The sequence below is a fragment of the Eublepharis macularius genome, chromosome 10 (assembly GCF_028583425.1).
Source record: "Eublepharis macularius isolate TG4126 chromosome 10, MPM_Emac_v1.0, whole genome shotgun sequence".
NCBI classification, from domain to species: domain Eukaryota; kingdom Metazoa; phylum Chordata; class Lepidosauria; order Squamata; family Eublepharidae; genus Eublepharis; species Eublepharis macularius.
In genome coordinates, this window is record NC_072799.1 from 76,492,723 (window position 1) to 76,552,457 (window position 59,735).

General features: G+C 42.3%; 2 protein-coding genes across 7 annotated transcripts; one reads left to right on the forward strand and one right to left on the reverse strand.

Annotated features, from left to right (window-relative positions):
• Positions 1–6,977: 6,977 nt before the first annotated feature.
• Positions 6,978–13,935, reverse strand: RWDD4 (RWD domain containing 4). 4 transcript variants are annotated; one of them, XM_054990019.1, is made up of 7 exons: positions 13,811–13,935; positions 12,091–12,124; positions 10,944–11,049; positions 10,711–10,855; positions 10,107–10,224; positions 9,788–9,973; positions 6,978–7,424 (listed from the first exon to the last, which is right to left on the reverse strand). In XM_054990019.1, the coding sequence occupies exons 1-6, from the start codon at positions 13,832–13,834 to the stop codon at positions 9,915–9,917; spliced, it is 486 nt and encodes a 161-aa protein (XP_054845994.1). In that variant the 5' UTR covers positions 13,835–13,935; the 3' UTR covers positions 6,978–7,424; positions 9,788–9,914. The 4 variants fall into 4 exon arrangements, with proteins under 4 accessions (XP_054845994.1, XP_054845995.1, XP_054845992.1 ...); XM_054990020.1 differs by having other exon boundaries at positions 10,944–11,053; XM_054990017.1 differs by having other exon boundaries at positions 10,944–11,053; positions 12,044–12,124.
• A 299-nt stretch (positions 13,936–14,234) lies between these two features.
• Positions 14,235–56,289, forward strand: TRAPPC11 (trafficking protein particle complex subunit 11). Of its 3 annotated transcripts, XM_054990147.1 has the most exons (30): positions 14,235–14,375; positions 16,790–17,014; positions 19,040–19,209; positions 19,504–19,574; positions 20,886–21,000; positions 21,933–22,032; positions 22,507–22,580; positions 24,092–24,188; positions 25,282–25,415; positions 26,641–26,788; positions 29,184–29,277; positions 30,385–30,464; positions 30,568–30,646; positions 30,758–30,812; positions 32,634–32,779; positions 34,767–34,828; positions 34,927–35,059; positions 37,814–37,944; positions 38,570–38,716; positions 39,480–39,667; positions 42,539–42,687; positions 43,586–43,707; positions 44,144–44,263; positions 46,210–46,275; positions 46,369–46,525; positions 47,545–47,656; positions 49,260–49,351; positions 50,439–50,572; positions 51,547–51,714; positions 56,145–56,289. In XM_054990147.1, the coding sequence occupies exons 2-30, from the start codon at positions 16,811–16,813 to the stop codon at positions 56,187–56,189; spliced, it is 3,393 nt and encodes a 1,130-aa protein (XP_054846122.1). In that variant the 5' UTR covers positions 14,235–14,375; positions 16,790–16,810; the 3' UTR covers positions 56,190–56,289. The 3 variants fall into 3 exon arrangements, with proteins under 3 accessions (XP_054846122.1, XP_054846123.1, XP_054846125.1); XM_054990148.1 differs by lacking the exons at positions 14,235–14,375; positions 19,040–19,209 and having other exon boundaries at positions 16,816–17,014; XM_054990150.1 differs by lacking the exons at positions 14,235–14,375; positions 16,790–17,014 and having other exon boundaries at positions 19,123–19,209; positions 19,451–19,574.
• The last annotated feature ends 3,446 nt before the right edge of the window (positions 56,290–59,735 follow it).

Genomic DNA, 59,735 nt, shown 5'->3' on the forward strand with positions numbered 1-59,735 from the left:
TCTCTGCTTATGTGGATCAGTGTAGGAACAAAATGTCTTCTAGTGCGTCTCACAGCTTCTCAAGTTGCATCTCCAGCACTCCCAAAGTATGTCAAAGATCCTAATAGCACTCTCAGAGAAACCTAAAGAAGATCAGGCCTTCAGCACACCAGTGAGCCCCAAACCCCGCGTATGACAGGGGCCACCATGACCCTGACACTTAGTATCTGAGAATTTCTTTGTGACATACGCACAAGGATCAGAGCCCTCTTGCAGAATTCCTCCCCCCATTGCCACGTCACTTGAATCCACCTGCACAATGATTTTTTTATTTTCATCAGGGTGACACAGTACTGGCTCAGAGGTAAACAGTTCTTTCAATTTCTCAAAAGCTCGTTGGCACTCCATGTCCCATGTAGTTTAGCTCCTGGTTTTGCAGCTCCTACCCTTCTCCCCTTTTTTTTTAACAAATTAGTTAGAGGAAGGGCAGTTTGGGCAAAATTCTTAATGTAAGTTCTATAGAAATTGGCAAACCCCAGAAAAGATTGCAATTGGCGTCTGGTCTTTGTTGCTTGTCACTCTTTGACAGCTTGTACTTTAGTGGGATCCATTCCTAGCTTATTACCTGACACCTTGTACCCTAAAACGTTTAACTCCGTCTTGTGAAATTCACATTTAGACAGCTTGGCATACAACTGGTTCTGGTGAAGGGTGGTGGTCAGCACTTCTCTGACTAGTTTAACATGTGATTCATAATCTTCATTATAAATCAACACAGGGAAGAAATTTTGCAAAGAACAATAAGGACGGAAGGGCGGCACGACCTGCTGAGATGGCAGACGGGAGTGAGGATCTTCCAAGCCCCTACTCCCTCCAACGCTAAAAACAACATCTTAAAATGATTGAAAACCTTACCTGACATGGGCAAGAGTTCAACTAACAAAGGCAAGTCACTTTTGGAAAATCCGGGGTCTCTAAAGCCATTCCTGGTGGTGGGAGAGCAAACAAACTATCAGCAGCTCAGGCCTCAAGTGAAGCCAAAATGCTGCTTGTAAATAAAATGCCTGACATGGAGGACGCTCCTCTAACTAAGAGAGATCTAAATGATCTGAAGAAATACCTCCAGACTTTTTTTTTACTTCCAAAACAACAGAACTCCTACAACCTATACATTTGCAGATCAAAGAAGTGACTGAGAACCTTAAGGAGGCAGCTAAGTCTGCAGAGATGGCAATGGGGCTGAGCGTGACTTTGCAAGAAGATGCATCATCTCTGGGATTTTAGAATTCCAGACACATGCTCCACAGAAGCTGCGGTAGGAGTGTGGAACACAAACCTCTTTGAAGCTATTGACACCATTGCTCCTTGTCAACTCCTCCGGCCCTTGGGATGGAAGCCGGCACCATGGTTTACCATGGACCTGGCTGACCTGAAGAGGGCTGGAAAGACGCTGGCGAAAAACCCACATGGAAGCTGATAGAGCAACCATTGCATCAGCTAGTTCACGACCCTCCCAACTGATCAGGCTATCCAAACACCTTCTAATCCCTAAATCTGAACCTTTACAGTCCCAAGAACAGACAATTAGCTGTGAGGTCTTTGCTAAGATTTTTGCTGATAAAATAGCACGAATACACTCTGATCTAGATGCTAGATGCAATGCCAACGAGATAGGAGAAATGCTTAATAAACCATCTGGCCTACATTTAGATGGCTTTGAACCAATTACAATGACAGTCCTTAACAGGATCCTGGCATCTATGAAAGCCACTACTTGTGTGCTTGATCCTTGCCCATCTTGGTTGTTAAAATTAAGTAAAGGTCACATAAGTGAACCACTGAGATCTATTGTAAATCAATTGCTAACTCAGGGCACCTTCCCCCGTGGGCGGGGGCGGGGAACAGGCAGTTATCCATCCACTAGACAAAACAGATGTGGCCAATTATCACCCAGTCTCTAATATGCCTTTTCTGGGCAAAGTGATTGAGAGAGCAGTAGCTGACCAACTCCAGATCTTCTTGAAAAACTTAGCACTCTAAACCCTTTCCAGTCTGGATTCAGACCAGAGACAGCACTAGTAGCGTTAGTGGTTGGTCTCCATCTGAATATAGACAAAGGCCGTGCCTCCTTATTGATCCTCCTGGATCTGTCTGCAGCCTTTGACACAGTAGACCATGCCACCCTGTTGAGACGTTTAGAAACAGAAGTGGGCATCTAAGGATGTTCCCTGGACTGGTTTAAATCATTTCTCATGGAACAGACTCAAAAGGGTTGCCTTTGGAGATCAGCCATCTCCAGAATGGGAATGAACTTGTGGGGTTCCACAGGGCGCAATCTTATCTCCCATGTTATTCAACCTCTAAGTAAAACTTTTAGGAGAACTCATTCACAGCTATGGAGTTGGATGTCATCAATATGCAGATGACACCCAACTCTATATCTTACAATCCAGATCCCCACAAGATGCAGTAGAAATCTCAGATCGCTGTCTGACAGCCATGGTGAAACAGCTGAAAAATAACAAATTGAAATTGAACCCAGACAAGACTGAAGTGATGCTTGTTGGGAAGTCAGATCTTGAAAGACATTGTACTCCCCACTTTCAATGGTGTTTGTCTGACCCTTGCAGACTCGGTTAAGAGCCTAGGGGTTATACTGGGTCCAGCACTACTACTAGAAAAACAAGTTAAGGCAGCCGCAAAAAAATGCTTACTACTGTCTCACTCTAGCCTGGAAGATGGCTTCTTACCTCGACACAGTCAACCTGGCCACCTGGATCCATGTTACGGTAACATCAAAACTCGACTATTGTAATGCACTATACATTGGTCTCCCATCATCTAAGTTAACTAGGAGGCTTCAATTGATGCAAAATGCTGCTGCTCAACTGTTAGCTGGAGCTAACAGGAGCATGAACATCACTCCCATCCTAGTCACTCCACTGGCTACCTATCAGTTACCATGCTCAATTCAAGGGATTGGTTATTACAAAGCTCTTCACTGCCTTGGTCCAGCATACCTACAAGATCGCCTCACTCCTTATGTCCCTCCACGGCAGCTTCACTCATCTGAACAGGGTCTTTCGCAGGTGCCAGCCTGCACATGGGCAAAATCAACAGAAGCCCGCACACGGGCTTTCTCTGTGGTGGCCCCTACCCTATGGAATGGTCTGCCTGAAGAGATCAGGAGAGCCCCCCCTTTCCCAACTTTCTACAAACGATGCAAAATTGAGTAATTCAAAAAGACTTTTTACTCAGATAGGAGGGAAGTATTGTAGGGAGGGGGGTCTCAAATACTTCATTAAGGGACCATAGACTTCACCACTATGTTGCCTTGCATATTATCTGTTGCTCGAATACGTACTCCTCTATACTACCTGTGCTTCATGTTATCTAATGTCAGTTCTAGAATTGTGTTCGGTTTCAGCAATTCTTCAACTCTGTATTAGATCCTTGCTAATGCTGCATCTTTGTAAAATCCTGTGGCATTGTTGTGAAAATGTCCTTGACACTGTGTGGAAAAGTCCTCGATACTGATTGTACTAATCTCACACTATGTAATCCGCCTTGAGTCTCAGTGAGACAGGCGTACTATAAATGAAATAAATAAAAACTATGTATATAGTACCAGAATTACTAGTTTACAGTGGGCGGTCTGCAGGAGAACAGCAAGATTCAAATCCCTTCTTCGCAACACCCCTCCCACCTTCTGAATGGGATATAAAAGCTCAAGGATCTCCATTCCTACTTGTTTCTGATGAAGGAAGCTTTGATTTTTGAAAGCTTATACCCTGCAAGTCTTGTCGGTCTTCAAGGTGCTGCTGGATTCAAATCTTGCTGATTTACAGTGCAATTCTAAGCAGGTCTGGTCAGAATCCTACTGGCCTACTCAATGGGCTGTTCTTAGGACCATATTGTTAGCTGCAGGAGCAATGATATGGTGACAGCACCTACATTTTCACAAACAGGTGTTCAGTTCCAAGCATCTCCCTGCCTTGTCACTTGACTCACTGTTGTGCTTCATATTAGATCTGACTTCTCCTCTATGGTCTTTGTTAATTTCTCTTATTTTCCACTCTTACCATCCAATCTGCTGTTGTTGACCCTCCTCTTCCCTTAGTGACTTCTGCTGTATTGGAACAGAAATGCCTGCACTGACAAACTTTCTCCTCCTCCTCCTCTTTACATCTTCATCAAATCTTTTTGTTTTAATTGTTTTGTTTAACTGCTAATCTTTAACCGTTTCAGCTTTCTTCTAATGATCGCTTCTGAAAGCTTAGACCCCATCCTTCCCTCTCTACCGCAACCATCCAGCTTTTCATCTTTTATATGCTTTACTTAAATTTTCGCTACACAGACTTGCATCACAACTGTCTAAGCTGTTTAACCTCTAGTGTTAAAAGAATTAAAAACACGTGACAGGCACATAACATGTTAATAAGTATATGCATATATATTTACATATATATTTAACACTTCTCCACTCACACAATTAAAATAGATGTCATTAAGGCATCTTGTGCTCTGTTACCATTTGCACAGTAGAGAATTTTCAGATACAAGACAGCACATCTGTATACACCTATCCACCCCGTGGTAGAGTGACAACTAGAAGGAAACCAATGACCACTCCAATTTTTCCAAGGGGGGAGGGGAACCAAGCGGGATGTACAAGAAACTGAAATGAACAAAGGAGCACTTAAGATTTGGTATGGTGCCCCTGACAGTAACGAACAATAAACATGAGTAGCATATTTTCTCAGCTGAAAACTTATTTCTACTCATTGTATTGCTCCAGAAAGTTTTATAATTAAGAGCTATATGACAGTTTAGTCAAGTGTACATTTAAGGCGAGATTTTGTGGATGAGCCAATAACATCCTGTAGTATACAGTTCCTAGTGCGCGCGTGCACACACACACACACACACACTCGGCATCATATGAGGATTTGCTTTTCTGAGACACAGGCTGGAATATGCATCGTTGGCAACATCACACAGGGGATGTAGATCCTCCAATGCAATCCAAAAAGGCAATTCAGACCTGGGGGATACTACCCACCCCCATCTACCTGGCTTAGACTTGTAACTAATCTGTGTCCTGCAAAAGGCAAGATCTCTGCCCCTTTCAACCCTATATAGAGCAAGATGCAAAATCTGCACATAAGTTGCCTGAAGGTAACAGTAAGCTACATACTCACAAATCTGTGGAGGGATGCAGAAAGACTTAGAAATAGAAGGATGGATTTTAAAAAAGGGTCACTGACAGATAAACCCTATAACCAATTTATGCTTGCTTGGTGGCAAGATAGATCCATTTCTCCTGGCAAAGCCCAAAGATAACTCATGCAGTGAAATTGTGGTGGTGCCATCTACATCAGCAGGCCACCATGAACACAAGAAGTAAAGATGGAAAGAGACGAGGGAGCAGTAGCTTAACAGGCCTTAGTAGGAGTTTTCAGAACCCTGAGAAACTGGTAGTGCCACAGAATCCAGTATAATTTTACACTAGCAAAAGAGATGACATAGATAAAACTCACTTCGGAATCAATGGAAAATCCCTGAAAACCATTACCTCCCTCCTGCAGCAGCTACATTAGAGAACAGGATTTCCACGAATTCGGTCACCCAACTCAGTATACTGTGTATGTAGTATAAAATCCCCTGCCAGGAAACACAGATCTTTTCTATCAAGACATATGATATCCGTCTGCCCCTGCAGAACTATGGACATAAAAATGAGAACTGGGTGATTGTGCAAAGTACCCCAAGGGAGCACCACTAGGAATTTCAAATCCTTTCTAGCAATGGAGGATTTATTGGGGGTGGGGGGAGAGACACCTCATGAGTTCGGCTTATGAATCCCAACATCTCGCTGCCCTCAATAGAGCACCAAGGGAGGTGTGCACAGCATTTGACCAACACTGGCCTTGGGATGCCTCCTCCACTCTATAATATGTGGAAACTATACATTTAACAATCCACCTTCATTCAACAGGTTATAGCAGTCTTTCACAAGAGTAAGTATACCTGTGCCAATAAGAGGGGGTGTTGATCCACAAGTCCAACCTCTGACCATATACTAGTGGTGTGGGGAGACCCACCACGCTCCACCCATTCACACTGCTGGCCAAACACTCATGAGATATTCGTTCTTGCAGGATAAAAACGAGGGCAGGGACAGGCTGTAGCTGGAGACAGAATTCTATCCAAACTCCCCAAGAGAGATGGGTGAATATCATCTTCATGATTGTATTTATCTGCCACCAACGGGCTGGCCACTAAAGGTAGCCATCAGGGGGATCACCGGTGGGGGGGGAGTGTGGCTGGACCATGAGAAGTAGAATATCACCTAGAGATAATGGCATTCATTCTCAATCTCTTGCTCACCAACCCCTAATAAGCACCTAAAGACAGTAACTGCTAAACTTTCTCTTTGTGGGCTTGTCATCATGTCTCTGATGCCCCAGAAGAAAGTAGGACAGACGGTAATGCAATAGGTGCTGCTGTTGTCTCTCTGTCATTGACGTTTCAAAGGTTCAAGAACCCTGTGTAAACCAAAAGGTTGGCAATCCTATTCTTATATGATGCTACTGGATAAAAACTGAGACGGGTAGAGCTGTGTCTGTTCTTAGGACAGCATGCCACAGTACTCAGTTATTCATTTCAGCGATTTGCATGATGGCCCCCCAACCCCAGCAACAGCCAACATTCCTTTGCCCAAGTTTTGCCAGAGAAGCACCAACAACGATAATAACATGGCCTCTGTCAACGGTACCATATAATAATGCTATAAAACACATTTAAAAAAATTAATTTCCTTCAATTGCAATTTTTCCTAACTATAGTACTCCCATGTTTGTTATTTTAACCCCAGACCTAGTTGAGAATATCTGGCTACTGTAATTGTGTTAAAATAATTGTGCAGGAATTAAATATGAAGACAAAACTGCCAGTTCTTCTTCAGACAAACTCCAGGAGTTTTAATTAAAATGATCTTATGTTAAAAGGTCTGATTTATTTTTTTTAAACAGGGAGATGTTCTAAGTGAAACATCTTCTCTTATAACAGTGAATCATCTAATGCTCTCGCTTGCACATAACTATCAGTTTCTTCATGATTCTTTCAATGCATCATGTAACAATATGAATTAAATAGTTATGTTCAGAGTCATGATGGTTGTAATCCAAATAGAATGACATCAGCTTCAGTGTATCTTCTTTAAAGGCAAACTGTAACGTAGAGAAAGTGATGGATACCAGAAAAACGTTCCTCTGTCTGAGCACAACTTCGCACATTTAAGTTCTGGGATAAATTGTCATTTTATAAAATACCAGCGAGGAAAAAAGTCATGGAAATTGTCTCCAGGCTGCACTGTAATGAAATAGTTGTTTTCCTATATCAAAGTCTTCTTATTCATCATCCTTAGAGCCTGTTTTGCTTAGCTGTTAAAGACAAAAATACTCAGTTGGTTCCAATCCAGACATTTAACAGCACTTAAGACTGGGACGATTTCATTCCAGCCAGCTTGCCCTTTTGCTTTCAAAGGGACTTAAGCATAATTTTCTTTTTACATTGGGCCCTTATTCAGTTGAATAAGAACAAAGACTGGTTAATAATTTCAATATATTTAGCTTCTATTTTAATAGATGCAGAAGAAAGAGCGATGCCTGCACCCTGACTTTATAGAACTATATAAGTTTAACATCAGAAGTGGCTTATATCATGTTCATTCTATACGTTGCTAACCCATTTTTTATTTTCCACTCAAGTAATTATATATTAGGCATATAGGTCACATCAGTATATGAAGCTCTGCAGTGACTAAACAATCTTAAATGATTCACAATTTAGTTGAACCAGCTTGTTCGTGGTGGTGGCAAGTGCCGTCAAGTCATAGCTCACTTATGGAAACCCCTGCTGGGGTTTTCGAGGCAAGAGACTAACAGAAGTGGTTTGCCACGGCCTGCCTCTTCAACCCTGGTCTTCTTTGCAAGTCTCCCCTTCAATTACTAACCAAGGCCAACCCTGCTTAGCTTCCAAGATCTGACAAGATCAGGCTCACTCATGCTATCTAGGTCAGGGCCAGCCCTGCTTACATTACACCATTACTTGGCCCAATTCTGTGCTGCTCAATAGGTTTGCGAGGCAGCAGCTAGCAACGATTGTGATAGCCAACATATAGTAGTACCTAGTTATGTCCTGAATTGGTTCACAATATTAAAACCACAGCATGGCCCATCCAAAACATGCATTTCCCATGCAACAGTTAACACGGTTGTCTTCTTTAGTTGAACAATGGTCTTTGCTGTTGCCATATCAGATATGTATAGATAAAAATGAAAGATGCAGCCATCTATTTTCAGATACCTCTCTGGGTCTTGCTTGTTTTTTTTTTTAAAAAAAAAACAAAGGTTATCGGTGATATAGCGGCTTTACAAATCCTTGCAATGTAGATATTTGGCTTGTCAAAAAAAATCACTGATGAGAAATTAAAACCGATCTCCTGCCCCCAAACTGACAACAGTTCATTATTATATATGCCAGCTTTGTTCATTGCACCAACTTCTCTTTACTGTCTTTGTCCACAGCAAAGTGAATACCATATTGGCCTGTCCTAGGGTACATTGTAATGTAGGCCACTTCCTTTGATTTCAAGACTATGGAGATTTATAAAGTGAGGGTGCAAGACTGGCAGATTTAGTTCGAAAAAGTCCTAATAGTCAATCTTGAAATTTGGTCCAGTGGGTCATAAGCTGGTTGGGTGATCAGCACTTGTGAATCTATTAAGCACATTTGGACAGAAATTTGATTTAAGTCAGTAGGATATGTTTAAAATAAGTACATTTTAGAAAAGGATGTAAGAAAGTTTAAGCTATCAAAGAAAAAAAAATAACCAGCATCCAAATATTATTGCTTGCAATTAAAAATCCTACTATATAAAAGTCTAATCATGTTCCTGACAACTCACTTCCTACCCTGGTGAGCTTCCAGAGGGCACTGCCATGGAGGGAAGCCCAGACGAGGCACCCCGTCCCTCTAGAGACTGTGCTGCAGCAGGAAGCCCAGGCCGGGATCAGGCATGGAGCAGGAGGCAATGCCTGCTACCTCCTTCACCTGGCTGGGATCAGGAGCGGAGCAAGTGGCAGTGCCTGCCCACGTCATCACTCAGCTGGGATCAGGTGCGAAGCAGGTGGCAATGCTTGCCCCCTTTCATTCAGCCAAGATCAGGCACAGAGCAGGCGGCAAGGCCCCTCTCCCTTCATCCAGCCTGGATCAGGAGTGGAGCAGGTGGCAATGCCCACTCTTTTCAACCACTCAGGATCAGACGCAGAGCAGGCAGCAATGCCCCCCCCCAGACAGAATCAGGCACACAGCAGAAGGCAATGCCTGCCTTTACCCAGCTGGGATCAGTCACGGAAAAGGCGGCAATACCTGCTTGCCCCCCATTCACCCGGCCAGGATTAGGAGTGGAGCTGGTGTCAGTTCCCACCCCCTTCCTGCTTTCATCTGGCCGGGATGAGATACAGAGCAGGAGGCAATGCCTACCCCCCCTTCACGCGACTGGGATGAGTAACAGAGCAGATGGCAATACCTGCCCCCCTTCACCTGGCTGGGACCAGGAGCAGAGCAGGTGGCAATGTTCGCCCCCTGCCTTCACCCAGCTGGGATCAGTCACGGAGGAGGAGGCAATACCCGCTTGCCCACCCTCCCCTTTCTAGAACCTGTTGTATTTTTTTCACAATAGGTGTTGTTACTAGTATTTCAATATTGGCATAAAACATTTCAGAAAGACTTAAATACTTACATGCTAGTTAAATATAATACGTGAATCCAAATGTCCACAATGGTTACAAAGGAAGAAAGAGAAAAAAGGATTAGATACTGCCTGAAACATATATCATCTTGATGTTTCAAACATATTCAACAGTCATTCATGTTACCTTGATTACATCAACCCAATTCCATCCTCGAGGCAGTTCTCCTTTGTGATCTATCCAAGACAAAATAGCACCCCAAAGTTGCTCATTTTCAATTTAAAGTCTTACTTCTAAGTTATACAAGCCTTGATCAAAATACATTTTAAAAAAAAAACTGGAAAAAAACATGGTGCATTCTATTCAAACCTGTTTTGTCTGCTAGCTTCCGTTTTTGTGTTTTAGACAACTGTTCCTTTTTCTCTTTTTTCTTACTTGGTTGGGCTGTATCAGGATGTCCAGCTGAGATGCAGTTGTTTAATACTGTCTAAAAAGAAAGTAATTACTATCAGGTTCATACTGTCATTTACTGGCACTTAAATGAATTTGCTTCTTTTATTCTTAGTTCCCCCTTTTCTTCAGTTAGTCAAAGATCTAATTGAATCAGATTTTCAATCAAACCACTTTCAGTGACATTAGCTTTGGAAAACTTCCATTTATTGTGAGTGCTGGATAAATTCATTTGTGCTACTGTGACATACTTGTTAACAACTGACATATGTGGTTAAGTAGTATTTTAATTACTGCTCATCACTGATTTAAGTGTCATTCTGAATGAAATGGCCAAACCACTGTAAAATTAAATATGTTATTTAATTTCAGGTATGATTATTTAGCAGTTTTTGCCGACAATATTCTCTAGCACCCTAAGTAATTGTATCTAGTTTAGCAAAGGAAGTATTTGTTTTTGCAGTGGAGTCAAGCATCAGTTTACTAACATTTTGAGACAGATTAAACAAAGTTATAAGCTTACCACAGTATTAACAGGTTGGTTTTCCATGAACAGCTCTCTGTTATCTTTGGCATATTCAAAAATGGTATATGTCATTGAGGTTCCAAGGTTAATTTCAACTTCTTCCATTAATTTATTCAATATAGTCTGCTTTATGGCAGAGGATCTAGGAAAGATCACAGAACTCCCTTATAAGGTTAAGTGGAAAACCTTGTAAGTCAGAAAGACCATCTGTGAAATCCTAGAATACTTACATAGCATTATTAAAGAATGCGTCCATAGATATGGCTGGAGCTGTCTGTGGGTATGTTTCTGGCCAAGATATTTCTATTAAGAAGGCTTTAGGATCTCCATTATCACCTATCTGAAGAATATTTAAAAATCATGATCTCAATAAATTTGTTACCAATAGCACCAATACTTAAATGTTTTGTAACTGTAATAGTATCTGTCAGTAAAAATCTAAACATATTTCTTTACAGTAATACATAAAATTAGACAAGGACATTTGTACCATAGGCAACTTTCCATTTCACTTTAAAGAAACAGTGAAAATTTTGAGAAACAAGGTGTAAATTTAAACACATTTCTCATGTATTCAATATTTACGCATTTATATTTGAACATGTACTTAAGTCCTAGTATGACTAATTGCTGAACCAGTTATGAGATCTGATATTCTCAACTACATATACACTCTTGGTCCCCCATCTATGTTAACAAGCAAAACAAAACACCATAGCACAATACCCAGTATCACTCCAAGCTTGCTCCATTTCCATACACATCTGCCCTGCCCTTATAAGCCATGTTTGCCAGGTACATGGCAATCAAAGCAAGTAATTGGACATAACTACTGTAACGGCAGGTCCAATTTGATGTCTGCAGCCATTAAGATTGATAGAGACGGGTAGCCCTATTAGTCTGTCTGTAGCAGAAGAAAAGAGCAAGAGTCCAGTAGCACCTATAAGACTAACAAAATTTGTGGTAGGGGGTGAGGTTTTGTGAGCCACAGTTCACTTCTTCCAATACTGAAGAAGCGGGCTGTGGCTCACAAAAGCTCATACTCTACCACAAGTTTTGTTAGTCTTACAGGTGCTACTGGACTCTTGCTCTTTTCTACTGTATCCATTAGTTTACAGTTGTTATATTTCTCTCAAAATTATGATGACTTTTCCCCTAATATTTGATCATTATGGATCTTGTTATTTTCTTTATAGAAATACACTAAAATACTCTGAATTAAACCAAAATGTCCCAAATATACAGATGCTTCTTAGTAAAACTCAGGAGCTAAATTTTTCAAGTCAATATACATTACTCTTCTTGTGAACTGGGCTTCATGCAATCTCACCCTATATTGAAAGGAAACAGGGCTAAGCTCCTTAAAACACTCATCACCTTCATAAATAGAACGTAATGCTTCTAGCTCCATCTGAAAGAAACAATAATAAAATGGTTAATATTTTTAATGGGAACTGAAAATTCATAAACTCTTTTAAAGTCAGAAATCTGCCATAAGGAATAAAATTGGTTACTGATTTATACTTCTCCCCATAACTGATCACAGCTACTTTTTAATTTTTTTTAAAATAGAAACCTCCAATGCAATTTACAACGTTTTTCAGAGTCCTACCTACTTACTTACCATTTCAGAAATAATTTCCTATACTGGATAGGAATTGCTGTTCTAAGAAACAGAAGCCCAAAGTCCCCTTCACTGCATAGTGTTGTTCTTTAGGGCACATCCAAAGTAAAAAGAACAAACCACAAAAGTGCCTTGTTCCTGGTATCAGATTAAATATTCTCTTCTTGCGATCGCTGAGCATGTACCAAATATGTAATTTTAGACTGCTACATAACAACAGTAATAATAACCAGATTATTATCCTTATAGTACATTGATATTCCTACAGAAGCTAAAAATCAGTAAGATTATCCTAAACTGTCTTCCTCAACTCAATAAGTTATTGAGTCTCATTGACATCTGTGGTGCTGTTCTAGATTTACACTGCAATCCTAAAAAGAGTTACTCCAGTCTAAGCCCACTGTAATCAATGGGCTTAGACTGGAGTAACTCTGCTCAGGATTGCACTGTTAGCCTTGACTCATACATACCTTAGAAAGTATCTTAATCTATGTAAGTACTACATAGTAAGTTTAATACTTACTATGTAGTATTAAAAAAATCTTGCTTAACTCTTAATTAATTAAATAGACATATTTAATTGATCAGTTTAGTATAATCAGTACTAATAAATTAAATATGACATAATTTACATTTAATAAGTTATAGATGTAAAACAACACCATATGAAAATATTTTAAATGTCTTGTCTGCTTTTTTTAAAGCAGTGATCATAAATTATAATAATTTATTTTATTTATATCATATTTGTATTCTGCCCTCCCTGCAAGCAGGCTCTATAATGTCTACTATAATGTCACTATAGTAGCCAATGATAATTTAATTTTTTTTAAATCTAACCTGATTATATAGCTCAACAACATTGGCTGATTTAAGAATGAGTCAATGAGAATAGAGAGAGGTAATATTTTTGGATTTGTTTGTTGTATACCTAAAAAATGTAACATAAATTGTAGAATTTTAATAATCCTTGTAATGTGTACCTGTAATCTTTCTACAAACCTAACCTTATTGTTCTTTTCCTTTTTTGGATCCTATTGTTAAAAAATAAAAAATGTCTTTAAAAAAAAGAGAGAAAAAATAAAAATCTCCCAGCACCTTAAAGATTCAGTAAGTTCTTATCCTACCATAAGCTTCCACACAGTCAACCCCAATTGCAACGTGCACTGACTTTCCTCCCCTGGCAGGCTGTGCTCTTAACGACCGCAGAACAGACTGAAACTTAACCAGTGAAGCGCATGCGCATTATTCACAGAGCAAACTTCACCTGTTGAATTTCTACCCAGCATGCAGCAACTACCCCCCGCCCCCCCAAGTGACAGCCTTATCGACCGCCCCAGCACTATAACTAGACAACATCGGAAGGCCGCCCTAATTCTCCTTTCTAAGCAGCCCCCTTCCCTCCCCTCCTCCGCCTGCCGGCATCCCGCTCCTCTCTCTCCAGCCCGTCCTGCGCGCCTCGGAGCGTCTCACCTCCTGGTCCTCGTTGGCCGTCATGGCGCGGCGGCAGCAGCACGGGAGGCCTCCACCTCCTCCCTGCCGGCCTCCCTCTCGCCGTTCTCTGAGGAGAAACCTCAGTCCTACCGCCGACGCGGAGCGCAGGCGCTAAAAGTGACAGGGCCGCCTGCTCCTGCCTCCTATTGGACAAGGCGCCCCTCGCGCTGGCCGCTTCTTCCCGCTTCCTATTGGCTCTCGTCGTCCCGTGACGACAATGCCCCGCCCCTAACGCGGCTCGGCTTTCCCAAAGCGCCGCCTCGCCCCTTCACTTCTCTCTGCTCCCATTGGCCTTTCTGTTGAACTTTACTCGGCCCGCCTCTCCAACCCTCGGCTGACTCGGAAGAGCAGGCGCGGCTCTGATTGGTCCGCCGGTGTCGACACTCTCCGTAGACGCCTTCAATCAGTCAGCCGGGCCGGGCCGGGCCTTGGCGGAATTCTTCGGCTTGTCCCGCTTCGGGCCGGGCCTTTGCATGGGCTGCGCTTCTGGAAGCCGAGCGGGCTTCTCTCCGCCGCGGGGCTGCTGAGGGTCTTTGCAACGCAGGTGACGAGGGAGGAGCGTCTGGGCTGGGCGGGGGCTCCTGAGGGAGAGGGCTGGCAGACGTCGGGTTGAAACACCGGGTTGCGGCTCGTGTGAAGGGTCGGTGCTTCGGGTGAAAATGCGCCCTGGGCTCCGCAAGAGCAGGGCTCTGCGCCCAGAGAGTCCAACGTGGCTCAGGCACCATTCTCATGATCTCGTTTGCAGCTGCTGTAGAAAAGAGCAAGAGTCCAGTAGCACCTATAAGACTAACAACATTTGTGGTAGGGTATGAACTTTTGTGTGTCACAGGTCACTTCTTCACACTGATAGCCAGGGACATATCCTACTATAAAAGAGAGCTGTGACACACGAAAGCTCATACCCTACTACAAATGTTGTTAGTCTTATAGGTGCTGCTGGACTCTTGCTCTTTTCTACTGCTACAGGCAGACTAACACAGCTACCCATCTTGATTTAATTCCAGTTGGGGAGCTGTGTTAATGTTAGCAGTAACATAAACTAGGAGTCCAAATTTGCTGTGTATCATGGGGGATAGCTCTTTAAAGAAACACATTTTGTTAGTCTTTAGAGTGCAGTTGGACTTCTGTATAGAGCTGCACCTGGCTATCTGGACTACACTGTATTGACAAGAAGCAGATCCATAATAATAATAATAGTAATAATTAATAATAACTGTGCGTATATACTGCTCTTCAAGACTAATTAGTGCCCCACTCAAAGCAGTGAACAAAGTCAGTGTTGGATCAAGATTGGAAGCTGTTTTAGTCTGTCTGTAGTGGTATAAGAGCGTGAGAGTCCCGTAGCACCTATAAGTAGAGGTGGGCACAGTCTGCAAAAAGGACCTAAATTTGACACGGTCCAGCCCAGTTTGTGGTTTTTCACGAAGTTTGGGCTGGTCCATTGGTCCATGAGTCCAGACATCCTGACACTGATCTATCAATTCCCTATGCAATGGAATGGACGTTCACCAACCTTCTGCAGCCCTTGGAACACACCAATTCTAGCCCTCAAAACCTTGATAGGCAGCTCTGGCTACCAACCAGAGAGCTCCCATTCTTCTCTATGTAAGCAAGGAGGAAGAATTAATTCTCTAGGCAATGGAGGCAGCCCTGGAAACATACCAGTCCTAAAAAACCTGACTGGCAGCTCTGGCTGCCAACCAGAGAGCTCCCATTCTCCTCTATACAAGCAAGGAGCAAGAATTAATTGGGACTTCTGAAGCTCTGGGAACACACCAATCCTAGCCCTTAAAAACTAGGTAGCTGTGGCTGCCAACCAAAGAGTTCCTATTCTTCTCTATGAGAGCCAGGATCAAGAATTAATTCCCCAGGCAATGGCTGGGAAGGTGTCTGCGTGGTGAGTGAGAGGGCTCTTCCCCTACCCTTTTCTGTTTGATTTTGCTTCATAGCAACTTTTTGGTGCTGCAAGACAATTGGCATTTGTGACTCCTAGTATCTACTGGAAGTTTCCTGGGGTTGGCCACTTTGGGGGTCTGTAACTCGGACTTCCAAAATGCAATCTTGGCCAAACTTGGAGGGTGGCTGGAGGAGAGCCTGCTGAAGCCTTGCTGTGAGTTTGACATCTCTGAGTGCAAAGGGGGCAGTCCTCGGACCCCCGGAAGTGATGGACCACAGACTGAAGAACCAGTCCATGACCGGGGTGGGTCTGTGAAAAGTTTGTGGTCTGTGGTCCATGAAATAATAATAATAATAATAAATAATAACAGCAACAACATTCAATTTATATTCCGCCCTTCAGGACAACTTAATGCCCACTCAGAGCGGTTTACAAAGTATGTTGTTATTATCCCCACAACAAAACACCCTGTGAGGTGCATGGGGCTGAGAGAGCTCCAGAGAGCCGTGACTAGCCCAAGGTCACCCAGCTGGCTTTAAGTGGAGGGGAATCAAACCCGGCTCTCCAGATTAGAGTCCCTCCCTCTTAACCACTACACCAAACTGGTGAATGCAACAGACCACAGGCCGATGGTCCATGGGGTATGAGCTTTTGTGAGTCACGTGAAAGAAGTGAGCTGAAGCTGTGATTCACAAAAGCTCATACCTTGCTATAAATTGTGTTAGTCTTGTAGGTGCTACTGAACTCTTGCTCTTTTTTAGAGTTAGTGTTATTATAACCCCCACAATACAGCTGGGAAGCTGGGGCTGAGAGGAGTGGCTTACCTAAAACCACCTACTGAGCTCCTGGCAGTAGTGGGATTTGAACTGGCAGAATGCTGGTTGGGAGCCCAACCACTTAACCACCATGTTACAGGATGTGGAGATGTGTTGCAGCATGTACTAGAATGAAGTGGTCCTGTTCCATGGTAATGCTCCTTCCTCCCTCATTCCAAATGCAGTTTCATCATATTGCATTTGGGGAAAAAATTAGAAGGTTAATTTAAACATTTAATGTTTCAGAGTTTGTTGCAGTCTCTGAAGATGAGCCCTTCCCAGTGGGACTTTCCAGTGGAACTGTGTTGCCGGCCTATGGCCTTTGTGACCCTTACAGGCTTGGATGTGATCTACAATGCTGTTCATCGGGCAGTTTGGGATGCCTTTTGTGCAAACAGGAGAGCTGACCGGGTACCAATTTCCTTCAAAGTACTCCCTGGTGATCATGAGTATCCTAAATGCAGAAACAAGGTATTGTTCTAAATCCTTTAAGAAAGTCAAATACTATGTTCTGGTTATAAATCAGCACCATCCTAACCAATGTTGCACCTTTCTAAATCTATTGAAGTATTTTATTTATTTATTTTATTTATTTACGTCATTTATGAGTCACTGAGACTCAGGGTGGATTACACAGTATGAGGTTAATACAATCAGTATCAAGTAAGTACATTTCAATACAATACCATAAGGTAAACATATACAAGTTTAAAGACCTAGCATTAACAAGGATCCAAGACATAGTAGAAAATACTGAAGCAAAACAATCAGTTCTAGGACTAATATTAGACAACATGGAGTGTTGGTTGTACATAGGAGTACATATTTAAAGCAACAGATAATATATAAGGCGAAAATTGTGATGAAGTCTATGATCCCCGACTCGTTAGTGAAGCATCTGAGACCGCATCCCTACAATACAGCTCTCCCATTTGAGTAAAAAGCCTTTTTAAATAGTTGAGTTTTGCATCGTTTACGGAAAGCCAGGAGAGTGAGGGCTTTTCTGACTTCCTCAGGCAGGCCGTTCCATAGGATAGGGGCCACCACAGAGAAAGCCTGTGTATGGGCTGCTGCTGACTTCACCTGTGTGCAGCTTGGCACCTGCAGGAGACTCTGTTCAGATGAGCGAAGCTGCCATGGAAGGACATAGGGAGGGAGGCGGTCCCATGGGTATGCCGGACCAAAGTCAAGAAGAACCTTGTATGTAATAACTAATACCAAACCGAGCACGGTAAACGATAGGTAGCCAGTGGAGCGACTGTAGGACGGGAGTGATGTTCATACTCCTGCTCGCTCCTAATAACAATCGAGCTGCAGCATTTTGCACTAATTGGAGCTTCCTAGTTAATTTAGGTGGGAGGCCAGTGTATAGGGCATTACAATGATGTTACCATAGCATGGATCCAAGTGGCCAGATCAGCCGTGTCAAGATAAGAATCCATCTTCCAGGCTAGAATGAGGTTGTAGAAAGCATTTTTTGCCGCTGCCTTAACTTGTTTTTCTAGTAATAATGCTGGATCCAGTATAACCCCTAGGCTTTTAAATGAGTCTGCAAGGGCCAGACAAACTCTATCAAAAGTGGGGAGTACAATGTTCTTCAAGATCTCTGCCTTCCCAACAAGCATCACTTCCATCTTGTCTGGGTTCAATTTCAATTTGTTGTTTTTCAACCATTTCACCACGGCTATCAGGCAGCGATCTAAGATTTCCACTGCATCCTGTGAAGTAAAAAGTAAATTACTTGCTAAGGTGGATACAACCAGCCTTTTTACTGTTGAAAAAAGGAGAATGGGGTCCCCTTTGACCACCAAAAAATTTAAGGGACCTTCATGTACAAAAGCTGTATGAGACAAGGGCTGGGTTAAGGAGGGGAATTGTGTGAGACAGTGGAAAAGATGACCGGATCCAACCCATTGCTTGCAGTGTTCATTTTTTGGAGAGCTGAGCAATCTGTTTTCCACTTGAAGGTTATTCAAACAGTGGAATTAATTTCCAAAAGCCAATGTTGAAATGTATCTTCAAACTAAAAAAAAAACTCAAGTTATTTTAAGGGCTGGAAACCTCCCTCAGTAAAGATGCTTCAAGACATCATCTCGAGGCCATTAAACTGCTTGTGTTGGAGATTCATGCAAGCTTAGGAAGCACGGGTGTGTGAGACAGAAAGGACATCAGGCACTCTTGGCTGAGTTCAGTGAGATTCTCTGCCTTTTGTGTGAGCTCTTTCCTGGTTATGATAGAGAAGACAAAAAGAAGTTAGGTTTGATGTCTAATAAACAACCTGTATAATTTAATGTCTAATCAAGAACCTGTATAATCTTATTATGCACTTGCTTTACCATACTTTCTTCTTTTTAAATCAAATTATTTTTTTTAAAAAAGAAGAAGCAGTTAGGTTGTTGGGGGCGGGAGGGTTGCTAGTAGCCATAATCCAGAAAGAGAGAGAAATGAACTTTTAAGAACAGAATGAATGCTTATCTCATTTGTTAATGCTTGTAGAGAACATCATACGAATGGCATATTCCAAAAGGTATCTTGAAGACTGGCTGGATGAACAAACATTTGAATTTGGTGCCTGCACTTGTTGTTGTGTTCTATGAGCTGGACTGGGATGAGCCACAGTGGAAAGAAAAACAGTCAGAGTGTGCTACTAGAGTTGAAATTGTCAGGTATACTTTCAGTTGGGGGGGGTCTTCCCTCAGTTTTTCACTTTTCTGTGTTAACTGCTTGACACAACCTTGTACCTGGAGGAAGTCACGATTTTAATAAAAAGGAAATTTAGAACATAATTCTAAATAGGAAAGGGTATTTACTTATTTCCTTCTAAAGGAAGAAAATGAATAAACCACTCTTAATTGGATAGGTTCTTACATCACATGATGTTTTAGTGAATGTTGTCTTGTTTCGTAGACTAAGATGTTTGCCGGTCATCCTGAGTTTGGTACTGTGTATTACTATTACAGGCAGAGTTTGCAAGGAAGAAACACAAAAGTTGCTGTGGTTTTGATTCAAAAGAAAACACCTTTACCTCCAGGTACTAAACATATATTTAACTTTTTGTTTATGGATTTTGAGAAGTCAAATTAAAGGGGAAAAATACAAAGAAGGAAAAATTATATGTTGTTTTGGACTGTGGACTGAATAAGGTGTAGGCTGTATAAACAAAATTTTTAAAAGAATTCTTTTCCTGTTGCTGTAAGGGTGGTGGAGAAATTGCCTTTGTTCTTATAGGTAAGCTGACAGAACAAGTGTGAAGGAGCTTTGCTTGAAGTAGAGTTGAAAGAAGAGGCAATCTAACCTCAAATGAATAAGCAGAGTAATAAGTCCAGTGAAGAATTATTCACTCTAATAAAACTGGTAGTTTACATATGCTGAAATCTGGTTTGTGGCCTAAGTACCAAAAACGTTCCATAAACAAGGACTAGTGAGTTCTTATGCAAAACAGTGATACTTTGCATTGACTGGAAAAAGTGTCTGTGCTCTAAGTCATAAATATTTGGCACAGTGAATCCTTAACCTTCGTGCAATATTTCTTTAGTGCTTCAGTTGAAAGGGTTCCTTTGTTCTTTTCTTGTCTGACACACAAAATCAGGGTTAAACTCAAAGTGATTGATGAAGGGTATGGATTGAGTTTTAATAGGCTGTAGCTGTAAACTTGCTTGAATTCAGATTTTATTTTAAGCAAAAATAAAATTAAAAACATTAAAACATCTTGGTTTGTATTCTACAAGATGTGCTAGTGGAGCAGAACTCATGCTTTCCTATCTCCCCCTCCCATTGAGTCCCTGTGAAAGCTCTCCTAAAGTTTTGTTCCAGTGGGTCCATGGACTTTTATGAACGGCATGGGAGGCAAAGTGGGAACCTGCAATGGGAAAGTCAACAAAGGTTATCCCTCCCTTCTGTTGTCAGAACATGGACAAATACTTTGTTTTAGAGTGGAGCTGCTTCTATCAGCAAAACTTAGTAGCAGAATCACAGATTATGTATTGCATGCTGAAAAAATCAAGCTACTGTTTCTGATTCCTTTGCAAGAAAAGCTGGAATCCCTTTTGCTCTTGATGGCTCACTTTAAGTAATTCTGCTATTTATTTATTTTTCAAATAGCTATCAATATCAATTTGACATTTCCAAAGTGGCTAGCTATTGTAATGTAAGGACTGTGAAACATTGTAGCTGGTATGGGAGCAGTAGATTACGGAGGGATGGTTCCCTGCTTTCCATAGGATTAGTCAATCAAATTAGTGCTTCATTCCAAGTGAGTGATAATACATTGTCTTGTAGATGTACCTTAATAAAGTTTGAGAAGATCGCAGATAATAGTTCTTAATATTCTTCGTTTTCGTAGGGGAAGATGTTATTGCTTCAGAAAGGGCAGCTGCTTTGTGCAATGCATGTGACCTCTCAGGAAAATCCCTGTTTGTTTTGCCTCACACTGATCATCTTGTAGGTTATATTATAAGGTAAGTGAATTATGCGAGCAAGAGACATTTCTGTGATGGTTCTCAACCAAAGCTGAAATCCTATACAAGCTTATTTGACAGTAAGACCCATTGAACTCAGATGGACTTCTGGATGAATGAAAGGTAATATTGTTTTCAGAGAAGAGTTAATGGGTATTTTGTAAAGACAGATGTGTTAAAGTACACAAAATAAGAATTTATTTATTAATTGTAGGGAGTCATTTTTTAATGGCTGGTTATCTCTTCAAATAAACTGTAGAATACTAGCGGCCATCCATTGTTAGGTGAAGTTTTAGAATGAAAACATAAAATTCTCACTTTTTAAATTTTATAAGGCTGTGTGCTTCCATTTCATGCGGCAAGAGCACATATCCTTTGAGGTTCATGTAAGGAAATGAGCATGGAAGCTCTTAGAATGACCATGAGGTGGTCGTAAGTATTTTATGAATCCCATCCTCACAATAGGAAATTCCTTCCCTGTCTCATTGTGGTTATCAGGGCTTATTTTCTGGGAAAAGAGGTGGTGGAACTCAGTGGGTTGCCCTCAGAGAAAATGGTCACATGGCTGAGCGGTGCAGCGGTCAATCTAAACGCCTCTTGTCTGGAGATCAGGGGGCGGGGCCACCAGCCATGTGACCATTTTCAATTGGTTCCAGAACTCCGTTCCCCCGCGTTCCCCCTGAAAAAAAGCTCTGGTGGTTATTGTTTTATGATCACGCAAGTGACTTGAAGGACTTTTGTGCCAAATGTAAAGATACTTTTTGTGTGAAAAATCCTCAACCGTATTCAATTCCAGTTGCTTGATTTATTGTCAATTATAGTGAGATGACAGGATAGAAATCATATTTGAAATTATAATCTGACCTTGTTTGCACTGGAAATGCCATTTCTTCATTCCCTTTAGGAACTTATTGTGGCATTGTCTCTTACAGGTTAGAGAATGCTTTTTATGAACACGCACAGACCTATTACTATACAGAAATCCGAAGGGTGAAATCCCATAAAGAGTTCCTCAACAAAACGACACATCAGGTATAATAGCTGTATTAGAACAGAACCATCTGCCTAGCTTTTGCTGCATTAATAGTCATGTTTTTGATCATTTAAAAAAAATTGTTAGCTTGAGGTTTAAGCCAAGAGTAACCTCCTCCCATTCATATTTCAGTAGGTAAATCAGTTTCTTAAACTTTAAGCTGGAAGTGGGAAATTCCTATCCATTGAGACACTTCTGTGTTCTTACGACGTAAAAGTTTTTTTAATTCCTGGTATGATTAGAGTTATTGCCTCAGTCTAGGCATTTGATGCCAACGTTTTCTGTCATTCTAAGAGCACTGAAATCCATTATATTTGGAAGGTGGGAGGGAATGAAAGCACCCGTGATGGGTTCATTGTTTTTAAGTGTCATACATTTGGAACTGATCTTCAGCTAATATTGCTTACCTAATAACCATAGTTCTGTTAAGACTGATTACAATTCTGAAATGTTGCACATTGGTTGTGTTGCAGCTTCTGTTTGTCAGACATCAGTTCAAAATAGCATTCTTCAGTGAGTTGAAGCAAGATACACAGAATGCGCTGAAGTAAGTGCTCTTAGCCCGGTGATAGAGCATCTGTTTTGCATGCACAATGTCCCAGGTTCAATCTCCAGCATCTCCATTTAAAAGGGTCAATATTAGGTGATGTGAAAGACCTCAACCCGAGACCCTACAGAGCAGCTACCATTCAGAGTAGGCAATGCTGACCTTGCTAGACCAGTATACAGTATAAGACAGCTTCATGTGATCTCTTCAACAGAGGGTTAAATTATATTTCTTCCCAACAAAGGGGGTTGCTCCTCCATGTGTAGAAAGGTGGGAGGAAAGATCACCTTTCTATGGCCATTCTTTAAACTGTTTGCTGTTGACTTTCTCAGGTAACTTGATTTTAAGGAAAGTATGGACTGCCATACTAGATTTAAGTGCAGTATCATTCTTTGGAGTCCCCGAATCCAGTAACTGGAGGAAGAACAGCAATGTATTCCTTTAATTCCTGCATGCTGGATAGATCAGTATGCATCCAATTGAAATATTGCTGCTGCTTTCCTTACATGAGAGGAGCTGCAGCAGTGAATAAACTAAAGGGTTCAAGTGGTGGATTTACTTGCTGCTTCTTGAGTTAATAAGCTTAGGAGCAGAGATGGGCACGGACCAGAAAACAGACCAAAATTTGACACGGACGAGCCCTGTTTGGCATTCACAAACTGGAGGGTCATGGGATGTGCGTTTTCGATGGACCTGACATCTTTTGGGCTGGTACGTTGGTCCATGCCTTTAAAGCGTCCGTTTCCGTGCCCCTTACTTGCAGGCAGCACTGGGTGCTCCCTGCGGGGCTGGCTTTAGCTGACAGGCAGGAACTACCTCGCCTGCCAGCTGAAGCAAGGCACGGGGTTTAAAGCTCCCATTTTTGTGCCCCTCGGTTGCAAGTGGCTTGGAAACGGGTGCTCCCATGCAGGGCTGGCTTCAGCTGACGGGCAGGGGAGCTTCCTCCCCAGCTGGACAGCTGAAGCAAATCGCACCGAGTTGCAAAGCACCCTGGTTCCATGCGTGGCTTGTAAGCTGCGCAGAATGGGGCGCTTTAACATTTAAACCCCCTCGGTTTGCTCCAGCTGATCCGTGGGGACTTTCTCACCTGCCAGCTGAAGCTAGGCGCGAGGTTTAAAGTGCCTGTTTCTGTGCCTCTCACTTGCAAGTGGCACAGAAACGAGTGTTCCCCCCCTGCAGGGCTGACTTCAGCTGACAGGCCCCTGAAAGTGACAGACCATGCACTGATGAACAGGGGTGGTCCGTGAAAAGTTTGTGGTCCATGAAATGCGATGGGCCACAGCCTGACAGCCCATGGTTTTTTCCTGGTCTGTGCCCACCTCTACTTAGGAGGATCCTCATTGTGATGTTGTATCCCAGAAGGATGAATTCCTTGAGCTGAGGAGAAGAAAGGACAGCACCAGGATTTATTACATCATTTTGGGGCACTTCTCAATTGTAGTGTTCTTCTCAATTGATATATTTTCCTACAATGAATGGGCAAATTAAAATCAACAACCTTTCTTATTTAGAAACTACAGAACTGCTTATAATCTTGTACATGAATTGAGAGCTCATGAAACAAATATGCTGGAAATCAAGACCATGGCAGGATTTATTAATTACAAGGTAACAGTGGTTGACTTTTAATCTTTAATTCATAACATTCAAAACTATAGAAGAAAAATTGTATTACTAAACTTGTGGAGGGATTGCGTGCTGCTAATTTAACGGGAGCTTGTCAACTCTTAAGATGCCATGTCATGCTTTCCTGAAAAATGCCCTCTGGTGAGCATGCTTTTTAAACATGAGATACAGAGTGATAATACATTTGGTACCCTGAGTTTCTGTAGAATCATATCACTATTTTCTGTAGATCTGGGTTCTTCATGGACAGGACTGGGAGGACTAGTTTCAGATCCCCACTCCGCCATGAAGCTGAATAGATGATCTTAACCTAATCTCTCTAAGTCTAATGTACTTCACAAGGTTGTTGTAGCGATAAAATAGAGGCTGGAGAACCATATGTATCTCCAGGGCTTTTTTTCTGGGAAAAGAGGTGGTGGAACTCAGTGGGTTGCCCTCAGAGAAAATGTTCACATGGCTGGTGGCCCCGCCCCCTGATCTCCGGACAGAGGGGAGTTGAGATTGAGGTGCGAAGGGCAATCTAAACTCCCCTCTGTCTGGAGATCAGGGGGCGGGGCCACCAGCCATGTGACCATTTTCAAGAGGTTCTGGAACTTCGTTCCACTGTGTTCCAGCTGGAAAAAAGCCCTGTGTATCTCCATGGAGGTTTTGGGGAAAGGATGGTTGAAAATATGACAGGCTTCCAATTGGGGGCCTGCAGATAATACCACCCCTTTAGCGTTCATGTGTCTCCTGACACTCTTTTATGGCAGGATGTAGCATATATATCCACATTGAAGAATTTGTTGGTAAGGGGCTTTTGGCAGCTGGATATGCTAGCTGGAGAGAGCCTGAACATGATGGCAGTAAAAGCATTTTTGCTATTTGCTGGAAAAAAAATCTGATTCAGTCCTTTTCCCATTTAATGCTCTGAAGGTATTTAGATTATGAAGGGGAGTGTGGTGGAAAGAAACAGGCAATAACTTTACGTTCCTCTATGATTTGCTAACTTGCCTACCACAATTGTATTATCTAAAGAGTTGCTTCTGTGATGATGAGGTTTTAATTCAAGTGTTCCAACTCTGAATCTTTTTAGATTTGCCGCCTGTGTTTTCAGCATAACACCCCGCTGGATGCAATTGCACAGTTTAGAAAACACATAGATGTGTGCAAGAAAAAAATAGGCAGCGCGGAGTTGGCTTTTGAGCATGCTGCCTGGATGTCCAAACAGTATGTTGTTTTACAACTAATACTGTAGTGAGTGGATGCTCTGATTCAAATGGAAATTATTTGTTTTCAATGTATTCTGTAATCTGTATCATTATCAGGTGTAAATGTTGTTATACAATGAAGATCTAGGTCTGTAGTAATATAAGGTAAAGGTAGTCCCCTGTGCAAGCACTGAGTCATTACTGGCCCATGGGGGGACGTCGCACCACGACGTTTTCTTGGCAGACTTCTGTTATGGGGCGGTTTGCCAGTGCCTTCCCCAGTCATCTGCACTTTACCCCCAGGAAACTGGGTACTCATTTTACCGACCTCGGAAGGATGAGTCAACCTTGAGTTGGCTACCTGAACCCAGCTTCCGCCGGGATCGAACTCAGGTTGTCGTGAGCAGAACGTGGGCTGCAGTACTGCAGTTTACCACCCTGCGCCACGGGGCTCTTCTGTAGTAATATACCTAAAGCAGTTTTGTGAGTCAGTGAATGAATTGGGATGTAAATCAAAATGTTTCTCAACCAAGCGCACAGGACAATCTGATTTTAGAATCTTGTGCAGAAAATTTGATTTCCCTTGATCTGATCCAACTATCCCCATTCTGACCCTGATCATATCGCTGACAAACGTTAATTGCAGGAAACTAAGATTGCAAGTGTACCAAGGCTTGCTTTTTGCTCTGGAAAATGGTACAGTGAGGGGGGAGCAGAGGCCCCTCTTCATCCTTGTGCCACAGCCTCAAGCTGAAATGGGCCCTAGTGCACTTGCGAACGGTGTTCTCCCCCAACTCATGGCCAAACATCTCATCTAGTTTGGCCCTTAATCCTGTAGCCATGAGAAGTGAAATGTTCCCCTGCCCCATTAAAACTGGAATTCTTGCAAAAGGTTGATGTGCTGTAAGAGCTGCAAGTTATATTTACCCCCTGTGCTTCTGATGCACCGTATTGTGCTTTACTGAACTTCCGGGAGAATCTCTCAAGTCTGGGGGTCTACGTGAGGTAGTGATTAGAGAATACAATTAGAAGCAGAGAGGCCCAGAGTTAGATTCTTCCTCTGCTGTGATGCTCACAAGGTGACGTTAGCCCAGTGTGTCTGTTTCTTAGCCTAATGTACTGGAGATTTGTTATGTGGGCAAAATGGAGACGGGAAGAACCATGTTCTCCACACTGAGCTTCTTGGAGAAAGCATGGGATAACAATAAAGAAAACATTTAAATGTATTCTTTTTTTAAATACAGATTTCAGGTTTTTGGGGACTTGTTTGACGAAGCTATCAAACTAGGATTGACAGCCATTCAAACGCAGAACCCAGGTTTCTATTATCAGCAGGCGGCATACTATGCACAAGAAAGGAAGCAGCTGGCAAATGTTCTCTGTAATCATGAGGTGAGTCCCAGCCAGCCTTGCCATTGATCAAGAACCCATATCAGGTCCTGTTCTTATAAGTTTATACCCTGCAAATCGTGTTGGTCTCTAAGGTGCCACTGGGCTCAGTTCCTGCTGTTCTACTGCAGACCAGCATGGCTGCTCTCCTAACATCATATCCTTACACGCTTTCTGTCCCAGGTGACTGCAATTTCCAGTCTGCCTACGGTGATGTCTCACTGTGCTGCCAGGTATTGAGCTGGTCAAGCAAATGCAAATGCCATGCATTGAATGCAGCACTGATCAGGGTTTTTAAAAAAACTCTTAATACTTGCTTTAATGAACAGTTGTTTGTAAAAAAGGCGATTTGCTGTCATTCCCAGGCAATAGGCTGATGCTTGTGCAACTAAAAACAAATAACACTTGCGCATAGGTCGTAAAGCAAACCTTCTTTGAGACCTGAATACATTCCAAATAGAGGATTGGTCTTTATAGGCATTCAAGGGGATTTCTATCATTAAATATTTATCTTCAGTTTTTTACTGTCTTCTCTCTGTCAGTTTTTACTTATAAAACTGTAACTGTATTGCATATACATGAGGCTGCCATTCAGAAAGGCTAAGTTTGTATAATGTGACGTACATCATGTAATATAAATATTATATACTTTCAAAAATCCCAATTAAAAATTGCATTCTTCTTCAGTTAGAGGTTTCTGTGCAAAAAATATTCTATTTTAAAGCCCTTAGCGAACTGAGACCAACATATTTGCAAGACTGTCTCTCGCCATATGTCCCCCAGAAGGCTTTATGCTCAGCTGAACAACATCTGTTGGTGAATCCCGTCCCTAAGGATGTTTGCCTAGCCTCGACTAGGTCCAGAGCCTTTTCGGCTTTGGCACCAACCTGAGATCTGGGCCCTGTGGGATCTGTTACTGTTCTGCCGGGCCTGTAAAACAGAGATGTTTTGCCAGGCCTATGGTTGCGGCTGAGGCGCTGGCAAACTGTCCTGCCAGCCCTCTTGCTCTGGTTCTGCTCCATTTTCTACTGGTTTGGACCTTGGCGAATCTCTGCCCACTGTCTAACCTCACAGTGTTTGAATGTTTACTTGAGCTGTATGTTAACAGCCATGTCATGGAGTAATTTTGTTTAATTGCATGTTATACTGTATTTTATAATGTATATCTATTGACTTTGTTTTTATATATATATGCTTATGTTATATTTGTATGTGATTATGATGCTGTAACCCACCCTGAGCCTGCTTACGCGAGGGTGGGCTAGAAATCGAATAAATCAAATCATTTCATTGAGGTTATGTGGAAAAAGAAAAAAATTGAAACAGTTTTGCTAGAATTATTGGACATATGCAGGACTCCCTTTTGTGGTGTACTATAGTGCCTTAGTGTTCAGAAACTATTTTGTAACAGGTTGGAAAGCATAATTTTAAAAGAAACTTCTGTAACTATCATATACAAGCAAGATTCAAATCCATTAAAGACCTACACAATTTCCAGGATATTAGCTCTCAAGAGTCAAGCTCCATTCCTTTGGTATCTGATAAAGGGAGGTTGATTCTCAAGGGCTTATACCCTGGAAATCTTGTTACTCTTTAAGGTACTACTGGCCTTGAATCTTACTCTTCTACTGCACATCAACACAGCTACCCACCTGAAACTATCATTTATGAAATTAAAATGCCACAAAATTGCATCAGGTGTCTACGGTTTTCATTCTTCTAGATACTCATTCATTTCTGGATCTTTTCCCTTGCTGTATGTTTTGTCATTTCTCTGTGTTAGACATTTTAAAAAACAGACATAACATTTAAAGACTAAACTGATGCAAAGCTCTTTATGTGAGTCTGCCCTTGAAAACCACTTGGAAACTCCTGTTGGTCCAAAATCATTAGCTTAGCTTATCACGAGGATGAGATGTTCTGGTCTGAAACACCTGCAATGGTTGCTTGTTTGTTTCTAGACTAAATTTAGTGGGGGCTCTTGTCTCTTAAAGCCCTTCATGGCCTGTGGCCTACATACACCCTCTTCCTGTATGAACCTGTGCTGAAACTTTGCTTTTCCCAACAGTTCCTTTAATCAACAAGGTTGCTTAGACCTGCCTCTGTTTGGTGAGAGACTCTTTCAGCTGAGGCCCTGCCTAGGTGGAACAGCCTTCCTAGGAATGCCCGGAAAGAAGCCATCTTGTTTTTTGTAAAGTTGTACTAGTTATGAGGGCATTTGGAGGCAGTTCAAATCTATAAAGTCTGGGTCTGTTTTTAATTGTTTGTAACCGTTCTTTCAGCATATCTATATTTCTTGGATATTCTCATTATGTAAGCTGTCCTGGGCTCTCTTTGGGAAAGGGTAATGACGAATTAAAACTATTTTAACTGATAAACAAATCTGCTGACTTTTCAGCCTTCTGTGGTGTATCCCAATCCGGATCCAATAGAAACTCAAACTGGAGTGCTTGACTTCTATGGACAAAGACCGTGGCGACAAGGAGTACTAAGTAAATTGCTTTTCAGTTTCCTATGTGAACATTAGAAACAAAATTGGATTATTTCTGTAATCTCAAACTGAGTTGTAATGAATGTTCCACTAAATCCTGGCAAATCTCCAGAATGTATTGGGGTACCTCATTATGGTGATTGGTAAAGGTGGAGAAATTTCTCTGAAGACAGCTTTCCCACCTCGTCTGCTCTCAGGAACTTTTGGTGTGTTCTAGAGTGTTCTCTCAGTTCCTGTAAGGGGGTAGTGAGGCACGAGAGACCTAACCAGTGCTCTAGGTAAACTGTGCCCTAAAATATGGCCCAGAATCTTCTGTAACACTCGTGTTGGAATTTCGCAGCAGAGAAGTCCCTTAGAGTTCCTTCAGTATAAAATGTGTGAAAGCCAGTATTCTAACTGATGAAACCCCAGTTGAGGTAATCCTTCTGAATACAGTAAGCTTACTTCATACAAGCCAGAGGGTCCTATCATATATATGCAGCTCCTCTGCTTCTGAATTTTGGCTCTGTTAATTTCAATGGCAAACTGAGATCTGTGTGTATATTCCTTTGCACATGGAATTCTGCCCCCTCTGTTAACAAGAATGGGGCAGTTTGTGTAGTGAGAAGTTCCACGTGGACAACATGTAGGGATCTAGACTGGAGTGATTGAATTAAGATTCTCAAAAGCGGAATTGTAGTTTTCATTTATTGGGCAAATACATCCAAGATGTTGCCAGTGGATAACGCTTATTTGTTCGTAACCTTTGTTGTTGCAGAAATTATACAAGCAGATTCCTTTCTGAAGGCATGACTACTGCAATGGAAATTCTGGATTGTGGAGCTTTGCCTTTGTTACTAAGAGCAGTAACTTTCCTAATAGGTTTGTCTAAAGCCTAGACTTCAAATGCATTTCAAATACTAGTGGCGCCTCTCTTTCTCTCTTTTTTTTTTAGAGCAGTCCTCTTATTAGAACAAAGAATGTAACTGAATTCCAAAACATTCTTTCTCCTAAGATACAGATTCGTTTAGAATCCTCTGAACTCTGAGTTCTAGTGAAGCTCCACGAACAAGGAGAATTCATGGGTAGGCAAAAGTCCTTAGGATGGATTTTTCATTGTCATTTGCAGGTTTTGATCCGAATGACCCTGAAAAGGAGAAAGTGGGAATTTTGGCTCTGCAGCTGAAGGAAAAGAAGGATCTTCACTCAGTAAGTTAGGCTGAAAACACAATTGTTTATGTTGTTTCACTAGAAGTACAATTGTTCACTAAAACTGCAACTGCAAAATGTATCAATGCTTTTTATTTATTAGGAACTAATCATCACCTTACTAAGTAACGCAGTAGCCCAGTTCAAGAAGTACAAATGTCCACGAATGAAAAGCTATTTGAGTAAGTTGAGGTCAAATTGTTAAAATATATAACTTACTTACTTACAATGTTAATTGTTAAAATATACAACTTACTTTTAGTAGTGGAAATAATCTGCCATTGTTCTTTCAGTGGTGCAAATGGGTGAAGAGTATTACTATGCTAAAGATTACACCAAAGCTTTGAAGTGAGTATGATTTCCCAGTGTATGGTTTTAAAGATGCTCTTCTACTTTTTGTTTTAACACATTGCTGGAAAAAAATCCCAATTTCTGCTAATAGCTACTAGGTATTTAAAATAGAAATCTCCTTTTGAGAGAGCACTTCTTCATGCAAACTTTATCTGTATTTAAAGAATTATGGTTGAGAGAGGCAGGGTGGAAGCCTAAAAACTAAAATAACATACTTACACTATCTCTTGGCTCTTAGAGTGTGTGGGGGGAGGGGTACTTACAGTGCAAGTATCAACCAGGCAACTATCAATCTGGCTTTTTTCCACAAAAAAGATGAAAGCCAGTCCCTTTTAGCTTGGGGTATTCTTTCCTGAGTGCAAAGGTTAAACTTATTGTATTTAGAGTATTTCTGTGCTGCCTCTTTAGAATCTGCTGGCGGCAGCTTACAATTTAAAAATCACGGTATTAAAACAGAAGCCGTTGGACAGAAGCAGCAGCATAAACCATCCACAAAACAGAAGCAGATCATTAAAATCTGATAAAATAAAAGCCCTAATTAAAAGTCTGGATGTAAAAAGATGTGCTGTAGTCTGGGGCCTAAACAGAAATGAAGTAGGCACCAGGCGAGCCTCAAGGGGGGAGGCATTCCAAAGGTGAGGAGCCCCACAAAATGTGCCCCCTCTCTCTGCCACCTGCCTCTCCTCTGAAAGTGGGGGTGCATAGAGCATGGCTTAAAAAGGCAAATCTTAACCAGCAAGCTGGATAGATAGTACAGGAAGAGACAGTCCTTCTGTTACACGTGTGTTCATGTTGTATGTGTTTATATTTGATCTGTTCTACTTTATCAAACGTACTCATTTTCCCAAAAACAGACAAACAACAAGATAGACCCTGATCCTTTAAGGGCATTCTTCCTGGAGGGGAGCCACGTGCTTATATCTACTGCTGGTTTCTTTTGCTCAGAACGAGCGATCACTTGCATGGTCTCTTGCACAAGATTGTTATTCTGTGTGTTAACTAGTACCAAGGGTTGGCTTAGACTGTTAATCTGCAGAGTGGAGAAGCTGATTGCAGTCTCTATCTTCCGTCTCTATTACTGGTGATGAACATTAAGCTAACAGGTCTGAATATTGATGTTTAGCAAGTGAATGTATGAACTGCTTGTATCTGCACACAAAACACTGGATCAAAGGATTTAGAAAGTTAACTATGTACAAAGGGCATCTTTTGTAAACATTCATAATCAGGCATTTTGTTTTGTAGTTCTGTTTGTGTTTATTAAGCATAGTAAATAATCTAGTCCTTCACAATTCTAGTTTGCTGTATTGAATAGAAATTATGTATGCTCCTAAATGATTGGTTGGCTAGGAGAGATTGGGAATAATGGATTAACATCTCCAGTTTACACAAATGAAAATGGCGATGTTTCCAAGAAGAGTTCATTGTTGGGAGAAAATCAAACAATTGCTGCAAGACTTTGCAGATGAGGAAGGAATCCCGCTAGCAGGACTGTAAAATACCTCAAGTGCCAGTTTCTCAGTATGCATTTTTGAAAATGATCAGTTGGTTGAATTTGGACAAACTTTCCTGGCAGTAGCTAAATTGCTGAGAATAATCCCTGTTCTTAGTTTAATTTGTTTTAGGTGTTGTTGAGGAGTTCCATATTTTTGTCCTCTTCAAAAAAAAAAAAATTCTTTTGCTGGAATCCCAAAGGAAACATTAAATGATGGTGGAATTTTTTAAATTCAGTGAACTACTTATTTCATACTGTTGTTGTTATAGCACCTGTTGGATCTTATTAGCTTATTTAACTAAACTCTCTCAATCATCTTCCAGGCTGCTGGATTATGTCTTGTGTGATTACCGTAGTGAAGGCTGGTGGACCCTCCTTACTTCTATACTGACCACAGCTCTTAAATGTTCCTATCTCATGGCACAGATAAAAGATTATATTACATACTCCTTAGAGCTGTTGGGAAGAGGTGAGGAAGTTTATTTTGGTTTGCTGTTAAATTGATTCCCTGCTTTGCTCTGAGAAGCATTTGGCTTGGATGCTTCTCCATGCAAGGCGGGTAGCTTTAAAGATATCAGTCTTGTACTTTATCTGAAGTTGGTTCCATATATCTAATTATATGAAGGTCCTCAGTATCTTAAATGGTGCCTTGAAGTTTGAGGGTCAGGAAGAAAGGATTCATATGGTTGTCTTTGGAAAGTTTAAAAATTCTGCAGATAGGGCTATCCTAGTTAATTAGTCATATATTATTGAGTTGATTTACAGTGCAGTCCTCAACCCTGTGGGGGCATGTGGCTGCCTATGTAACTTTGGCGCTGCCAGATCTCTCCCTGAAGACTTTCAGGAGGGCCATACGCTGATGGGCAAGCCTAGCCAGGCATGTTTCCATAGAAACTCTGGCAGCATCCACCAGTCACATGAGAGCTGGCATTGACAGCTCTTTCAGTGGCAGGCAAAGGCGGAGCCAATCCCCACCTGTGATTGCAGGCACTGCCTGCCAGTGAAACTCCCCTACCCTGTAGATAGTGGGCACACAGGGTGCAAAGACCTGAGACTGTCATGTCCAACAGAGGCACCCTCCCCAGCTTGAAGGGGACACACACTCCATTCCTGGAAAGGGCCAGGCTGGCAGCAAGAGCTCCACCTGCTTGCAAACGCACACCCACCCACCCCCCGCACCCCTGCTTTGAGATAGACCCACCCCTCTTCTGGAAAGTTAAAACAGAAATGCAGAAGGACCAAGAATTCCCCCACCAGGCTTGAACCCACAGCCCCTGACACTCAGGACTAGCCCTCAAACTTCAGAGCTAAGAGAGGCAGTTTCCTAGAGATATGCCAGGAGGGACCCCTCTGCAACTCAGATGTCATCACAAGCCACATGGGGCCAGACAGAGAATATCTCGCAGATCAGCGTGGCTCAGTGGAAAGGCACTGGGACAGCATGCCTGGGGTTTCTGGAAAGGGGTTGGAAGCAGGCTAAAGCCAAGGCTCTAATCCACACCCCCTCCCAAACAGCAAAAGGGGGAGCAGGCTAGCTTAGCCAATGAGATGCCCCAGAGATCCATCGTTCTGGGCAGAAGGTGCTCCTCAAGCCCCTGCACATCCTTGAGAGCGGCAGCCTGGTGTGAACCTCAGCTCGCATCCCACGTGCCAACCATCTGCCTGGCTTATCAGATGCCAGCAGTGTCATGAGATAGTGTGGAACCCCCTTAGTGCCCCACCTCTCAGGGCAGACATGCAAGGATGATGCTTTCGTTGGAGATTCCTGAACTATAAAACTATTCCTGGAAATAATTTGAAGCTGTTAATTTGAAGCTACTTTGTATCCTACCACCTTCTGGCCTCGTTCTCAAACCACAGTTGAAGAGGTAATCTGTGTCTTAGCAGTACTGCTGTATGCAGGGGCTCCGGTGATGGATTGCTCATCCTTGTGTAGCAGTTTAAAAAGAAAACTAGCAAGTCAGGACAGGGCTTCTGTCCTAGCTTTCCCCCCCAGGCATTCAGTGTATAAGGTTCTTTAATAGCACTCCACATCAGCCTGCTCAAGCCGTTGAGTTAAAAAATGGGTTTGCTATCTAACCTGCTGTATGGGGAAATCCGGGCAGTATTTCAGCTGAGAATGTAGTTGGGAAAGATTAGATTATCTGCAGATATTTGGGCCGATTCCAGACGGCCCCCTGCCTTGCGAAACGTCGCGCGTCGTCGCGCAGAAAACGCGAAATATCGCGTTTTCTCGCGCGAGTTTTGCGCGACGTCGCGCAAAACTCGCGCGAGAAAACGCGATATTTTGCGTTTTCTGCGCAACGACGCGCGACGACGCGCGACGTTTCGCAAGGCAGGGGGCCGTCTGGAATCGGCCTTGGATATGGTTAGTGGCAGCAAATCTGCATCTGCATTATAAATGATTAAGATGGCCATGTTTTCTGTAGTTTGCTTTCTCTGCTCTTTTTCATTAGCATCTACTTTAAAAGAGGACCAAAAATCTCGCATAGAAAAGAATCTGATTAAAGTTCTCATGGTAAGCAGGCAAAATTTAGCCTCTTTGCATTAATTCCCAACGACCAACAAGTTATACACCGAAAACCCTTCAATAAAATCTTATTGTTTTGAATCCAGAATGAGAACCCAGATCCTGAACCTGACTGCGATGCCGCTTCGGTGAAAAGTTCACAGAAGTTGTGGGCTGATAGAGTATCTCTGGCTGGTAATAATATCTTTACAATAGAAGTGCAGGATTTTGTTCCATTTGGTACGTATTCAAGACTTAATCTCAAAGAATAACATTTAAATGTACTGTCTGCAGAGTGAATGGTGAAATATAGAAATGCAAATTTAATTCTATCACAATCCAATTGTTAGTTACATCTCTGGTGGAGAATTGAAGGAAAATTGATTTCATCCAGTGTGCTGGCACATTCGAACTCCTGAAGCTGCCTTATACTGAGTCATTTGGTCAGTTCTGTCTACTGTGACTGGCAGCTGTTCTCCAGGGTCTGAAACTGAAATCTGTCACATCGCCTCCTACTCAGTCTTTTTAACTGGCAATGCTGGGGATTGAACTGGAGACTTTTCACAGGCAAAGCGTATGCTCGACCACTCAACCACAGCCTCTTCCCAGTCTTTCTATTGAAGTTCAATTTTTTAAATTTATTTATTTTTCATTACTAACAATACAAAGGAAAGAAGGGGGGCAGAGGGAAGGAAAGAAAAAAAACACATAACAGCACTTACATCTACAAATAATGCTTTCCCTTCATACTGCCATTGTTTAAAATTAAAACTTTGTAAAATACTGTTAGATTGGTAGACCTTGCAAAATACAGATTATAATCAAGATTAGGTCTTCCTCCCCCCCCCCTGCCCCGGGCCTCGGACGCAGTTCTCTCTGAACAGCTGCAGTCGCCGTGCTCGTTCCTTCCTCCCCTCCCCCTTCAGACTTGGAACCCTTCTCTTCTTGCTGCAAATCCTGCTGGAACTCTGGATGCTGACCCTCAAAGTCCCTTAGTTGATCTTCTGATATTATCTTGTAAGCTTGATCTTTGTAATTAAACCAGATACCTTCCGGAGATAACCATTTGAACTTTATTTCACGTTTCCTCAAAAGAGCCACAAACCCTTTGTATTTAAATCTTCTTTTCCGAGCTAAAAATGGAATGTCCTTCAATATCTTAACCTTATTACCCAAAAAGTCCAGATCCACATTGTATGTATTATATAAGATAGTGTCCTGAATCCTCTTAGATGAGAAGTCAATGATGATCTCGCGAGGCAGCTGACGCTTCGTTGCATATTTTGAAGAAGCCCGATGGACTTCCAAAATGGCGCTTTTTAACTCTTCTTTAGTTGCCCTCGCGGGTGTCGCCAAAAGTTCCGAGACCAGATCCCGCAAATTCTCATTTTCCTCCTCTTTCATGTTCTGGAGACACAAAATTGTCTGTGCTCGTTCCACTTGTAGCCCGATCAGCTGGTTCCCCACCAGCTTTAATTCTTTGTTTGTTGCCCTCACGAGTAATGCATTTTCCCGAGCAGACTTCTCTCCCCCCCCCCCGCTGTTTCCTTAATGGTTTTCACTTCGCTTTTAATTAAGCCGACTCTTTGATCCGTTTCATTTAGCTTGTCAACAAAGAGCTTTATGGCTTCAGTCACTGACCGCTTCACCAAGTCCTCGAGAGATTCCCCTTTACCCTGCAGGGCAGCCAAGATTGACTTGCCCAAAGCGGGACTCTGCTTTTTCGTCGCCATTTTAGCGGGGGGGCGGAAACCGCCGATCAAGTTCTGAAACTCAGTGAGGGGGAAGAAACCTGAGCCTTCTTAGCTTCAGATCCCACCAATCCTTCACGTACGCTTGTAATACAGAAGGGATTCGCTTACTTACAGGCTTTCGCCTAGTTCTGCTCTTTGCCGTTCTCCATGGCCCAGCTGCACGCGATGTGCTGTGCAAGTCTGCCGGCCTCCGTTGGAGCAAACGGGCAATTTATCCCCTGCATCGCATTCAGGGGGTTCTTCCCGCGGCGCCCCGGACCCTCACTCCCTCACTGGGAGTCCTGGGGGTTAACCCTCACGGGTCAACCGCCCGGTCAGGCTGCTCAGACGTTTCCTCCCGGACCTGCGGAGAGGAGCGTCTGACATGGCCGGGAAAACGCAACCGAATCTCTCTTTCTATTGAAGTTCATCTTGCTATTTAAAAAAAAGGATCAAGGATTTCCTTTCCAAAGTAATTATATGTACTCATTGGTGCCAGAGCTGTAAAGGCAATCAAGTCACCTTTTTATTGTTTCCTGATCAAACACTTGATTAGTGGATCATTAAAAATGGCGCAAAACCTCTACTGCTCCTTTTTAAAGGGATCTTTAAACCAGTGTGCTGTAGTGATTAGAGGGATGCTGTAAGATCTGGGAGATCCAAGTTCAAATTCCCCCATTGCTATTAGGTAAGCTTGGTCCAGTCAGTCACTCTCAGCTTAACCTACCTCACCGGGTGGTTGTGAGGATAAACGGAGGAGAGGAGAACGATATATGCTGCCCTGAGCTCCTTTGACGAAAGGTGGGATAATAATCCTAAATAAAGATCTGTGAGTGGGGAAATCCACAGAATACTCAAATCTTAGCTCAGTGCCTGAGAGCAGTCTCCTATAGAGTGAAAGAAGGAAACAACTGGTGGTTCTTCTGGGTTTTCTTGACAGGATCATTGACCTAAAAGTGACCAACTGTTGCTGTACAAAAAAAGCTCTTTTGCTGCATGTCAAACTTGTTTCTTGGTTTGCAGAAACTGAATCAAAGTTTCTGTGCCCTCAGTTGGGAAGAAATAGCAAAGCAGTCCATAACCTCTCCTTAACTTGACCATATTCTCTGTGCAAAGCTTTATCTGACTTTGCAAAAATCTAATGTGTTTTGATCGGTATGTGTAGAACTGAAATATTTGTTTTTGATGTAAGGACCTACTGTGAAACTTGACAATTCTAGTCAGGTTCAATAACACGTCATGTTTCTGTTCCAAATTTTAGTACAGTGCAAAGCGAGATTTCTTGCTCCAAGTTTCCATGTCGATACCCCAGTTCAGTTTGACATATTCTTGAAAGCTGATTGCCCTCATCCTATCCAGTTTTCTAAGCTATGTGTCGGTTTCAACAATCAGGTAATTTTGTTTTAAAAAATAATCTTGATTCCTTTAAGGGAGACTCATCTCTTAATTGAGGCGGATAAGTTTATTGCATTTGCCAAACCATTTTAATTTTGTAAAATGCCAGGAACTAATACCTTGCTTTAATGTGGGTATGTCCCCATGGTGTCTTGTATAGAGGGGGGGGATTGGATGGTGGCACCTGGACCCACAGCCCTGCTTCACCCCCTGGGGCCCAGTCCTTCTGGGCCTTGCAAGGGCGAGCAGGGCTCTGGGACCAGAGTGGAGGAAAGATTTCTTTTCTCTGAGAAGAAACTCTGCTTTGCCTGCTCTGAGACTTTCATTGAATTGAAAATGTGAGTACTTTAATTTATAAGCTGTTAATATGATGTTTTAAATGCCTGATCGTTTCCTGTAAAGTATTATTTATGGTTAAATTTAAAGTATTGTTCTAAAGAACTGTAGAAACAGATACCTTTAGAAGAAAACTTCTACCTAATTTCGGTTAAGCAACTGTTCTGATTTAAAATGTATATTATGAATAACATGATTTCTAGTGATACAGATTTTGCTGCACTAATATTAGATTTCTGGAAAAAATACTTAAATGTATGCTTTTCCACTTTTTGTCCTGCCATAGGAATACAACCAGTATTGTATGGTGGAAGAAGCATGTCAAAAAAATGAACTGTGTCCAGAGGGGATGCTTTGGCTTGTCCCTGGCAAGACAACAATGTTCACTTTCAAATTTGTAGCAAAAACAGAGGATGTGGGAAAGAAGATTGAGGTAAGCCCTCAACCACCGTTCAAAATGTTATCCTAATAATGATAAAGATGATTGTTCTGGAATGAGTTAACACTGACAGGCTGATCTGCTTGTATCAAAAAGCAGATATGGGCTGATTCCGCACACATTGGATAATGCTCTTTCAATGCACTTTATCAATAGTTTGAAGTGGATTTTTTGTTCCGCACACAAAAAGATCTGTTCCAAATGATCTGTAAAGAGGATTGGAAGTGCATTATCCAACGTGTGCGGAATCAGTAAATGTCAGGTGTGGAGGACCATTGAACCATTATAATATTGTGAGTTGCAATGTTGTACTAGAACAGCAAAATGCACTATGCAACTGCACTAGTGCAAGGCCTTGCATTTGTTGACTGGATAGCAAAGCGACCAAGCAGGGGTTCTGAGTGTCTACACACATGCGTGCCGGACACACACAAGGGAGATTGAGGCAGCTTCCCTGTGCCTGCTTGAGAATCTTCCATCGAATTTCATTAAACAAGCAAAGGATCTTCTAAGTGTGGCATGTGTTGCATTTTGCTGCTTAAATTTTACAACGCCCTGAATTTTTATTTCTAAGATCCAAACTGGGTTCCCGTGCAAACGTTTCTGGGCTGTTTCAACAGAATTTCAGAGGCAGGGTGATTGTGTCTCTCTCTTAAACAATTACTAACCCAAGGAAGAGATTCTGTGCCTCTCTGTAATACACACATTAAAATGGATTATAGGAGAAAAACCCAATCAGTCCCTGCCTGTCTTGCAGATCACTTCAGTGGATTTGATTCTGGGTAGTGAGAACAGCAGGTGTGTGATCTTGAACTGGCGAGGAGGAGGAGGAGACGCTGCTTCTTCTCAAGAGGCGCTGCTGGCAGCTCGCTCCTTCAAACGGCGGCCCAAACTCCCAGAGGGTGAAATCCACTGGGAAGGTTTGACTGTTCAGACAAGCACCATGTGAGTGGAAACAGCCATTATATGATCGTAGACACTGAGTTGGTACATAGAATGGTTGGGGTTTTTTCCCCCTCAGACACACATGGTATTATTTACTGTGATCTGTGCAGCTGGAGTCTTCAGTTGGTGTGGTATTATGATCCTCCCGTCCCCAGAGTATCTGAGACCTCTTTTATATAAATTAAGACTACATTAAGTTTATAACAATATACTAAACATGGGGTTTTTTGACACACAGACTAATGTTATGGCATTTAAACCATCATCTGTATAAACACTTAGCAGTACATGCATTTTTAAAAGCAATTCTGATTTCAGATGACATCTCCGTTAGCTCTGCGGTCTCCCACTGATGGGTTGAAAAATTTAGTCTTTTCTGGTATCTTTCCAAACGGCACTTCCCATTCAGGAGCTCCATTATTATCCCTCTTTGAACTTTTGAGTTAGAAAGAGAATAACAACTTTGGCATTCCGCTGAACTGGTGATGGGTCGAGTGGCAGAGTTTTGACCTAGTTCCCATCCCTGCCGTGTGCTTGCTGGGTGGCCTTGGGCAAGTTACTCACTTGAAGCCTCATTTTGTAAACCAGGAGAGAAGGATTAAAAAGCATGCAATCATATGTTCTATATAATTTTTTTTTTGAGCAAGATGGGTGGTTCTCAACTGCAGGAGCTCTTGGAAGAGACGGATTTTCAGGACCCATTTCAATCTGGCTTCAGATTGTGATTTGCAACGGAGACTGCATTGGTCGTCTTGGCTGATGACCTTTACCAAGAACTAGACAGGATGAGGGTGTCCCGGCTAGTCCTGCTGGATCTCTCAGCTGCCCTTGATACCATCAACCCTGCTGTCCTTCTGAGTCTGCTCTGGGAGTAAGGGGTACTGAGCTACGATAGTTTGAGTCCTGTCTGGATGATGGGTCTCACAAGGTGGCACTGGGGGACTCCTGTTCTACCCCATGGTCGATGACCTGTGGAGTCCCACAGGGTTTGATTTTATCCCCTGTGTTATTTAATATTTACATGATGCCACTAGGAGAGATCATCAGCAGGTTTGGGCTGTGGTGTCACCAGTATGCGGATGCTACCCAGCGCTACCTTTTCCATCTAATGCCAAGGATGCAGTTGATGTTCTGAACCAGCGCTTGGCGTCAGTAATGGCTAGATGAGGGCGAACAAGCTGAAACTTAATCTTGACAAGACAGAGGTTCTCTGGGTTAGTAGGAAAGCTGGCCAGCAGTGTGAGATCTCCCCCCCCCCCCCGCCCCATGCTGGACGGGGTTACATTCCCCCTGAAAAGTCAGGTTCGCAGCTTAGGAGTGCTGCTTGACACAGAGACCATCTTAGAGAGCCAGATGGCTACGGTGGCTCAGAGTGCATTTGCCCAGCTTTAGCTGCATCCACTCCTGGTTCATCAGATGTGGCCACAGCTATCCATGCCTTAGTTACATCTTGATTGGAATACTGCAGTGCGTTCTACTTGGAGCTGTCCTTTAAGACAGTTTGGAAGCTGCAGCTAGTTCAGAACGCGGCGGCTAGACTGCTGTTTGGAGCCAGCTGTTGGGAACATTTAACCTGATATTACAGCAGCTACACTGGCTACTGATTCACTCCCAGGCCCAATTCAAGGTGCTGTTCCTATCCATTAAAGCCCCACATGGCTTGGGACCAGGGTATCTGAAGGGCCGTCTTCTCCCATATGTTCCTGCCTGGGAATTAAGATCACAGAGAGAGGCCCTCCTGACGGTCCCATCCATCAAATAAGCTTGGTTGGTGGATATATGGAGGAGGGCCTTTGCAGTGCCAGTCCCACAAGTGTGGAACGATCTCTCCAGGGAGGTGCTGCTGGCCTCCTCCCTCTCTGGCTTCAGGAGGCAGCTGTAGACTGTTCTGTTTAGGACAGCTTTTTAGTGTGGGTTAAATTTTAACTCTATCTTATATATTTATGTAAGCTGCCTTGAGCATCTTCAGAGAAAAGGTGGCTCATAAATACTTTAAATAAATTTTACTTGTATGTAGGTGCAGAGCATAGGGCTTATGGTAGAACTCCTGGCATTAGATTGAAGGAAAAACCAAAACAACCATCCCATGTCCCCTTTCTTTAGCAGGGAGAGCCGGTCCTGTCCCATTGCATATGGATTAGGATCTCAGTTGACTTTGCTGCCTCCCAAGTGCAGGAGAACCTCCTACAAAGTAATCGTACAAGGTTCTCTTTTAGCGGGGAGGGAAAGGTAGGGGTGTAACACAGTGACAGGGCCTTCTACAATCCAAAGGCCAACATCCTAAGAGCCAAAACACACGTTAAGAAAAACCTAGGTTCAGCACGTGTTCTCTTACCTCAAGGTTTGCTGGGATCTGTAGGCGTCCTGGAAGCTTAAAGTTTAGCATTTACAGAGCAGCAAAAAGGGAAAGGGAAATACAGGCGCCTGTATTTTAAGCTTTAAGCTTCCAGGACGCCTTTAAGCTTCCAGGACGCTTACAGATCCTTTAAGCTTCCAGGACTTTAAGCTTCCAGGACCCCTACAGATCTTTAAGCTTCCAGGACGCCTACTTTAAGCTTCCAGGACTCCTACAGATCCCGGCAAACCTTGAGGTAAGAGAACACGTGCTGAACCTAGGTTTTTCTTAACGTGTGTTTTGGCTCTAAGATCCATGGGATCAGGTGTATCCATCTAGCATTTCTGCAGTTCGTATAATTGTAAAGGTGTGAAAGGAGAGGTGGTGATTGGAGGGGTCCTGAAAGGCATATGGAGGAAAAAGTACGTGCTTTCCTGCATACAGTACTAGAGTTGTGCTACAACAACCGATGGGATCAGGTTGCAAGAATGATAAGCAATAGCCGGCAGTTGGCTTTTCTCTTGTTTTTATTGAAGGATCATTTCCAGAGTGCCAAACATTTCTGTTCAGCTCAGACATGAGCCTCCTGCCCTGACGAATGAAATGTACTGTTTAATTGTGACAATCCAGTCACATGAGAAGACCGTTTCCAAAGATGTAAAGCTCACAGCCGGCTTAAAACCAGGTATTCATTGTTGATGTGTTGTTGGCTCAGAATCTGTGTAAGGATAAAAGTCTCATTGTATACAAAAGAAAGGAAAAGCCACTCCCTTCTTCTGTAAATTTTAAAACATGATCATTAGATAACAGACTTGTCAATGAAGAAAACAAGAAAATGCATCTGATGATGATGATGTTAAAAGTCATGTCCCACTTCATGAATTGCTGCTGGCAATATTGTTACCCAGTTCTACTGACAAGGGGTGTGCATCAAAAAAAATCAGCTTAATTTGGGTCTGGTATTCGAGAATACCATAAATATTTGATATTCCCGATATCCAGGTTAAATTCTCAATTCAGGTTGGGTTTTAACCGGGAATCCCAAATATATTCAGCCATTATTACTTATGGGGAAACTATCTGGTTGGTGGGGGGACATTTTTAAGCAAACTTCATCAAATTTTCAGGGAACCTAGTTCTGCTTGTGTACTAAATACTCACCAGGTTTCAGGAAGATTGGACCCAGGGGTCCAGTTGCTTGGGCACCTGAACAAGGTGCCCCCAGCCACTGTTCATTGTTTCCTATGGGGGAAACATTTCCAAGCCTTTCCAATCAAAGAAACCTTACGAAAAGGGGCAACCCCTGGTCAAAAGCCACTTCCCAATACAAGCTGAACCAACAACAGAAGCCAGGGAATCCCACCAGAACCAAACTGAAGCAAGGGGACGAACATCACACCAGAGAATCCCACCAAAACCAATGTCAACCAAGACAGCAGAACCAAACAGAAGTAATGAAGGACATTTAGCTAATGGAGATAGCATGAAATATCCCCTAGTGACCGTGGTAGACATATAAATCCTTCACAAATATTACTGATAACCTACCTAAAAAAAATAATCAGAATGCTTTTTCGTTCTAGGCCAAGATGCAAATCTAACTCAAAAAACTCATGTGACACTAAACGGAGCAGAAATTTGTGATGATTCCTTTCCTGCCTTGCTTCCTGATATCCCTGTAGGAGACTTACAGCCAGGTGAAAAGGTAAACTGACATTGCATGTTGTTAGCATAATAGATGGATGGCATTTGCTTAACACATATGAAAATGCAGTAACTGTTCACCACATGCCTATTTTGAAGATATAGTACTCGACCTGATTTACACACACATTGTTTCAGATTTGATGGTACTTAAACACAACTAACATTTTCTTAATTCGGGCCAGAATACTGTAAGGCAGTAGGAAAACAAAACAATTTTGTAACTAATATTTTTTCCCCAAAATTATATTTGTTAGTGGCTGAGATTGCAATTTTGCTTTTTTCCCCAAAAGTAGCCCTAGACAAATGATTGGATTAATTTGCATGCAGAGTCTAGAAAGATCTGCAAATGTTTCCATATGTAAATTCTTGCTCTTTAAAGGCCTTTCATCTATCGTTGTCTCAGATTTACTGCTTCTTTTCTCTCTCTTTTGAAGCTGGAGAAGGCTGTGTATATTCACTGTGGAACTGTCGGCACCAGGATGTTCCTTGTGTACGTTTCCTATTTAGTGAGCACGACCATTGAAGGAAAAGAAATCCTCTGCAAGTGTCACAGGGTATGTCAGATTAGTCGGAGACGTTTTTTTATTTTTTGATACTCATTATTACAAAATTAGTGTCACAAACTTAAATAAACTTAATAATACGATTAGACTTTGAGAATCCCTCACCAGGACTTAAAGATAATCAAGGCTTTTTTTCTGGGAAAAGAGTTGGTGGAACTCAGTGGTGAAACTTAAGACCGCACAATGATGTCACTTTGGGTCAGCTGGAACAAGAGGGGAGTTTTTAAAAGTTTTTAAAAGTTTAAATTGCCCTCGGCGAAAATGGTCACATGGCTGGTGGCCCCGCCCCCTGATCGCCAGACAGAGGGGAGTTTAGACTGCCCTCTGGCGCAATCTAATGAAAAAGTCTGACCAATTCCAATAAAGTCAGTTTGTCTTCCAGGTGGAGATGATGAAGGCGGGGTGCCGATAGCAGAGCCCATGACGCTCTACAGGCAGCACCGGCTTGGTTCCGCTGTTTTGTATTAATAACCTCTTCAGGGGCAAAGCGCTTCTACCAAAACAATAAATCAATATTATTCAGTATCCTAGACAAAATGAAGTCTTCAAGTAGTCACCTAGGGCATCCTTCATATATGTCCACCTTCATCATCTCCACCTGGAAGATAAAACTGTCTATTGGAATTGGTCGGACTTTTTCATTTTTCACTGGAAACTTACCTGTCAGATGTTTTCCTTATTGTGACTTTTTTGTGATTTATAGTTGTTCTCCACTGGAAGCTTACCTGTTGGATGTCTTCCTGTATGTGACTTCTCTGTGATTTACTGCATTATCCAGTGTTGTTGCTTATGTATGTTTTTCATTCTGTTTGATTTCTTTGACTTATTTATTCTGCTGGGAGTTATATTCTCCAATATGCTGCTCTGATTTTGCTATTTTGTTTTGTCATTACCCCACTCACGTCACATGTATTCTCTCTTGTTGGCTGTGCTTTTCCATTGCAAGGGTCTGATTGGAAGGGATTGATGCCATTTCCAGGATATCAGTACGGTCAAAGAAAAACATGTGTTCATGTTGCATGGCTAGCGAGCATCAGATCTTGAAAAAAAAGTAATTTTTTTTCCAGGGAGGATTTTCCATTATCCTCAAGCGTCTTAGATTTATGTTACCATTCTGGAGAATCAAGGTTATGATTTGAAACAGCGATGTATATCTTCAGCTCAGGAATTTAGTTTTGTACACCCCTAGTGGTGAAGTGAGTTCACCTGGAGGAGTCACGAGTTGTACAGCTCTGACAGACTGCTTACAGAGTGGGACGTTGATGCTGAAATACCTGAGCGTTCCAAGCTGGGCCAGTGGAACAAAGAAACTGTCAATTATTTATTTGTTTTCTTCATTGATACCCCGCCTTCCTCCCCAGTGGAGAGCCAAAGTGGCACAGTCTGTTCTCCTGTTCTCCATTTGACCCTCCTATCAACCCAGTGAGATAGGTTAGGCTGGCAGGATTTGAGTCCCGTGGCACCTTAGAGAACAGCAGGATTTTCAGGGCATGAGCATGTGAGAGCCAGAGCTTCTAGAGATACGAGGTTAGACTGGGTGTGTGTGTGGCTGGCCCAAGGCCACCCAGCAAGTTTCCATGGCAGATAGAGGATTCGAACTTGGGTCTTTCAAATCCTAGTCTAGCACTCTAATCAGTACACCACATAGGGTTTATAGTCATTCTCTGTGATGAGAAAGGAAATTTATTTTGTGAAATGGAGTAGATTGAACAGCAGTTTTGATAGCAGGTAACCTGGAGACTATTTCTACTCTGATAAGAGAGTTTAAATGAAAAAGAGGTAATTGAGCATGTATCTGTGAGACTTGTTGACTTGTCGTCATCATCCATGTGACCTTTTGGAAGAGGGAGGAGTTGTGGAAGATGGTTTTTTTTTAATACTTAATATTGGGCTATAAAACAAAGACTGGAACATAAATTTTATTCTTCTCTGTGCAGGATGAAACTGTTACCATAGAGACTGTGTTTCCATTTGACGTAGCCGTTAAATTTGTCTCTTCTAAGGTATGTATGGGATGAAACCTGCTCGCAGATGTAGTTTGAAAAGTCAGTATCAAACTAAAATAATAACCTATCCATTGTTTCTCTTCCTGGTAGTTTGAGCATTTAGATAAAGTCTTTGCAGACATACCATTTTTATTGATGACTGACATCCTCAGTGCTTCGCCTTGGGCCCTTACAATTGTAACCAGCCAACTGCAGCTTTCTCCTTCTATGATGCCAGTAGACCAGCTAGAATCCTATGTAGAGAATGGTGAGAAGCTAATTGCATATTCATAAAGAATTCACTTTTGGGGTGGCATTGGGAAGAAACCTTTTCGATTAAGGCTTTCTGCAAGGCAAAGCTAATCCTATTTTAATTTGATGATTTAAATGAATAACTTGGATGGTTGGAATATACAACTTTTTTCAAAACAGAATTGCAGATAGGAAAGTTAAGCCAGTTTCCTTATGAGGGATTGGTCCTACATGTCCCTCTGCCATTAAGTCAACCTGCTGCACAGTGAATGCATGTGTTTCTGTAATGTTTGTTCTAGCCTCTGTGTAGGCTGGGATAGGCTTAGCAGATCCTGTGTCTATGCAGTAATTGCACTTGACCTTGGAGATCCTAACTAGTCTATAATTCTGAAATGAGATGAGCACTCAGTGGGTGCCTGTGTACCTTTTCTGGCGTGCAGGTGAGTTGGTCTCCTCTGTGTTTTTGTAGGGGAAGGAGTAATGCTGGAGGGAAAATTCTGTACACATACATGTACTCTAGTTTTCAAATAATATTTAGTGTAGAGATCTGCACCCTTTTATACTTAAAGAGCCAAGGTACATCAAAATTCCGAGCAAGAGATCAACAAAGAGCCAGTACATTTTGCATCACTAACATGCAGCTTAACAGTATTTCGCATTTTGACAGCCCAGACACTAGTTGTTGCAAGTCCTTTAATAAGAAGGCACACTCTAAAAAGCCATGTTGGGTTCCACACAATGGCTTGGATCCAGCAATGCACAAGTGGAAACATAAATGGACATGGCACAATTCTGCTTGCACTAGAAGTTATGCAGCGCCTAGCACTTTTCTCCCTTTATAGTGGGGATACAATAAGCCTGACTTAATACAAGCAGCTACCACGGCCTTTTTCTTGTGTTTCTGCTGGTGTGAGAGTTCTAGCACAAGCAGAAATTTTGCTCTGGACCCAACCCAGCGGGTATGTATGAAATAGATTTTGCATATGTGCGCTGAGCAAATTGTTCAACTTTTGACTGAACTGACATTTCCTTTAGTTGTTTTACAGACTGGTGAGAGTGCTAGTGAATGTTTCTGCCTTTGTTGTCCATCAGCCATTAGTGGACAAAGTGGAGTGGCAACTGGAAGTTATGCAATCTCGTGGAAGAGGTAAATATCCTCTGGTGTGGCCCTGGAATTTTTCTCATTGAGCTATACAGAAGCATCCTAGAATTCACCTCTGTATGTATCATTTACCCACAGCAAGAAAGGCATGGCTATGCAGTCTTATATTTTCAGCCAGATCTCCTGCACCCTTCAAATAGCCTTTTTTCCCAATCCCGTAAACACCCCAATCAGGTGTTATCATCTTTTGCTATCACCTCAATAATCGCATATTGTTACGTAGCTTCTAAATGTTTGGACAAGGCAGATAAGGGTTTTTTTGCCAAATTGCATAAGTATACTAGACCAAGGAATATGTGCAACTGCTTTTTCTTTCCTAGAGGAACCTACAATGCACTTTGAAAAAAGAGGGCCTTAGTAGAAGACAATATGAATCATTTCAGTAATGTAGATCACATACTACTGAAGAGTAGGCTTGCCAGTGGAGTTTTGGCTTGATTTTGACATTTCACCTGGTAGAATCCACAGTGCGTAATTATTTGGATGAGGAAGACCTGTTAAATTCTTCAGTAGATCCTGCGCCTGAGAGGTCACCTTAACCTAGAAGGAATATTTGGGTCTGCACAATATGGTTTAGAACCTCCCTGTCATCCCAGCCTTCGCAGTCAGGTATAGAAGTGGGGAGTTTGTGAGCCAAAACAGACGAGATGCCTGACACGTGGAGGACACACATCAGTTTCCTGCGACGTTCCACGGGAAATGTAGTGAAAAAGAACCTCTGCCAGGGAGAAGATGAAGAGAATCCCTCTTCTCCCTGGCAGAGGTTCTTTCTCTCGGCATCTTGTCTACTCCACTCAGCTTCCTCTTGCTGCCGCCGGCTCCCCTTGCTCCCCTAAAAGCACTTCTCAGCTAGAGGGAGCTGAGTGTGCGGGCAGCGGTGAGAGGGAGCTGATTGCGGGCAGCGGTGAGAGGGAGCTGACTACCGGTGGCAGTCAGAAGGAGCTGGCAGCGGCAATAGGCTCCTTGTTCTTCTGGCTACCACCAGCACGCTCAACTCCCTCTGGCTGCCGAGTGCATTTAGGGGAGCAAGAGGAGCTTGCTGGCAGGAGCAAGAGGGACAAGGAGCTGATGAGCACTGCCAGTTCCCTCTGACCGCTGCCAACGCAGTCGTCTCCCTCTTGCCACCGCCCACATGCTCGGTTTGCTCTGGCTGCAGAGTGCTTTTAGGAGAGCTGGCAGCAGCGAGAGGAGATTTTTCCTTGAAATGAATGCTTTTTCCATGGATTTTGAATATTAAAATATTACAGCTGTAGGCTTCTACACAGCTAAGAATACAATCCGAATGGAGTAGAAAAAGCTATTTTGAAATATTAAAGAAGCTGAAGAACCAGAAAGGGCAATGTTCCCTGACCAACTCCTCCTCTCCCCTGGTTATTTTTGTGTCCTTGATCACTTTTAGATTAAATGTTATAATCAGTTACAGGGTTTTCTGCCCAATCCTGGCTTGTCCTTTAGGCCTGCATCTGTGTGTTTTTCCGTCTCACACGTTTCACCTAACATGCTTGTTTCCATTTGAACTGTGAAAACTAGTTTGCTGTTTTCCTTATGGCTGATACTTAGATTTTTAATACTTAATTTTTTTTTAAAGGAGCTCAGCTGTAAAGAGCATACCTGTTGTTAGGACTGTGATCACACTCCCTCATGTGATTGTGGAAAGCATCCCACTCCATGTAAACGCAGGTAATGTAAACGTATATGTTACTTTCCCTCTGTTTATGAAATTGAGCCCCTGAACATTCCCTGCAGTGCTACATTTTTATTCTGGGGAGACCTCATGAATGCTTTCTTTGATTGGCACAGCTCAGGGACAAAGCATTCTCCCTTGGCCTCCCCCTTTTCCAGGTCTCTCCCATTAGGCTCTAAGACCTCTGAAGTACTCTTGTAAGTCATTGCCATGTCTCAAAAGTAATCTACTACTACTCCACAAGTTGCACTCCTCTTTGGTGGATGATTCCCCCCTTCTGCTATATTCCCACCATGTCTAACATTTCCATCTGAGGCTCTTGGAAGTCACCCCTTACTACTTGAAGCCAAAATGGCCGCCCAAGGCGTCTACAATTCCCACACTGTTCCAGGGGTCCCTTCAGAAGCAACTGTTTGAGTCGTGTGTGGAGAGCTGTGGCACATAGGGTGGAGATGTGAAAAAGTAGAACTCACAAATCTTAGGACCCCGTTGTTTGGGATTCATACAGTACTGCTTCCAGTACTGTTAATTGTTGTGAGGTACTGGATTTTACATTTTTAGGAGGGGTGTGTGTGTAGGCCAGTTAATGTTGATGATACCACAGTGGCTTGTGGGTAGATCAGCCTGGCTCCTGACTTCCATTGATTTGTCACAGAAATGAAGTGTCTTAAATGCCTTTTACATTTATAAAAACAAAATGCTGAGTTTTAGCTATCTGGGTTCCATTTTCTCTAATCCAGGCTGTGATGCTTTTTTTTTAACTTACTGCTAATAGGCGACACATGAATGACAGGTGGAATTTGCCTGGCAGCACTTCAGCTCTTTGTTGGAGGAAAGAACTGATCTGTCTTTTTCTTCAGCCCCCCTTTACATCATGGTTTTTGAATGGTCATTGGTCATTCCTGCTTTGATTTCCCCGCCCCCGCCCCCAGACATTTAAAAAACAAGCAAGCTATTTACTTGGTCTGTGAGGCATGTAATCATCAGTGGTGTTAATATATCCTTGCTAACTTGAGATAGAAACAGTTAATGTCTGTTGCTGAAACAGAAGTGTGAACTGTGTGCTTGCTTTCTTTTCCAAAGATCTACCTCCATTTGGTCGAGTCAGAGAATCTTTACCTGTGAAATATAACCTGCAGAATAAGACTAATATAGTTCAGGACTTGGAAGTGTCAGTGGAACCCAGCGACGCCTTCATGTTTTCTGGTCTTAAGCAGGTATGGGCTGTGATTTGGTTAACGTAGAAGACTGAGAGGCTATGTTAAGAGTTTTTCAGATATCATCACCGGTGTGTTTGGTCAAGTGACACTATAAGAGGAATTATGCAGCTAGTTGAAGTGTCACAACAAATCTGTGTCTGCTTTCCCTGTGAAACAAAGGCTATGGAAAATGGCAAGAAATTCTCGCTGTTGGGGATCCATATTGTCTTTTTAAAAAACACATTAAAGCAACATAACTGGTAATTGCCATGGGTAAATTGAGTTTAAGATTCTGGTTCACGATCCTTCGGTTACTTGTGTCTGTAGGGGTGAAGGAACTTGAATCCTCCAACCTATTTTTCGAACACACGGCATGAACCTAGCTGTACTTTTGTGGGTTGCGAAAAGAGTTTTTGAGCATTGCCATAGTGAGCATGTACGATTTACTTACACCAGATTAAAAAGCTAGAGAATCAAATTTGCAACTGGTTTGTGAAAAGACCAGCTATAGATAAATTGTGTAATATTAAACATCTTGTATTAATGTGTGCATCAGCCCCAAATATCCAAGCACCTCAAGAGAACTCAACATTTGGTTGCTCCTAATTAATTTGAGATGTGTGTAGGAGGGGGAGATGCCCAGAAAACCAAAAAATTACCTGTGAGCAAAAAGCAGTTTGAGTTTTGCATAGGAGGCTGTTAATTTTTATTAATTCTTTAGTAAATCCCTGGATACGTGTTAGCCTTTCTAATTTACTGTTTCTTTCTAGTTATAAGGTTGATATTTCAGGGACAATATTGAATAGAAGGGGAGGAGAGGTTGAGGAATTGTGAATGTAAATTAAGACTCTTGCATAACAATAACACTCCAAACTTGTTTTCAGTATGCTTATACTAATATGTTTATAAAACGAAATGGTCTTTCTGGATTGTGTTCTGAATTCAAGATAAGGAAGGAACTCCAATCAAAACCCTTGTACTTTTTTTTTTAGATAAGGTTGCGAATTCTCCCTGGCACTGAACAAGAAGTGTTGTACAATTTCTATCCTCTCATGGCTGGTTACCAGCAGTTACCATCGCTCAACATCAATCTGCTAAGGTTTCCACACTTCACAAACCAGCTGCTTAGACGATTTATACCAACACACATTTTTGTAAAGGTAAAAGCATAATAATGACCTCAAGACCACTGAAAGCTTTTCTTGCTGTGCTTCAATCTTAAGAGACCGAAAATGTTTGGATAGTCAGCCTGCCTTAGATTCTTAAAAGGCAGGGCAACAGGTAATTGAGAGTTACGAAGTTGAAACCTACGATTTGCTTTAAGCTCAGTTGGATGAAGATTTTGTTGGCTGCATCAGGAGTTTTATAAAATTGGGTTTCTAAGAAAACACTTTGTATAAAGGGCAGCTGATGTTACTTAACTGGAAGACCCAACATCCATTCAGGCTTGTACAGTGCTCAATCTTCCACCTGTATCTGGAGGTCCAAAATAAAGCCAAGGCAAGCAGCAGCTGCCATTCCACATCATACTTTTCAGTGATGGAGCTAGAGTAATGGATTAGGATCTGAGAGACCCAGGTATGAATCCCCACTTTGACATGGAAGTTTGCTGGGTGACCGTGGGCCAGTCACAGCCTAACCTACCTCACAGGGCTGTTGTGGATAAAATGGAGGAGAGAAGAATGATGGGAACCACTTTATGTTCCGATTGGGGATAAAGGCAAGGTATAAATTTAAGTAAAAATGAAAAAAAAATCATTTGCAATAAACAACAATCCACAAAATGCAGATTTAAAAACAATACCAGTAAAAGACAATGCACGATTTAAAATGCAGCCAAATCTGCCGAAACAATTTATTCTCCTAAATGTGCTGTGGAATAAAACCGTCTTACACACCTTCCTGAATGTAGCAGAGGAAGGCATGTCCCCACCCACCCCGGCCGGCCTTTCCAGAGGAATAGACCTATCACAGAGAGAGCCTGTGACCTAACTGTCACTAAATATATAAACTACATAGTATACATTTAAGGGAAAAAACCTGAATGTGTCAAAACGTTGACACACACCTGTTTTAGCACACCCAAAGAACAGCGCATGATATTCCATAGACATGGTTATCAACTCAAATTTTCAGCAGAATTCAATTATCTTCTCTGGAGGTTATTGGCCGCTTCATATTCACTGTTACTTTTTGTGGCATTGCTTGCCTTAATTCCATATCAAGTTGGTGATTACCAGGGCTTTTTTTCAGCTGGAATGCGGTGGAGCAGAGTTCCAGAACCTCTTGAAAATGGTCACATGGCTGGTGGCCCCGCCCCCTGATCTCCAGACAGAGGGGAGTTTAGATTGCAATCTCAACTCCCCTCTGTCTGGAGATCAGGGGGCGGGGCCACCAGCCATGTGACCATTTTCTCTGAGGGCAACCCACTGAGTTCCACCACCTCTTTCCCCAGAAAAAAAGCCCTGGTGATTACAATGTCCTTTCAATCACATGAGAAGGGAAACACATGCATAAGTTTTGATTTGACCTGCATAGCCAATCAGGTGAATTCGTACTTAGATTTTTAAAATTTGGATTAATATATGTTTGTCATTTTAATCCTGTCCCCCAGTTACAAATCGATATGCATGTACTTTCTCACACAATTCCTAGGGATAATCACCTAAAAAGCATTCATTGCACTTTGAAATTGTCAAGCCTTTCTAATACTATATTGGGAAAGACATCCATTCATTGTTGTTTTATGAAACAATGTTTAGAAATGGACTTTTTTTCCATGGAAAAATAAAGCACTGGGAAATTTCCCAGTCTCTATCTCTGCTGCCAGGTTACAGCTACCAGGTTACATCTTCCTAGGTTATGAATCATTATATAAAATATCATTAAAGATACCGTTAAAGTTAAATCTCATTTGGAAAGAATTGGAATTATTCCCTGACATGGAATACAGAAGTCTGGTTGCCTGTTTGGTATGAGCTTGACTTTTTTCTAATAATGGAATTAGTGAATGAATATCTTCTCCCCCTGCCCCCAATTTTATGACAAGAAAGTGATTCCCTTTCATTTAAGCCTTCATGCTTATTATGCTGGTATTACTGTGGTGTAGGAAGGGGCATGTCTGTGGCCTAGGAAGAGATCTGTCCGGGCAGAGTTAATTAAGTCCTTGAAAAATGTGATGCTTCTTTTGTGAACTCCATAGTAAAAGCCAAACTAATCCTCCGTTTATAGCAAACAGACATTGTGTTGTACTTAATTGCAGCGCAGCCAAAAGGGATGGGTGTTGCCCATAAACATTTGACAATCAATACAACTTTTATTTAGTTGGTTAGCAATACTTGTTGCCAGGGAGAGACATAATCCTGCTGCCGGGGAGGGGGGAGCTATGAGCATACCTAGTGCTTAAGTCCTAATCTCTCTGTGGATATACTCAGAATAAACTTTACAGAACCAAAAACCCCAGCCCCTTTCTTCTAGGATCCCATTTCATTTATTCTTTGGCTTCTAAGGAAATGAAGTTGAGAGAATTGGAAATGGACTGTGCCAGACCAGATAGCTCGTAACACTTAATGTTCCTTTAGCGCTGATATAGTGTCTGTGCACTTAGCACATTATTTATTTACATTATTTATAGTCCACCTTTCTCACTTAGACTCAAGGCATATTACACAGAGTAAGTCAATATGATCAACAAGATGGGTTTGGATAGCAGAAATCTGCAAACAAGCAATAGTCTGAAACAAAGCTGAAAACAAAGCATAATTGTTCAAAATGACATGTTAAACAAAGCAAAAATTACGTAGTAGGAGCGTACTTACAGCAACAGACAGTATGTACGATAAACAGTAATATAGTTCACGTTCCCTATCCCTTTATCAAAGCATTACGATACAGCCCTATTACCTATGTGTAAAAAGTCGTCCTATTCTTTTTGCCTGGAGCTCCATATATCCTTCATTTCAGTTTGTTTAGAGAATGACAAACTCCTGCCAGGTTACCTTGGTTTCCACCTCAGTGTTATTTGAGGATAAGTAATCAAAAAACTTATTTTATTCAAGCTAGAGCCCAGGTTCTCATAGAACTCAGTAAACAGAAGTGTATCTAGTGATGTTGTCAGGATAACTGTGGGGTCTTAAGTGTAACCTCCTCTTTTTCTCTCCTTGCTGAGGATTGTGATGGGAAAATTGCTACAGCTGTCCTTCTATTCCTGGACCAACCGCCAGTGCATTCTGGGAGATTTAGAGCCCAGAATGCCTGATAGGAAATGGATCCAGAAGAGTTAGCCGTGTTAGTCTGTAGTAGCAAAATAGTAGAGTCCAGCAGCACCTTAAAGACCAACCAACTTTATTGTAGCATAAGTTTTCAAGAATCACAGTTCTCTTCGTCAGATGAGTTCTTTTCATCAGATGCGCAGGTCTCTTCATCAGATGGTTTACCCGAAGTAGGAAAATGATTTGTAATAACCCGAAGCGGCAAGCTGCTTCAGATTCAGGTATTTAAATCGCTTCAGTGTGCTCTGTAAAGCTTCGGAGCATACTGAAGTGAGAAGGGAAGCTGTCTCCCAGCCCACCCCCAGCCCACCCCACTTAGCCCCCCTGTCCCCCACCCCCTAACCCCCAACCCGACATACCTGTCTAAGGAAGGCTGCTCCCTCTGCTGCAGTTGGGAAAGGCCAGGTAAGTGGGGTTGTGGGAGGGAGCCCTTTAAAAAGGCCCCAAAGCTTCCTGAAGCGACCCAAATTGCTTCAGGAAGCCTTGATTTGTGGTTTCCAAATTGGGGCCAGCATGCTGGCCCCAATTTGGGAAACCCAAATCTTTACAGATCAGGTCTGATTCAGGCATTTTTTCCAAATCAGAAACCCGGAGCGCACACCCCTAATCGCTAATGGAAACTGCAATTGCCAGAATGTATCGAGGAGCAAGGAAAAGAAGCCAAGGGGTAAAGATGGAGAGATGACATTGCAACAGTGTTCTTTCTTCATGGCTGCCTATCAACAAGGCAGATTAAGTGGGAGGGGAGAGATGGGGCAGAGTTCTCTGGCTGGGAAGCTTGGCTCCCGTTCCAAGCTAGTGAAGCTTCAGTGTGAGCCCATGAACTTTGTCGGAATCTCTAATTCTGTTGTAGCCCAAAGAATAACATAAACTTTGCCATTTTCTACTTACATTTCCACCAACAAGTGGAATTAACCTTATTAGCCTGAACTGCTACTCCCTTGTCTCCCAACCCCAAGAATGTTTGCTTATAATTGATTGAGAGTGATGAGGATTAATAATAATTAAGTGCTATCAAGTAGCAGCCAACTTATGGTGACCCCGCATGGGGTTTTCAGGAAGGCATTGCCTTCCTCTGCATAGCAGCCCTGGTCTTCCTTGGTGATCTCCCATCCAAGTACTAACCATGGCTGACCTAGCTAAACTTCCACTTGAGCCTAATCTGGGCTAATGAGGCTGCTGTGGTGGGGATTTCTTCCAATTACTTGTCTTACAAAGAGTGAACATCAGACTGCACTGGGTTTTCAAATAGAGGCTGGGTAAAATACTCAAATACATGACATTATTTAAACCCAAATTGTTATTTTTCCTTTCTAAAGCCACAAGGCCGCCAAGCAGATGATGCTTCTATTGCTGCTGCATAACTGAGGATCCACACGCTTAAGGGAAACCGAATTTTGCAAAGAATATATGGAACTCTTCTTTTTCAATTCTAGCTTTGCTCAAGTTATAATGCCCCCGCCCCCGGCCCAAATATACTTTTAGGTTGGAAACAACTGTCAGAGAACTAATGGATTAACCAGGTCTTAATCTTGATGCTAATAAATATTCGGGAAAGAGGTATGTGCTTTATTTAACTAGATTAAGTGGGGATTTGCCTTTCATCATAGTTAAATGGAAGTGTTATTTATTATGTGTATAGAATATTTTGGCAATATGGATTATGTTAACTTGGCCAAAAAGAAGAAATCTCATTGGGTGCATTCATGTTGTCCTTTTGTTGTTGTAGTGGGGAGATGTTCGTAAATTTTATAGCATCGAAATTACGATTTCTTCTAAAACCTCATTTTTGCCACCTTTTATTCCATGGCCGTTTCCACACTACTTACCTTCATCCGGAACGCCACGGAACGTCGCGAAAAAAACACAGAAGATATCGTTTTCTCGTGCGAGTTTTGTGTGATGTCGCGCAAAACTTGCGTGAGAAGACGCTATCTTCCGCGGGTTTTTTGCAGTGTTCCGCAGCATTCCGGATGAAGGTAAGTAGTGTGGAAACAGCCCATGTAAAGAGCAGGATACAGTCAAATCCCTATTGGCTTTGAGTAACCCCAGCGCATTCCAGCTTTGAATGAAGAAATGTAATTAACGAAATATCTGATGTTTCTTGAGGAGTTATTGGCTAACTAGTATCACTGTGCTAGTTATTGTGAAGCTGTTGCTGAGGGAGTCTCCTCTGCCCTACTGTAGGGAGAGGTAAAGATCCTGGCAAGTGGGGTCATCCCATAGCAACAATGAGTTGCTTTATAACTGTACCGCCCTAGGGGCAAATCTAGGCTTGTTTGGGCTCACCACAGTTCTTCATAGATGTGTTACTGAACTGCTGAATTGATAATGCTTGGATGGCACAGGTTGTGTTGTCAAAGAGGCACAGGTTGTGTTGTCAAGGAGCCATGTGTCTAAGAACTGCAGGCTCTCCCTTGCACAACTTAAAAATCCCTGTTGACGTTGGACTCTGTTAGATTCCTCTCCTACAGAACGAATAGACCTTTGAGATAAGCGCATGTGTGAAACTGCGTATTTGCAATTTAGCAGTTCAGAACAAGTCAGTGACTGGCTCCAATAATATGTAAGCTGTAGTTATGAACTTTAAATGGAAAAAATCGGGGGGGGGGCGGGGGTGGAGATGCCACTTACCTTACAGTATCATTTGCTCTTAAACAAAGATGGTTGGATTTGGGTTTTTTAAAAAAGTTTATCAGGGTAACTCTGCATCAAGAATATAAAGGTTAAATGAGAGAAATTAATCCTATCAATGTTCATGTGACCTGGTCTTTAGGAAACCTGCAATAAATCATGTAAATAAAAGCTGTCTTGTGAGATTTTTTAAAAATAAAATTTCATATTCCTAATTTCATGAGGTGTCTCTTTTTGGGTCTGAAAGAGTGCTAGAGCAGGAGTACCTTAGTGGCCTGTGACCCATGAGCAAGATATGCATCTGGTTCAGATCTCTTCTCAGTTGGGAGCTCCAGATAGCCAAAGGCAAGCAAGTATTCTCTCGGCTGCCCCCTCTTCCTCAGCAATATGGGGATCAATGGGTTTACCTTACATGGCTTTTGTGAGGATTGTTGAGATGATGTATGGAAAGCACTTTCAAGTGCTGTTAATATTAATCTATAGTTGGTCAGTCTTTGATCTGAATCCGTTCATATATCGGTGACATAGTCACCCATTACTTAAAAAGTTTAATATACTTTGAAATAGCTTAAATGCAGGGATCCCCAACACAGCTTGTGGGCACAAGGATACCCATGAGATGAACACCTTTTTTGGGTGCCCACTGAAGCTTTTGTAGAAGTGGATGTGGCCAGATGGGGCTTGTACAGAGTGCGGCTTATTCTGCTCCAACGCCTGCAGTAGAAGGATCTTACTTGCCTGAAGTGAGCCACCCTGGCCAGGACCTTACAAATGAACCACCTTCCCACCTATTCATCCTGGCGGAAGGAGAGAAAGAAAAGCCCCCTTTTCTCACCCCAAACCTGCTGCTCCAAGTGGTGCTGCTGCAGCCAGGGAGGGGAACAACATGGTCACTACATGCAGGAAGAGAAAAGCCATTCCCTCTTAAAGCTGGTAGCAGCGCTCTGGAGGGAACAAGGCTGGCTGGCTTGGGAGGGGGGGAGTGAAGCCCCCCAAAACTAGCCATAGCCTTTTCTTTCCGAGTATCAGCACTCTGGAGTTTAACTCAGAAAAGGTGTAGTGGACACTATTAATCACCACAAATTTGAGACAAGAACTTCATTTATTTTAGAAAAATAATAACCTGTAACACTCTTTTCGGCATACTTTGAGCTTATTAAAACCAGTTCTCAGCTGTTTCCTTTCGCTCACAAAAGGTTTTTCACAACATACTCATTCCATAATTTCAGTTGGGTAACTGAAAAGCTTGGCCTTTATAATGTAAATGGTATAGGAAGTAAGTATGCATCTGAGTAAATCCAACCCACAGACTGCAAGAGACACTTGCTTATGTACACACTCAAAACTGAACATGTTAATATACATGTCTTGCAGAGGTGGACTTCTTACTTCCATACTTTTGAACTCATTGTCATAGCCATGGTTACCACCATTACATTATTTATAACCTCTGGTCCTGCATCTGCTGGCAGCCATTTTGTGGTAGTCTCCACCTCTGCTGGCAGCCATTTTGTTGTTGTGCCCACCACTCTCATTCAGGATTCCAAATGTGCCCACAAGACCAAAAAGGTTGGGGTCCCTTGGCATAAATGTAATCTGCAAAGTGATTAGCATGGAGGTATCCTGACTTCCATCACAAAAACCCTTCACAAGCATCCTTCATCCAAAGCTGTACCTCAATCATACAGTCACAAGAGTACATAGATAAAGACACATCATGGGCATTTGGAATCCCCCATTGGTCCTAATGAAACAAGCCATAAACACAGCACTGAATACAGCAGGCCAGGAATCTCCTATGTGGTGCCTATGGGCACCTTGCTTGGCGTCCATCAAGTGTTCTTAAAAAGTGAGTGGGGCTTTTTGCCCAGCAGGTCTTCTGGTTGGCCAATGGAGATCTGATTGGCTGTGCGGATTTTTAAAAAGTTGCTTCAGCATCAGTTGCCACCACAGCCCAAGGATCTTCACTGTGTATATTCAAGAAAATGTTTTAAACAATACGTTTGTTTAAAAAGGCATTCTGTGAAACAGAGCTTTTGCCTGAAATATTGAAGAGTTACTACTAAAATTATGCCTGACCTCATTCCCTGACATTTTGTGGTTGGCTCTGCCTCTTGTGGCAGCCATTTTGTGGTTGCCCCCTCCACCCTGGGTCAGAATTCCAGTGGAACAGTAAACTTTTATTGAACAGGTTCAAAATGGAGTTTTGAATGAAAACGGGATGGCCAGTTGTGCTTGGTCAGCAAGGATCCTTTGCAAACTATACAACACACTGT

Coding starts and splice junctions, on each gene's coding strand:
- RWDD4 (XM_054990017.1), bottom strand. CDS start 13,834: ATGACGGCCAACGAGGACCAGGAG. Junction 11,054..12,043: donor CTGTTTCCTTTCAATATAGG/GTGAGATTGCAT, acceptor AATATTCTTCAG/ATAGGTGATAATGGAGATCC. Junction 10,225..10,710: donor ACCAACCTGTTAATACTGTG/GTAAGCTTATAA, acceptor CTTTCTTTTTAG/ACAGTATTAAACAACTGCAT.
- TRAPPC11 (XM_054990147.1), top strand. CDS start 16,811: ATGAGCCCTTCCCAGTGGGACTTTCCAGTGGAACTGTGTTGCCGGCCT. Junction 46,276..46,368: donor TTAAATTTGTCTCTTCTAAG/GTATGTATGGGA, acceptor TCTTCCTGGTAG/TTTGAGCATTTAGATAAAGT. Junction 51,715..56,144: donor CAACACACATTTTTGTAAAG/GTAAAAGCATAA, acceptor TCCTTTCTAAAG/CCACAAGGCCGCCAAGCAGA.